Source organism: Lissotriton helveticus, chromosome 5_1, assembly GCF_964261635.1.
Source record: "Lissotriton helveticus chromosome 5_1, aLisHel1.1, whole genome shotgun sequence".
Lineage (NCBI taxonomy): Eukaryota > Metazoa > Chordata > Amphibia > Caudata > Salamandridae > Lissotriton > Lissotriton helveticus.
Window position 1 is genome coordinate 1,544,343,782 of NC_136065.1, and position 72,089 is coordinate 1,544,415,870.

Genomic DNA, 72,089 nt, shown 5'->3' on the forward strand with positions numbered 1-72,089 from the left:
CCACCTCCACCACCACGTCCACCACTACTACCACCATGTCCACCACCACCAGTTCCACCACCACCATGTCCACCAACACCACCACATCCACCACGTCCACCACATCCAGCACCACCATGTTCAACACCACCAAGTCCACCACCACGTCCACCACCACCGAGGCCACTATCACGTCCACCACCACCACCACGTCTACCTCCACCACATCCACTACCACCACCACGTCCACCACCACCACGTCCACCACCACCGCATCCACCACCACCGCATCCACCACCACCATGTCCACCACCACATCCACCACCACCACGTCCACCACCACCACATCCGCTACCACCACCACGTCCACCACCACCACATCCACCACCACTACGTCCACCACCACTATGTCCACCACCACCACCACGTCCACCACCACACCCACCTCCACCACCACGTCCACCATCACTACAACCACCATGTCCTCCACCACCACATCTATCACCACCACCACCACGTCCACAACAACCACCTTGTCCACAACCACCACATCCACCACCAGTACGTCCACTACGTCCACCAACACCATGTCCACCACCACCACTTCCACCACATCCACTACCACCACATCCACCACCACCATGTCCACCACGTCCACCACATCCACCACCATGTCCGCCACCACCACGTCCTCCACGAGGCCACAACCACGTCCACCACGTCTACCTCCACCACATTCACTACCACCACCACGTCCACCACCATGTCCACCACTACATCCACCACGTCCACCTTCACGTCTACCACCACAACGTCCACCATCACCACTACACCCACCACCACCACGTCCACCACATAATTACACTATATATCTATCTATCTATCGCCCTCACTCTATCGCCCTCACTTTATCGCCCTCACTTTATCGCCCTCACTTTATCGCCCTCACTCTATCGCCCTCACTCTATCGCCCTCACTCTAGCTATCTATCGACCTAACTCTATCTATCTGTCTATCTATCGCCCTCACTCTATCAATCTATCTATCGCCCTCACTCTATCGCACTCACTCTATCTATCGCCCTCACTTTATCTATAAATCTATCGCCCTCACTCTATATCTATCACGCTACCTCTATCGCTCTCACTCTATCTATCGCACTCACTCTATCTATCGCACTCACTCTATCTATCGCCCTAACTCTATCTATCTGTCTATCTATTGCCCTCACTCTATCAATCTATCTATCGCCCTCACTCTATCAATCTATCTATCGCACTCACTCTATCTATCACCCTCACTTTATCTATCGATCTATCGCCCTCACTCTATATCTATCACGCTCCCTCTATCTATGGCTCTCACTCTAGCTATCGCACTCACTTTATCTGTCGCATCACTCCGCACCACCACAGCATCACTCAGGGGCACCACATCATCACAATGCGCTACCACAGCATCACTGAACGCCACAGCATCACTCGTCGCCACCACAACATAACTAAGTGCCACCACAGCATCAATCTGTGCAACCATTCAACAACAACTGGTTCAAATATGTTCTCTCAATGTTTCAAGCTTTATTGCAAATGTCGCAAAAACATGTTAATATTTCACTTCTGTTCTTGGAATTTCGCCACAATAAAATACACTGAACATAATCTTCACAAAAGTTATTTACAAAAGTTTAAGCTATTGCCATTATAAATTACAATAACTTTTATTAAAGTATTAATTATTAAGAAAAAATAAAAGCCATTGTTATTTGTAATATCAATACATCTTGTTTGTAATATCAATACATCTAAGTCACGTAAATACAACACACTGCATTACAAATGCTATAGGTGTCACATTCGAAAGTTATAACTATTGGCATTGTAAATGAAAAAGCTATTAGTTTCGTTATTTTCAAAACCAACACATAAATAAAAAAAGTGTCATTTACAATACCAATAGCTCAAAATTTCCTAATGCGAGACCTATTGCATTGCAAATGCTTGTTTACTTTAGGCACTGTCCAATTGGCCGCATCTCCTGCTAAATAAGAAACAGCAAACACCACTCTTGAATGGTTATTCAGGAATGAGGCTGGTTTACAGGAGAAATGCAACATAACCTGAGTCAGAAACACCTGGATTTTATGAGGATCTCCTGAGTACCTCTCAGGTGTGGCTAAAGGTATATGGGGTGGATTATGTACTTGTATCTGGGAAGTGAAAGCTGATACATCAAATGGATTTCTAGTTTGCCTATCTAGTCTTTCTTTCAGTGCCGCAGTTTCAGTCCTAGAGGCTTTCAGCTCCTGCTGTACTAGCGCCTGTGATGATGTGATGTCATCTGGAACGATAAGGGTACAGGGTTCTGGGTTGGAATGGGGAAGGTTTTCAAGGGGTGACAGTTAGTTCATGGTTGCAGTTAGATGTAGCTATAACAAGGTTGCTGAGCTCCAAATAAATATAATATAAATAAATATCTATGGAGTCCTCTTCTTTACAATGGCGACGAATGGAAAGAAGAGAGAAAACTCACAGGCTGTTGAAAATTTGATAGAAGAAACTGAAGCTCACACGCTATTGAAGTGAAAATTGAAGGTGCCTGCAGTCGATCGCGTTGATGTTGTCCAGTTTGTCTGCCAGCCAAAGACTGTACGAAGGTCAGGATCGAGTGGCGGTGTCGACTTGGCGCGTTAAAGGAAGGAAGAAACGAGTGGTGAGTGTCAGAGACAATCAGTGTCAGACAGACAACAACTGCTTAGTGCCCGCACGCACACAAATTTAAGTAGCAGCCCCATCTTGAGGTCAGGCGGCAGGTATGTAGCACGTATAACGCAAAGGAAAGGTACTTCAAAATAAGAAGAAGACAAAGGAAAAAGGAGCATTTAAAAGTTATAACTGGCATTAATAAAATACAGAGGCAAGATAATAAAGAAGAGCATTAAAATAAGTACAATTTTAAGAAATGATGGCGGTCATTTGTATGTCAAGCACAATTTGAAAGTTCAAAACAAAAAAGAAGAGGACTCCTAACAAAGTGGAAAATAAATAACAAAGGTGAAGAAAAAGATAATAAGAAAAAGACTATATGAGGACAGCCATGTCAGTGGAAGATACAAGCAATGAAGCTACAGTTAAATGAATTTAGAAATGTATAATGAAGAGAATGCTGCAGGAAATATATCAAGAACAATTTATAGGAGACCATTACCCTTTAATTTATCTAACTAAACAATGTTGCGCAGAGATGGGAAAAATGGAGGAGAAGATTTGAACATTTTTTAAAAGCAACATGTAAAAAATACACAGATGAGCAAGCAAAAGATTAATTACTTAATCTTGTAGGAGATGATTTTGAGGACTTAATAATGACATTCCCAGAACAAGAGCGAGATACGTGTAAAGGGCTTATGAAGTGTTTAAATGACAAGTGTGATCCTCACAGAAATCTAGATTTAGAAAGATTTAATTTTAACATGGCTTGTCAACAACAAGAAGAAACAAATGGATGACTATATCACTAAACTAAACAAATTGGTGACATTTTGTGAATTTGATCAATTTAGCAATGAAGAGGTGATAAGACTGAGAGTGATACGAGGTTGTAACTCAATAACATTTAGTAAGAAACTTTTAGAAAAAACGTATGACCTTCAAGAGATTTTAAGAAGGGCTAAAACAGATATGCAAGCTCAAAAACATGCGGCAAATATGGCAGAAGGAATAATGAAAGCAATAGAACAAGTGAGACAAATGTCAAAGAAAATAAATATTAGAGAGAAGGTAGAAATGGCGAACAAAGAAAGGAGGTTGTGTTACAGATGTGGATTTCAATTCCCACATTTGAGAACCTGTCCTGCATGCAACAATGCAAAGAATGCGGAATAAACAATCACTTTGCAAGTGTATGTAGATTTAAAAAAGAGAAAAAAGAAAACTGGAGTAAAAGAAAAAACTGGAAGAAAGCAAATCTGGCTGTAAACAAGTGTTTTGGAAATACAAAATATTGAAGAAAAATGGCAGGAGTTGAAGAAGACTCTGAAGGAGAGTTTGAGTACTCTAAAAAACTTCCATAATGCAAGAAGAAAGTGAACCTCAACAATTCAACGTGATTAAAAGAGCAAACATAAAAAAAGACAATGGGGCATATTATCAACGATTCACGTTGAACATCGCCAATCGCACTTAGCGCGATTTTGACTATCGCCGTATATCGCCGGTTCACATCGCCGTGTTAGCTGGCTTATTTGCAATGATTTCCAAACAGGCAATGTGAAATCTGGCGATATATGGCGATTTTCATCAATAACGCCTGAAAACCAGAGATATTACAACTGCACTGATGGACATGTAGTTAATAGGGAGAGGTGGATGTAACCTTACAATCCACCTCCCATTATGCACATGGCTAAGTCAAAATATTTTTCCCCGATATCCGCGGTTAGCGTGGCTTCGTTCTTCCCTACGCGAGTACTAGCCCAGCTTGTAAATACCGCAATGTGCGGTTAGCAAATATTTTCATGTAGTTCCCTGAAAGGTAGGCCTACTTTGCATCTCATTAGCGATGCGATACCAAAACGGCTGCTAACATGCGCTAATGCATGTTAGCACCGCCTTGGTAATAGTGCGATGAAATTATCGCTGCTTTAGCGGCAAAAAGTGCCGCTAAAGCGGCGCTAATGCCCTTGTAAATATGCCCCTATGTCTGTGGACCTATCGGTTGGTTTACAAAAGGTTCCGTTTGTACTAGATCGTGGAGCAATGTGCAACATAATGTGTGTAACTGAATGTATGAAAATGCTTAAACAACCTCCTATAGTCCTCCAAATATTAGTGTTTTCCAGTGGGGAGCTAAGAATCCTGTTTTATGCCTAGGAAAGTTTGAAGAAACATTGCAATATGGAAGTGTAACAAGCAAAGAAGACATACATGTCTTAAAAGGAGAAGTTCCAGGACCTTGCTTGTTAAGCAATGTCAATGCTCAAATCATGAGTTTATTAGTGAAGAACTGTAACATGTCAATGGATCATCCAGTTCTAAGAAAATATCCTAAACTGTTTGAGGGATTAGGTAAACTTAAGGGCAAAATGATTACTCTGCATATAAATAAAAAAATAAGGCCAGTAGCGCAAACACATCGAAGAATACCAGTCCACATGCAGACAAGGGTGGAGAAAGAGATAAAGTCATTGCTTGATCAAGATATAATTGAAGAAGTGGCAGGACCAACACCCTGGGTTTCACCCATTGTAATCGTTCAAAAAAAAAAGATTCTGAAGATATCAGAATATGTGTTGATATGAGAATTCCGAACGCAGCTATTGAGAGAGAGCGATATCCTGGTCCTCATTTGAATGATATGCTCATCAGTAATACTGGGGCTGCATTCTTTTCAAAGCTTCATTTATAAAATGGATATCACCAGTTGGAAACTGACAATCAGTCAATGTATATCACATCGTTTTCTTCACATGTGGGTTCATTTAGATATGAACGGTTAAACTTTGGAATATGTTCAGCTGCAGAAAATTTTCAGTAAGTTTTAAAGAATGTTATAAGACCGGTGCAGAACAGCATGAATTACAGTGATGATATTCAAATTTTTGGCAAAACCCAGGAGGAACATGGTCAGGCATTAGATGGTGTTTGTCAGAAACTTCAAAGAGCAGGGTTGAAACTTAACCTAAAAAAGTGTAAAATAAATAAGACGAGCTAACGTTTTTTGGGCACATATTTTCAGCTGAAAGGATGAGGCCAGATCCTTTCAAAATATCAGCTCTGAATGCAGTACAAAGGCCTAAGAAAAATAACGGTGATACAGTCCTTTTTAGGAATGACTAGCTATTGTGCAAGGTATATTAAAAATGTTGCGACAGTAAGATCACCACTCAGAGAACTAACAAGAAAAGTATGAAGATTCTATTGGAGTAATGAATGTGAACTAGCATTTAAAGAAATAAAGCTAGAAATATTAAATGCAGCAAGTGTTTAATATTTTGACCCTCATCTATGCTCGGAGTTGGTAGTGGATGCCAGTCCGGTAGGACTGGGCGCAATTCTAGTACAGCATAAACCTGGGAGAGAATCTCCGAGATTCGTGGTCTCTTATGCCAGCAAAAGTCGTTCTGAAGTAGAGCAAAGATACTCTCAGCCTGAGAAAGAAAGTCTGGCCGTTGTCTGGGCATATGAACTCTATCATGACTTTATATATGGTAAGCCATTCGTAATTATCACTGATCATCAAGCTCTCATTTCTATTTTTGTGAACCCAAAAACAAAGATGCCACCGAGAATTGAAAGATGGGGAATGAGGCTGATGGATTATGATTTTAGAATCATTCATAAACTAGGAAAAGAGTATAACTTATCTAGACATCTCTGCAAAATAGAGGTGGAGCAGCGATCAGAAGCAGAAGAATACATACATTTCATAGCAAAATCAGCAATGCCAGGAGTTGCTAAGGAGGAACTAATTAAAGAAACTCAAACAGATGACACTATCCAAGAAGTGAAAAAAATGATTCATGAAATAATTGGAAATTGATAAACAATGCTAGTCATTTTGGTCTAACTATAAAGAAACATGACATATTAGCATTCAAAAACATACAATCTGAGTTGTCTATCTCTGCGACTGGAATATATTTAAGGTGTAACAAAATTAACATTCCAGCAAAATTGCAGCGGCGAGTCATTGACTTGGCACATGAGAGTCATCAAGGCATTTCTGCCACAAAGAATTTCTTAAGAGAGAAATTATGGTTTCCTGGTTTAGATAAACAAGTAGAATAAATTAGTCAATCCTGTTACATATGTCAATGTACCACTAAGGATAGAGGGATGGAAGAATTACATATGTCTGAATTACCAAATGCTGTATGGTCCAATATAGCAGCAGACTTTTATGGACCGTTGGACTTGGGGACCTACCTGCTAGCAATAATAGATGAATACTCTCATTTCCCCACTGTGAAAGTGATATCATCAGCATCTGATAATGGACCACCATTTAATGGGAATGATTTTCAAAAATTCATTGAGTATCTTGGCATATGGCCTCAAGCTAACGGAATGGTAGAAAGATTGATGTCTACCATTACAAAAGGCTGTGCAGAGAGCAAAATTGTTGCAGATATCGATAAATCAAGCACTATGTAAAGTTTTGGGAGATTATAGAAATACCACTCACATATCAACTGGAAAATGTCCTTCTGATTTAATATTTGGTCAGTAAAGACAAACCCGTCTACCACATCTGCCAGTAAAATCACCAAAAGATCACAAGAAAGTGATGGAAAAGAATAGAGAGGCAAAAGAGAAAATTAAATATGATGCAGAGAATAGAAGAAGATATCAAGATAAAGAGTATCACGTTGGTGATTTGGTGCTAGAACGACAACAGCAAGTAAAAAAGTCACAAAACAGATTTCATCCTATCTCTAGAGGTAACAAATGTTAGAGGAACAGCAGTAATGGCAGAAAATGATGGCAGATCAATAACCAGGGATAAAATGTTTTTTAGGAAAATCAAACAAAGCCATGAACAACAAAATACACAAGTGGATGGACAAGGAAATGAGCTGATGCTCAGGAAATCTGAAAGGGCTCTAAAAAAGCCTGAACGTCTGATTGAGTATTGTTAAATTATTTCATTTTTATCTTCAAACGGGGGAGGGGGAGATGTGATAATGTGATGTCATCTGGAATAATAAGGTTGCGGGGTTCTGGGTTGGAATGAGGAAGGTTTTCAAGGGATTACAGTCAGTTCATGATTGGCGTTAGATGTAGCTGTAACGAGGTTGCTGAGCTCCAAATAAATATAATATAATTAATTATCTATGGAGTCCTATTCTTTACTGCGCCAATGCTTGCATTACATCGTCTAAGGTAGCCATACCAATGCAACACACCGATCTGGAGGAGTTTTATTTCTTGGGTGCGTAATTCTGTCAGATTGAGACGCCTAAGGACCGGAATGATGCACAAGAGGTCCACCTCCTGTTGTCCCTAGCTCTGATATTAATAACACACAGAGCAGAAGGGTGAGTAGACGAGGGAATGGGTATTGGGAGAGGGAACAGCAGGGATTTAGAGTCTGTAGGAGACAAGAGAATACCCATTAAATGTTGCTCATATATGTTTACTCCCAATTATTTCTCACTAAATACAAAGGCATACCTTATGAACAAAGATGGTCAATCTTCCAAAAGTTTCATACATAGGTGAATACATTCATGAACGTATTCCCTGCCTAAGCCTGTAGAGACAAAGCAAAACAAATTAATACCTTTGTTTCTCTGAATGCAAATCCATTCCCACACAGGATCATTCACCAATTGTGAGGTAGATGTTCCACATACATCATAAAATAAAAGGTAAAAATAAACAATAGAATGGAAAAGACTTGAATTTGAATGTTTCAGTCACATAACATGGTTCCTCCGTGAAACCAGATCACCCAAAAAAGGAAACTTCTTGTAAATAAAAAGTCTTTACACAAATGTACTTTCCTCTGTCAGATAACCAAATTCTTTGTGCTCACAATTGAACGCTAATCCAAAACGCTGTACAAAAATAAAGAAACAAAGTACTGAAATGACTGGCACAATACTTCCTACCTGCAAGCTGTTGTAGTCCTTTTACTGGAACATACGGTTCTTAAGTTTTTCCTGAACAATTTGAATCCAATTGCTTCTTAATGCACTCCTTGAGCTGAAGCCACATGAACGCCAGCTTCTTCTTCACAAATAAGCTTGTGTTTAAATGTACCGTCGGGGTCCTCTGACCTCCGACTTTTGGTGTGAGCAACTTTCTCACACCAGGACCATAACCCCTCCTTCCATCCAGAAGAGGGGGAGAGCGAACAAAGGAAATGACCTTTCGAAATTATGAGATTCCAATATGCCTCACCATGATTGAAACCCCCCGGAGAGTGCCTCGACACAGCAACACAGGAAAACACAGATCGCTCGTTAATCCGGAAACGTACTGGAATTACGCATGCAGCAGTGGCGTGCGCCTTGTTCTTTTATCCCATGAGCCTCTATGCCTAGGGCTCATGGGAATTGTAGTTGTTTGCCTTGATTTCAGGTATGCGGAAGGCGCCGTCCTCTGTTATTCCTGACACTAGTTTAACACTCAAGTCATTCTTTGGGAATGGGCATCCTCTCCGCGGCAACATGTGTCACTCCATTTTTAGCAACCTTTGAACAGTTACAGCTAAAAAAAATGTGTCTTGTTAAAATCTGCAGTTTATGCAGCAGATGGATTATGGAGCAAATACGGCAAATCTATATTTATGTGAAAAATGCTGCACGAACACCAAATTCCAGTGGCTCTGGTATAAGCTACTTTTAGGAGCATACATGCTTGCAATGTCTATATTGAAGCACCACTCTTACAAATTTAGAAAGATTTGCATATCTAAGGTAGTTTTGTCTGAAAACACAAAAAAAAGCAATGATGAATTTACTTTGTGTTATGCTGCAGAAACTTTTTTTTATAAGATAAAAAAACATACAACTTTGATGAAAGTACCAAAGGTTAAAGTTTAGTTATTGTTAGAAAAACATAATTTATTATTTCGATACAAAAAACTTTAACTACACAGACATTAGAAATTCTTAAAGTTATAGTTATAACAAAGTTGAAATTTACACATCGCCTTTAAATCATTAGAACTCGCGTACCTCCGTACACAGTATTGTTAACTCGCTAGCCACACTACATTAACTGTAACCCACGCCTTCCCCATGCACTGCTTGTATGCTTTCATAATACATCACTTACAAAATCTTAAATTGTAGCATTGATAACAACACTCATGACATTTCAAATGATATTACTTATGACAACACCGTGCATGGTAGAGGGGCAAGCTACTTTTAATGTGAAGTTCTCATGGGGTCAGGGATTCAAAGACCCGGATGACTTACTGTTTATTTTTTTTATTTTGCAGCGGTGGCACTCCCTTCACCCTCTCCCACAACATTTAAAAACTGAATGGTGGTACCCCTGTGCCTCTGAGGAGCACCAAAAAGCTGAAAACAAAATGTTTTCAGGGCATTATGAGCTGCTCCTTGAAGGAGCAGTAAATAATAAATGATCAGCTTCTCATTTATTGTTCTTTTTTAAAATTGTGGGTGTCTCACTGCCCACCCAGGACACACTTTTTTTTATCAACTATTGAGACCCCCTCCCCGAGGTCTACATTTCCTTGGGACCCCATCTCTTGGGCCTGTTTTTTTTTTTAATTCAGGTTCAAAATCCTCAAGCCTCTACAGTGCTTGGGGGACCTCATTCTCTGGGCCTAAATGTCCACCCGGGCAACCCACAGCAAACACCATTGGGGACTGCGGAGGACCCCAGGACCACACAAATGCTCTAGCCTGGCAGGAGAAGGTATTTTTTTCCACCAAACTGGAGCAATCTGAGTTTCCCTGCCTGCAAGAATACCTGGTCTGTGACTGACTCAGAGTGGGGGGACGGCACCCCCCTCCCTTTTCAATATTGCCCCCTGCTCCCCACATTGTGTGGGAGCCGGCATTGCTCCCACCTGGAGGGAGCGACTGTCTTTGCATGCTCCCTCTGGGCCGGAGAAATGTCTATTTCTCTGCCAACAAGTGTATGGCCAGGGAAACAGAAGGCTGCTCTCAACTGATGGGAACATTTTTTAATCTCCTGCTGGCTGGGAGTAAACATATGTGTCCCTCTCCACACTGATGCAAGTTGGACTACCAGGACATAGAAATAGAGCCAGCTCCAGGATGGGGTCCCTGGGGCCTACGAAGGCTTGTGGAGGTGGGCTACGTGGCCATCCTTTCCTTTTTTGTTAAATTCCGGGGGGTTGGTGTCCCTGGGACCTTTCAAGGCTCCGAGAGGGGTGGCGCAGGGCCCTCACCCTCTTTTATATGAATTTGGATTTCGCAAGAGTTTTATTCTCGTACTCTTTAAAGTTTCGTGGCATTTAGTGAAGGAGTGAAAAGAAAAAAGAGGGATCCCAAAACAGCTTCAAATGCAATGCATGTTACATAGACATTTGTATTTCCATGGAGTAAAAAACGTCAGTAGTATTTTGATAAAATTTGGAAGGATTATATATGATGGTGTGCAGATGATTGTTTGGGGTACAGCAGGTAAGTAGGGCAAGTATGTCATATGTTGTAAGCATATTTGTAGCTATATCTGTGGCTGCGGTAGTACCGTGGTACAACCTCGATACATAGCGATGACAAGGAATTATCTGATTGGCTGTGTACTTTTTCAAAACATCATGGCAGCCATGTTGTTGTATGCACCACTTTCATTTTATTTGGGAAAACATCTTGAACATGAGTTTGAACAAACAGTTTAGCCTTGTAATTGTAATTATACTCCAGTAGTATTGTTGTGATATGTAGGCAATAAAGTTTGGAAATCCATGAATATATATTTTTTTCAATTTAAGGAGTACCGTGGTACAGCCGTGTGCGGCTCTAGAGAGTAGCATGGTATGGTAAAAAAATTTTTTAAAACAACCCATACATATTGATACGTACTGAAGCTCCTGTTAGGGTGGCTCTTAAAAGAGCCTTTTATTATATATGTATTTTGGATTTAGATATGCTGCAGTAGGAGGTGGATGATGTTATTAATGAAGATGTTATTGCCAGTTGCGGATGAGGTCTCCACACAAAACCCTACCCGGAAAATACAATGGATAAAACAATAATGCACTTTAAACAGTAGAATTACAGAAGAATTTGGATCTTTTCCTATTACAAGAAACAATTGCAGAAATTCCAAATACAGTGTGCATTGTCGTAAATGCACACATTATGGAAAACAAATAAAATATTTTAATTTCATTGAAAAACAGAAAAAGAAGACAGAGTAGCTTGGAGAAAATTTGCTATGCATCTTATTGTGGAAACAGATATGATAAAAAGGCATTTTAATATTGCCTTCACGTGCAATTTTGAATAATTTGGAAATTTACCTTATACCTGCAGACTTACAAAATTTTAAATTATATGAAAGTATCTTAATTCAAACTTTACCTCCTTTTCAAACTATTATTAGAATGCAATCTATATCTAGAAAATTTAAAGCTGAAGAATTAGTCTGTGCGCTGAAAAGAAAGGTTGTTTTTCTACCATTAGATTTAAAAAGAAATTTGACTCTGTGGAATGCACCATAAATTAGAAGAACCTTTAGTTGTATTAGTTAATGGAGACCCACCAAAAGTTATAAAAAAAATGGCAAGAATTAATGAGCATTTAAAAAATACAAGATGCTATTTCATACTTGTTAGAAAGTAACATACACTACCAGAATTTTAAACTGGATTTCTTCCCAGCCATGAATGACCTACTACTTCCAAATGAAATAATCTAGGCTACTTTCAGAAAAGTACGAAAGAGAAGAAATATGGTAGCACTATAGTATACACCCACAGCATTCAACAGTTTTAATGGGTTATGCCTTGTAACTCTATCAAATGAGAGAGACTACAGGAGATCCTCTAAGTATTTGAGAAAAAACTTTAAAGGCTCGATTTTATCCAGTTTTAACAGGAAAATGAGGGGGATATGATGATCGTCCTATTCAAATTTCTGCATTGGAATATCATTCTACAAGACTATATTCTGAAGAACCGCGTTTTAGGCAAAAAAATACCTTATGTTTCCACTTTACTATATGAAAGTGAATTATTGGTTACCTCTTATGCTGTTGCACATGTCATTCAAACTAGAACAGGATTTAATAACATAACAACTAAAGATGTCCTAAATAAAGTAGAAAATAATGATGAAAATCCGGAATATACCTTAATCAATATCATGGCATGTCAATGAGGTACGAATGAATTTGGTTCAGAAGACATGGAGAGCTAAAATGTATGTTGAGAAATTTGGGCTCACCAATTTGGTTTCTGACTTTAAGCTGTGTGGCATACCTAGGTGATTTACACACTTTCCTACTTGAGGCTAACACTAATTTGCCAGATGTGGCTGTGAAAACACAAGAGTCATTCTTTTCTTTAGATCCAGGAAATGTTTGCTAAGTTTTTAATCACAAATTCCAAACTATGCTGAATTTCCTAACAAATAAAATGTTTTACTCCCCAGGACATGTTGTTGATTTCTTTTGCATAAAAGAGTCCCAAGTGAGAGATGCATGTCATAGTCATGTGCTATTATGGATAAAAAATGCACCAAAATTGGAATATGACTCTAATGAATCGTTTCTTCACTTTATTGAACAATATGTTACTTGTGACATCCCAAATAAAGAAACTAACCAGCAATTGGTTGACCAAGTTATTCAATTTCAAAGTACAAAATGCAGAAAATACTGTTTAAGAACATTTCACAACAGACCTAAACAGTATACTAAATGCTGGTTTGGATTACCAAGGGCAATAAAAAAAAAAGAAAGAGTGGATACTCTTATGTCTTCTGTTAGGCATGTTGTTAAAAGAAATTCCCCAAAAAACACATACAATATAAAAAGAGGACACAAATTACAGTGGATCATTGACTACAACAGTTTAATACTGCATATGTGGAATGCTAATATTGATATCAAATTTGTTGCTGATAATTCAACTGCTGTTGCCCGGTATGTCACTACATATATTACTGAAGCAGAAAAAAACTGATAGGTAGGAAATATAGGAAGACATTTCTGCTGAGAAATCTTTAACAAAAAGTCTGTATTGATTTAGCCTTCAAATACTCTCTCACAGAGAGGTTAACGGTTATTAGGCATGTGACTGTTTAAGGTCTTCCAGTTCATAAGCTACATTGCATGCCATTACATAACTTAGTTTAGGATTAGTGTTGTCTCAAAGCAAAGTTTTATAAAGTTAGCCAGAAATTGAAGATCTTGCTTACTTTGATCCTGAAAACAAGGACATTGTGAAAACAAATTCAATAGACATATATTATCATAGCAGAAGCCCTCTATTGGGAAACTAGTCAATATATGAAGTGGATCAATTTTATAGTTACAAAAACAATGTTGTTGAGGATGTTCATAGTGAAAAATGTCATGTCCAGGGAACAAAAGGTTGCTTAATATCTCATTCCAAACTTATACTAATTAATCACCACAAAGTTACATACGATAAACCTGCAAATAAAGATTTTTATATTTTAGCACTTTTTAAACCATGGCAAAAAGAGGAAGAATTGATTGGAAAATGTAAATCTTATGAGGAAGCTCGTTATGACTATAAACCCAATTTAACAGTACTAGAGTTCAAGATTTATGTTGATATGTTAGACCAAGAAAATTTAAATTAAAAAAAATCCAATTGGAAATATTGTATAATACTGCAGGCACAAATATACTTTCAATTATATCTCCTGCAGACCCACTTGGGGTACCAAATATTGCAAAGGAAGGAACAATTGCTATGGGTGAGGCAGAACTTGTTATAGAAGAAATGCGTAAGGACAGAGAAAACTTTTAGTACATGTTATCATAATTAAATTGGGATCAACGTGCAATATTTGAGAAAATTAAAACAAGTGTTGATCATGGGCAACAACATGGACAGGGTTTATGTATATGTTCTGAATATCAGCCTATGTTAAAATATATATCAGGCCAAGCTGGTGCTGGGAAGAGGTTCCTTATAAGAGATATAACAGCTTACCGTAAAAAACTTACCAATTCAACCTTATCTTGTGTAGTTACTGGTCCAACTGGATTAGCTGAAAATAATATTAAAGGAATAACATTACACCGACTACTAATATTATCAGTGGAGCACAAAAATAAACTGGAATACTTAAAACTAAATAGTGAAACTTCACAAAAACTTTGTAGAGTTCTCAAAACCTACACATTTTGATTATAGACAAGGTTAGTATGGTATTCAACTTGATAATGGCTTTTGCTCATTTACGTAGACAGAAATACTGAAGACTTGATATGACAATCTCTTTGGTGGTAAACATGTTTTTGATGATCTACTTCAACTTACTCCAATTAAAGGGGACCCAATTTTTAAAACTGTGACAGCTAAAGAAACGAGAAATTCCTTAGTAAGTTTAGGTAATGTTAATATTTGGTTACATTTTTCATACAACAAACTTACACAAAATATGAGACAAGCAGATGATGAAAAATATAGGAAAACTTTAAAAGATATTAGGCTAAGAATTGTTAGAGATACTGCCCAAAAAAATTCAGAGAAGAGGGACATCCACTTTATTCCCACATTTGAAAACTGCAAAAGACGTTATACATTCCTTTCTTTTACAAGGACTACCTGTTGTTTATTTGATGCCAACCCTGACAGAATGCAATTATTTAAATACAGAAATATTATACATGGAAAAGGAAGAATTTATACATTTACCTGCAAAGATTAATTTACATGTAATGGAGCAAATATTCCTGTTACAAAATTCATATCTACTAAATTATTAAACATGGAAAAATTGGTGCCACGAACAGCCAGATTAGAAAAAGACTTGTTTCTGTGTAAAAATATTCAAATTATTTAAGGATGCAAATTAGATGTAGAATAAGGGCTTGTCAATGGAGCAATGGGACATATAGTTACATTTATACAGTACAAAAGTGATTATGAAATAGAATTTATTGCTGTCAAATTTGACAATATTAAGGACCCCAAACATATTGCAGGAGCAACAACAAGAGTTTATTAATCAAATACTTATATATTCGAAGAGAACAATTTCCTTTGTATTTAGCTTATGTTATCACAATACATAAATCTCAAGGTTTGAGCTTGCATTGTTCATTTATTAACATTTGCTCAAAATTTTAAAGAGGGTATAGCATAAGTTGCTTTATCCCTTGTGAAAACGTTACATGAACTATATATAATAGATGTTGATGACACCCAAATTAATGCAATGTTAATCAAAAGGAGACTAGCTCAAGATAAGAAGGGTTTTTAATAAAAAAGACTCAAGTATGTTTCGTCACGGGATGGGAACACCTGGTGAGTGTGTTCAGAAAGCCCTCACCCACCAACCTAGTTGGTGGCATGCTTCAGCATCGGGCCCACCCAGTGACACCTAGCGTGTCCCGGGTGTGCTTCGACGCCTGATTACAGCGGAGCAGGTATGTGGCTGAGTGTGCAGTGAAGGGTGTTATGGTAGTGAGATTTAAAACGGCTAGGCGGGGGTCCCAGTACCCGAGGGTAAATTAGACTTTAATACCTGGGCCACCGTCAGCGGTTAAAAATAAGGCTGTTGGATGTTAGAGGCGAGTTACGACCTCCATCATCCGGTGGGTCAACATGTTTCAGCCAGTGCCTTATGTATATGCTGGCTTTCTTCAGGACCTAAGTAAAAAGGTGAGTGCAGTTAAACTAGTGGAGTGTAGTTCAGACTATGTGTCTACACGCCCTAAGGTGTTTATCTATGTGTGAGAGGGGGATTCCCATCTCAAGAACACCTGTACACGTAACATAAATGGACAAAGACAAAACATACAATGAAAAAAGAGTCAATCGGTCGTATTGTATTAAACATAACCGTTTGCCGTCACTACAGCGGTTGGGGTGTAGGCTATAGGAGGCTAGGGTGTAATGGCATTGGTGGTACCATCAGGTGAAAATCGCACATATAATACGGGAGTGAAGTGGCTAAAACACGGACATCACACATGCAGTGCATATGTGTATAGTAGTGCAAGAGAGCATTCTTACACTAGTTTTAGCTAATTTGGACCTCAAGGTTGAGAGGTGGCTGGGGCTTTGCCCTATGGGAAATAAACAGTTTGAACCACAGTGATTAGGAAGACCTGTAGGGAGGAAAAAGCGCTTACCTATGGTGGTGATGAAAGTTACTCATACTCACAGTACTGCTGGGCAGAGCCTGCTCTGGACCTGTAGTGCCTCCTTCGCATACCGGTAAATAATGGCCATCTGAGCTTGGCCTTAAGTACTGTGCTTGATTGAGTGATCGGATGCACCTGTAGGCTAGAGGTAATGGTGGAAAGACTCGGGGAGCCGAGTCATGGTGCCAGAGAGAGCTCGCGCGCGGTATCTGCGCAAGCGCACTGCTCGCGTGTGTCAGCGAGCATGCGCGTATAGTGTCTCTTTCGCGGTATCTGCGCAAGCGCACTGCTCGCGTGTGTCAGCGCGTATAGTGTCTCTTTCGCGCATGCGCGGTGGTGTCTGCACTGCCGTGCAGCGTGGTGGCATGCGCGATCGGGTAGTGTTCAACAAAAACGGGGCTGGATCCCGAATTCACCAATACACTGCTTACGCGTGCCATGAATTCTAATATAAATGAGCTAAGGGCGTGATCTGCTCAAATTATGTCATTAATGGGGGAAGTTTTTAAAGTTTTTAAAGCGCAATGCATGTTTCAGTGGGGGCGTGAATACAGCATGCAAGGGGCTGTAAAACATAGGGCAGAGCTGTATATTGCATGGCCATCAATGATAGGTTTTGAGCGCAATATAATAGGGTGTGGTACAGTGGGGGCTGGAAATACAAACTACAGGGGGCAGAGTTGAGTAACTAGGGCAACACGTGACCATAGTGTGAGGTCAGGGGTGCATCCAATTTTTAAAGAACCTCAGAACTAGGGGCTACCTCAGCAGTGCCGAGGAACAGGGGACAATTGATGAACTGAAAAGGCTCGGGGTACACTATGATTGGTTATTGATGTGCTAGGGAGTTCCAGGGAATGGCATCATTAAGGCCCTGGCTTGCTGTCGAAAGGCGATATATCCATCGTTGTTCTTTGTTCAGTAGCTTTTTATCATTGTCCATTGTGCTCTCAGGGAGTTGTTCAATGACCGTTCAGGTTAGGTCATTGGGGGTGTGACCCTGTGTGATGAAGTGGTTGGTTAGTTTACTGATGTTTTTCGTGCATCTTATTGTGCTGCGATGTTCTGTTATTCTGGTTTTGATCTTACGTGTCGTCATTCCGACATAGCGTAGGCCACATGTGCAAGTTATTAAGTATATCAGGTTGCGGGAGTTGCAGTTGGTGTGACTCCTTTGGGTCCAGACTCTGTTAGGTTCCAGATCTAGAGTTTTGGATGGCATGGTGAGGTGGCAAACACTGCAGTCGTTGCAGGGATAGTGTCCGGTGACCTTGGGTAGGCCCCATGCGTTCAGAACGGTGTTGATGGGCTGTTCTGGGGGTGGTCTTGGACGGGTGTTGACCAGGCGGTCTTTTAAGTTGTTACATCTTTTGTATGCGAATCTCGGGGTGTCCCAGTTCCTTTGTCCAGAATTGATTATTCTCCAGTGTCTTCTGATAATTTTAGTCACCTCGTTGGACGCCGTGTTGTAAGTGGTGACACAGGTGATTGGTTGATTTTCTTGGTTTTTGACAACAGTTTCCAGTAGGGCATCACGGTTCTGGTTTCTAGCTCTCTTTTGAGTTTTGTTAATGATGGCTTTGGGATAGCCTCGGTGTTCCAGTTTGGTCGCCAAATCGGTGGATTGTCTTTTGTAATCCGAGATGCTGGTGCAATTTCTTCGTATGCGTAAAAACTGCCCGTAGGGCAGGTTTTCTCGAAGTGCACGTGGGTGAAAGCTTGTGAATTCAAGCAATGAGTTCCTTGCGGTCGGTTTGTAGTAAGTTGTTGTGGCCAGGGTTCCATCCTTGGCCGTAATGTCCAGGTCTAAGAAGGGTAGTTGGTTGTTGCTGGCCGTGCAGGTGAATTTTAGGTATGGGTCCCTTTTGTTGAGCCAGGTCATGAATCTGTCCAAGTCGGTTTGTGTGCCCTGCCAGATCACCAGGATATCATCTATATACCTGCGCCAGGTCAGGATATGGTGGATGAAAGGGTTGGTCTCTGTTGCAATGTGGTGCTCCTCAAAATGGTGGACATATAGTCCCGCTATGCTTGGGGCAAAAACACTGCCCATAGATGTCCCATTCGTTTGTAGGTACAGGGTGCCCTCATATTCGAAATAGTTCTCTTTGAGAGCTAGAGTTGCACATGCCATCACGAAGTTTCTAGGAGTGTGGTATGGCCAGGGAGATGCCTCGAGGATGTCTTGGAGTACTGATAGGGTGGCGTCCTGTGGGAGGCTGGTGTACAGGCTCTCCACGTCCAGACCCACTAGTAATTGTGTTTGTGGGTTGAACTCCTTGTTGTTTATGACCTGTAAGAGATGCTTAGTGTCTTTTATGTACGTTGGTGTTGCTTGCACCAATGGATTCAGGAAGAAGTCACAGTAGCGCGACAGAGGTTCTAGTAACGAGTTGATACTCGATACGATGGGTCTGCCAGGGGGAGGGATAATTCCCTTATGGACTTTCGGTACAGTGTAGAAGTATGGGGTCTTAGTATGCTGTGGGCATAAGTAATCCGCTTCTTGTTTGGAAATGTGTTCTGCATCTGCTGCCCTCCTGACTAGTCCATGAATAGTGGTCCGTAACTCTTCCGTTGGATCCTGTGTCAATCTGCGATAATTCCTGGTGTCGCTCAGTAGTCTGCGACATTCAGTGTCGTAGTCTTGTTTGTCCTGTAAAACAATCCCGCCCCCTTTGTCCGCTGGTTTGATGACAATTAGGGGGTTTTGTTGTAGACGTTCTATTGTTTTTCTGTCTTCCCAGGATAAATTGTTGAAGTTGTTGGATGGGCTGAGTCTCTCAACGTCATTATATACAGCCTGTTCAAATGTAGTGATTTCAGGTGGGATGGTAGAGGGAGGTGGTACAAAAGTTGATTTGGGTCGGAGACCCGTGATATTGGGGTTATCATTGGTTTGTTCTATTTCATGAGTTGGTTTCTCAAAGAAAGACTTAAGTTTGAGTTTCCTGAAGAATTGGGCCAGTTCCACGTGCAGCTTGAATTTGTCAAGTCTGGTGGTGGGGACAAAAGATAGGGCCTTTTCTAGCACTGACTGTTCTTTACGTGTCAGGGGGATACTAGATAGGTTAAATACCAATGAAGGTGGGTCATCGGACCTCATTGTTTGCTGGGTCCTGGTATTGCCTCTTTCGTCTTCTGGCGTGTGTTTGCGCTGACTGGGTTCTCCTCTCCGCCCCAGTGGACTTGTGGTTGTTGGGGGTTCGTTCTCCTTCTGCCCCGAGACCTCCGGCCCTGTCCTAAAAAAGGAATATGCGGCCCTTGGTTGCCTGGGAATAGTGGCATTGGTCCTGGGGGGTACATGGGTGGGAAACCATAATAGGGGTTCTGCATATGGCCGAAATTGGGTGGGAAACCATGGAAATGTCCTTGCTGTCCGCCTTGCCAGTTGTTCGGCCAGCGTTGTCCTCGTCTACCTCTTCCTCCTTGTTTGTTTGAGCTGGTGCTGGAGTCACTTGAGACAGAGCTGTCGTCCCCTGACGTGTTAGACATGCTGGTGTTCTTTGTCTGGGGGGTGTAATCATCTTCGGAGTATGGGTATACTTTAGCATAGCTGAATTTTTTGAGGTCTTTATCAAATTTTTTAATTTTTGCCTGGGTCAGGTATTCCTTATATTCATTTATGTCTTTGTTCTGGTCATCTAGTTTCTTTTTATAGGCCGTTATGGTGGCCTTGAATTGGCTCTCTGTGGCTTGTATTTCAATTAGAAACGCCTCCGATAGTCGCTTAGCCGTCTTTATGATAAGGATCATCCAGTCCCTGGTGCAATGCCAGGCGATCTGGGCCCAGTCCTTCCTAAAGGTGGGGTCATTAAGGAAGATCCTGGGTGCATTGGTTACTAGAAGTCCCCTGGGAGCCGTGTTCGTTCTGAGGTATTGGGTCAGGATGGTTCCGTGGAGGATAGTGCGTATCCTGTTGCGTTTTTTCTCGGTAAGGCTCTCCCAATCGGTGGTCTGTGCGATAGTGCTGGCGATGTTGAAGTCAGCTTGGAACGATGGGTCAGAGAGGATGTCTGCCACATCGTGTTCATCAAAGGTTAGACCATGGTTTTCTGCCATGGTGTTAGGGTTGCTCTCACAGCTGCGCGCTGCCTATGAGAATGTGTAATCAAGAGAGAGAGAGAGAGGACCAGAAAGCTAGTACTTATCCCCTGGGTTATATGTAATGTTAATCAAAAGGAGACTAGCTCAAGATAAGAAGGGTTTTTAATAAAAAAGACTCAAGTATGTTTCGTCACGGGATGGGAACACCTGGTGAGTGTGTTCAGAAAGCCCTCACCCACCAACCTAGTTGGTGGCATGCTTCATCATCGGGCCCACCCAGTGACACCTAGCGTGTCCCGGGTGTGCTTCGACGCCTGATTACAGCGGAGCAGGTATGTTGCTGAGTGTGCAGTGAAGGGTGTTATGGTAGTGAGATTTAAAACGGCTAGGCGGGGGTCCCAGTACCCGAGGGTAAATTAGACTTTAATACCTGGGCCACCGTCAGCGGTTAAAAATAAGGCTGTTGGATGTTAGAGGCGAGTTACGACCTCCATCATCCGGTGGGTCAACATGTTTCAGCCAGTGCCTTATGTATATGCTGGCTTTCTTCAGGACCTAAGTAAAAAGGTGAGTGCAGTTAAACTAGTGGAGTGTAGTTCAGACTATGTGTCTACACGCCCTAAGGTGTTTATCTATGTGTGAGAGGGGGATTCCCATCTCAAGAACACCTGTACACGTAACATAAATGGACAAAGACAAAACATACAATGAAAAAAGAGTCAATCGGTCGTATTGTATTAAACATAACCGTTTGCCGTCACTACAGCGGTTGGGGTGTAGGCTATAGGAGGCTAGGGTGTAATGGCATTGGTGGTACCATCAGGTGAAAATCGCACATATAATACGGGAGTGAAGTGGCTAAAACACGGACATCACACATGCAGTGCATATGTGTATAGTAGTGCAAGAGAGCATTCTTACACTAGTTTTAGCTAATTTGGACCTCAAGGTTGAGAGGTGGCTGGGGCTTTGCCCTATGGGAAATAAACAGTTTGAACCACAGTGATTAGGAATAAGCATGGGCGTAAAATCCGCTCCGATCGCGGATTTTTCGGATTTTCGGCAAATTCGCAATCCGCGAACTCTCGCGAATTTGTCGAAAATCCGTGAATCCGCTCGCGGCGGATTTTTTGCTTGGTTGCGGCGCGCGGCGTGGTGCACGGCGTTCACTTTCCGTCATTTAGCGTTTGCCGAGTTGTTTTTCTTTGCGAGTGCCGCGCCATTTTGGATCTTGCTGCGTGATCCCGCGGGAGTTTGGCGCCCGCGAATACGTAATCGCGGCTTGCCACCTTGCACAGCACACCTCGCGAGAGTTCGCAATTGCGAACACGTAGTTGCGGCGGAAAGGAACAATCTCGCACTCGCGAAATAGAGCTTTTGCAATTCTGCACAAGAAAATCACCAGCAAACAGGATAAACCTTCAGAAAATTATGATTTTTATCAGAATCACTCCTCAGGTTGACATTTGCATGGCCTTTTTTTTTGCAAGGAGTCCATTTTTGGGGGGGGGGAGGAAGGAAGTGCCCCACAGTCTCCAACTTCCTGTTCCTGTCCAGCAGGCTCCTCCCAGTGCTTTGTCCATCTCCTGGTCACTTTCATTTGGATCTGGAGCTGGAAGGATTACTTTTTGTGGGTGCTGCTGGATATTTGGATTTGAGGCCTTTTTGACTGTCTTTGGATCACTTTTGGATTAGAAATCAACTTTCACAAGTAAGTTTGTTTGGGGCATTACAGTTGCTGCAAGTACAATTTTGGAACTTTTTCAGAACATTAAATAAATTATATTGTGGGTAGCCACGGTATCCAGTAGGACCAGGGTTAGTTAGGGGTGCATGATACAACTGTTTTGTTGAATTTAAACACCATTGAGGCCATGGATGGGCTGGGATTGTGCTGATTTTTGTCGTTTTTTTGGGCCTGCTGGTGTGGCCCTTTGCCCAGGGGTGGTGAGTGTTGCATGGGCCTAGTCTTTCTGTGGGGTGTCTTCTTGAATTTAAACATAATTGAGGCCATGGATGGGCTGGGATTGTGCTTATTTTATTGTTTTTTGTCGTTTTTTTGGGGCTGCTGGTGGGGCCCTTTGCCCAGGGGTAGTGGTGCATGGACTGAGTGTGCCTGTAGTGTGGTCTCACTCTCTTTAATGTAAAAATCATGGATGGCATTGGATTGTGGTGATTTCTGGCTGTTTTTCTGTTTTTTGGGGGTGTACTGTTGATGTGGACTGGCCATGTGGGTGGTGGTGGTGGCCATCTTGAGTGCTGGCTGGTACAGGCAACATGTGCTTGGGGTGTAAGGGGCCATTTTGAGGAGAGGCAGTGTCTGAGGCCTGCACTTATTTTGCCTACTTTTCATCCATTATGCCCAGGGGTAGTGAGTGTTGCATGGGCCTAGTGTTTCTGAGGGGTGTCTTCTTGAATTTAAACACCATTGAGGCCATGGATGGGCTGGGATTGTGCTGATTTTATTGTTTTCTGTCGTTTTTTTGGGCCTGCTGGTGGGGCCCTTTGCCCAGGGGTGGTGAGTGTTGCATGGGCCTAGTCTTTCTGAGGGGTGTCTTCTTGAATTTAAACACCATTGAGGCCAAGGATTGGCTGGGCTTGTGCTGATTTTATTGTTTTTGGTCGTTTTTTTGGGCCTGCTGGTGGGGCCCTTTGCCCAGGGGTGGTGAGTGTTGCATGGGCCTAGTCTTTCTGTGGGGTGTCTTCTTGAATTTAAACATAATTGAGGCCATGAATGGGCTGGGATTGTGCTTATTTTATTGTTTTTTGTCGTTTTTTGGGGGCTGCTGGTGTGGCCTTTTGCCCAGGGGTGGTGGTGCATGGACTGAGTGTGCCTGTGGTGTGGTCTCACTCTCTTTAATGTAAACATCATGGATGGCATTGGATTGTGGTGATTTCTGGCTGTTTTTCTGTTTTTTGGGGGTGTACTGTTGATGTGGACTGGCCATGTGGGTGGTGGTGGTGGCCATCTTGAGTGCTGGCTGGTACAGGCAACATGTGCTTGAGGTGTAAGGGGCCATTTTGAGGAGAGGCAGTGTCTGAGGCCTGCACTTATTTTGCCTACTTTTCATCCATTATGCCCAGGGGTAGTGAGTGTTGCATGGGCCTAGTGTTTCTGAGGGGTGTCTTCTTGAATTTAAACACCATTGAGGCCATTGATGGGCTGGGATTGTGCTGATTTTATTGTTTTTTGTCGTTTTTTTGGGCCTGCTGGTGGGGCCCTTTGCCCAGGGGTGGTGAGTGTTGCATGGGCCTAGTCTTTCTGTGGGGTGTCTTCTTGAATTTAAACATAATTAAGGCCATGGATGGGCTGGGATTGTGCTTATTTTATTGTTTTTTGTCGTTTTTTGGGGGCTGCTGGTGTGGCCTTTTGCCCAGGGGTGGTGGTGCATGGACTGAGTGTGCCTGTGGTGTGGTCTCACTCTCTTTAATGTAAACATCATGGATGGCATTGGATTGTGGTGATTTCTGGCTGTTTTTCTGTTTTTGGGGGTGTACTGTTGATGTGGACTGGCCATGTGGGTGGTGGTGGTGGCCATCTTGAGTGCTGGCTGGTACAGGCAACATGTGCTTGGGGTGTAAGGGGCCATTTTGAAGAGAGGCAGTGTCTGAGGCATGCACTTATTTTGCCTACTTTTCATCCATTATGCCCAGGGGTAGTGAGTGTTGCATGGGCCTAGTGTTTCTGAGGGGTGTCTTCTTGAATTTAAACACCATTGAGGCCATGGATGGGCTGGGATTGTGCTGATTTTATTGTTTTTTGTCGTTTTTTTGGGCCTGCTGGTGGGGCCCTTTGCCCAGGGGTGGTGAGTGTTGCATGGGCCTAGTCTTTCTGAGGGGTGTCTTCTTGAATTTAAACACCATTGAGGCCATGGATGGGCTGGGCTTGTGCTGATTTTATTGTTTTTGGTCGTTTTTTGGGCCTGCTGGTGGGGCCCTTTGCCCAGGGGTGGTGAGTGTTGCATGGGCCTAGTCTTTCTGTGGGGTGTCTTCTTGAATTTAAACATAATTGAGGCCATGGATGGGCTGGGATTGTGCTTATTTTATTGTTTTTGTCGTTTTTTTGGGGCTGCTGGTGTGGCCTTTTGCCCAGGGGTGGTGGTGCATGGACTGAGTGTGCCTGTGGTGTGGTCTCACTCTCTTTAATGTAAACATCATGGATGGCATTGGATTGTGGTGATTTCTGGCTGTTTTTCTGTTTTTGGGGGTGTACTGTTGATGTGGACTGGCCATGTGGGTGGTGGTGGTGGCCATCTTGAGTGCTGGCTGGTACAGGCAACATGTGCTTGGGGTGTAAGGGGCCATTTTGAAGAGAGGCAGTGTCTGAGGCATGCACTTATTTTGCCTACTTTTCATCCATTATGCCCAGGGGTAGTGAGTGTTGCATACTTGCATGTCCCTAGTCTGTCTGTGGGGTGTCTTCAATGTAAACATCATGGATGGCATGGGATTGTGCTCATTTTTCTGTGTTTTGTCGATTTTTTGGGGTGTATAACTGAACTGATGTTCCTCTGTCTTCCATTGCTTTTAGGTGCACAAGAAGACTCAAGAGAACCACCAGTGCCAGGAAGAAGTCCTGCAGCGGTGTGTGTGTGCAGCATAACGTCACGCGACGTCACGTCTGGACACAGAACCCTCTGCAACTCGTGCAACTGCTGCCTGCTGACCTGCTCTGAAGAAGCTGGCCCCCAAAAAAGTAACCCGTAGCTCCTCTAGCAAGAAAGGTGCCAGTAAGGAGCAGAAGAAGCAAGTTACCAAGGACACTGGTGTGCCGCCCGCCCCTTTTTTTGGGAGTAAAAAAAAAAGTATGCCTGCAGCAGCAGCGGGATCTGCTGGGGACCAAGCTGGCAGCAGCACCCCCGCTCCATTGGGCTCAGTGCCACCACCACCACCACGCCAACTTAAGTCCAAGCCCTTGAGTGCTGCAGAGGCAGCCAGTATAGTTCTTCAATCACCATCGACCAGTGATGTTGGCTCATCGCAAGAAAGCAGCAGCAATGTCCCTCAATCAACACAGGTTGTTGTAGCTCATCTGACGAGTGTTGAACAACCACAGCCGCAACAACAATCACATGTGCAAGTACAAGCCCAAGTACATGTGGAAGGAGAGGCAGCGCAAGGAGATGCGCAAGCAGAGGTGCATGGAGGGTCACAAGTGCCCACAATAGTTGTTCCTCCCGAAGTAGGGGCACATCAGGAAATCGACAATCAAGGCGAGGTATCATTTGAGGAAGCCACTCCTCCTGATGATCCTTCATTGTCTTCCACACCTCTAGCAAGGAAGAGATCAAGGGTGGTGTCTACATCTTCTTCAAGCACACCTCCTTCTGATGATACGGATCAAACTTGGGAACCAGCACCACAGCCGTCTGAGAGTGAGGCACACCATGATCCGACAAAGGTAGTTAAGCGTAAAAGGAAGCTCGTCCAAAGTCTCAGAGTTATGGAGTGTGATGAGGCTCAACAAGAAGTGGCGGATACTGCTGCTGATGAAGACTCTGCCAACGACGACCCAGTCATCATAAAGGTCACTGCAGCCCCAGCAGGCATGCAGCAAACAGACATTTTGACCCTAGCCCGAAGAGCTGCTGAGCGTGATGATGATGATGATGTTGTCGATGAGGAGGCAGTGGAAACACCACAATCATTGGAGTTAAGTAGTACACCAACTCGTCCCGCTTCCATATTTCTTTCTGGCAAGAAGAGACCTCCATCCACCTCAACCTTAATTAGTGGCGGTGAAAGTGCACAACGTACAAAAGTTGGGCAATCCAGATCCTCCACTTCATCTGGCATTAGCTTCATGACCACCACCACCAGTATCGCCGCCTCCTCCAGGTCCCACAGACACTTCAAGTCCCCAGTTTGGGACTTCTTTACTGTTTGTCAAAAAAATCCAAAGTTTGCCATTTGTACCCTTTGTAAGGTTGCAGTTAGTCGTGGTAAGCCAGGTACCAACTATGGTACCGGAGGCCAGAGAGGTCATCTTAGGAGACAGCACACTGTCAAATGGTTTGCGCACCTAGATGCGATCAAGAAAGGCCGAATTCAAGGAAACGTTGATGTTTCATCTGATGATGACGAGGAGGAAGAAGACGTGTCAAACACTTCCCTTACACCCAGTACCCCTGTCAGCAGCACACCCAATGTGAGGCACACTAAGAGTGTTGGAGCGAGTGAGACACCAACGCACAAAAGTTCACCAGCGAGCAAAATTGGGTCAACGAAGTCATTATCAGCCCGTAAATGCTTGGTCCAGGGCAACATTAGAACAATGCTTACTTCAGACGTGCCATATGAACGCAACCACCCACTGACGCGTCTGTATAACACTAAGCTGGCTAAAATGCTAGCTGTGGACCTTCTCCCTTTTTCTTTTGTAGAAGTGGTAGGTTTTATAGAATTAGTGGCAACGCTCTGCCCTAAATGGAAGGTTCCTAGCCGGTTCTATTTTGCCAGAGTTGCGGTTCCAGCACTACATGAAGATGTGCTGGAGGCGATTGGGGCAGCTTTGCAGAAGAGTGCTGTTCACACAATACATCTGACAACAGACATGTGGACCAGTGGCGCAGGCGCTGATTACATGTGCATCACTGCACACTGGGTCTCTTTTTCAGGTGTTAAAGCAAAGCTAAACGCAGGTGTTGACCCGGACAAAGTTTTCAAAGCTGCTCGGAAACATGCAACACTAGCCATGTTTGGCTTGGAGAAAAGTCACACAGCAGAAAACATTTTGGAAGAGTTTGACAAAAAGGTCTTGAAAATGCTATCCCCAAAAAAACGCAAGATTGGTTATGTTTCCACGGATAATGGCGCCAATGTAGTTAAGGCCATGTCGCAGGGTGGCTATTTCAGAGTGCCATGTTTGGCGCACTGTATCAACCTGGTAGTTCAAAAATTCTTGAGTGATAGAGACAGTCCAGCGTTCGCGGTAATGGCCACCTGCTGCAAAATGTGCAACCATTTCAGCCATTCTTTTAAGGCCCGGAAGCATCTGAGGAGGCTGCTACTTCAAAGTCGAATACCAGTGAAAGCACTGATCCAGGAGGTGGCAACACGTTGGAACTCCACCTTCTACATGCTTGAGCGTCTGTATGAGCAGTATACGGTACTCGATCACTATTTCTTCACAGAGGGTACATCTCAGAAGGAGGACCTGCGGATGAGTGCGGCGCAATGGGACATAGTTAAAAGCCTGACAGACATGCTTCGTCCTTTTGAGTTCTTCACGCGTGCAGTCAGCCAGGAGGACTGTAATTTGGGAAAAGCTATCCCATTGTTGTGCATGCTGGAGCACCAACTGATGGCGGTGTCTTCTGAGTTTGAAAAAGATGTACAAAAAAAAGACCATTTTATTTTGTCTGAGAAATTATTAGAGCGCCTACGTGGTGATGAACGTCTTCAAAAGATCAAGTCAGAACAGCATTACATTTGTGCTACTATTCTGGATCCACGCTACAAAAAGGCGCTGGCAGGCGAAGCATTCTTTCCTTTTGCTGATGCAGATGTTCAAAAGTACAAACATTGGTTAGCCTGGTCAGCCAAGAGGTTTGAAAAAGAACGGCAGGTTATTGAAGGAGAAGACAGTACATCAGCATCAGCATCAGCAGGCCATCCCCAGTCACAAGAATCCACTTCTGCACCTGTGGCTGGGGCACAAGTGACCTCTCAGCCGTTAAAGACACCGGCAACTGGATCATCTGCACCACACACAACACTAACAGTGGCTGCTGAGGAGGATTGGCTAAGTTTGCTTGGGTATGGTTCTCGAAAAAATGTCAAAGGCACAGCAAAAAGTAAGCAAAGTGGAGGAACCGTTGATGACCTTGAGTCGATGGTGCAGGACTATATGAATGACTCAACAGAGGTCTTTCTTAATGATGAGCCATTGCAGTATTGGCATGGCAAAAAACAATTGTGGCCACAGCTCTCCAACCTGGCTATAAACTATTTGTCTTGCCCACTCGCAAGTGTGTCTTCTGAACGTGTTTTCAGTGCTGCTGGTGGCATTGTAACTCCCAAACGGAGCAGCCTCTCGCCCAAAAATGTGGAGCGGCTGACAATGATCAAGATGAATCAGCACCTCATACCACCAGATTACAAAGTACGAGAAAGCACGCCGCATGAAGACGAGGAGGACGGCAACGTAGATGAGGGGATTTGTTCTCTGTTCGGTGGCACTGACCTCATCCAGCCTGAATTCGCAGAGTATGATGACAAAATCTTCTTCTTATTCCCTGACACCGAGCCCTGAAAATGAGACAATGAATCAAGAACTTTCTTTTTCGTCCTTATTCACTTTTATTCCTGTTTGTCTCTCTTTCTTTGTTTTGCACAGTTAATTTAATTCAAACTTTAATCACCTAATCCCAAAAACAAGACCATCAGCAGAACTGTCTTCACTTGTTTGCTTATTGATTTGAAGGTGCCGCAGTCTACATTCCTCAGGTTCACAAGTTCTGAAGAACATGCTCCTCTATCCTCCTCCTCCAGACTGCGATTTTCCTCAAAGCAGAGTGCTGGATTACGCCCAATGAAGAAAGACTCAGCACTTGTGGGGGTGTTGTACTTCTTTGCGGGTGAGTTGACGGATTTGGGCCCATTGCTGTGAAGCTCTAATAATGGACAAAAGTGTTTTGGACCAAATATGAGGTGGAAATTTCTTGCCGTTTTTGCTGACTTGCTTGCCTTTGGGGTGCTCTTTGGCGGGGTTCCGGGTGTTTGTGGGTGATTTTTGGTGTCTGGGAGCACTGCTGCGACAGTCTAATCTTGATTGCATTTGCTTTTCAGGAAATCCGTGGTGGAAAACAGGAGTTATGATGATTGATGATGATGACCTAGCTGCACAGCGCCGCGTTTGGACCGAAGGCCGAGAGATATTGTAAGTATGAGATTTAGCTCTTTCGCTGTTTGGGGGTGTTGTCGGGTGGTTTTTTCCGGGTGGGTTGGCGGGTCTTGCCTGGGGCATTCCTGGGAAGGTCTAATACCGGATAGAAGTGTTTTGGACAAAATCCTTAAGGAACAGCCTTTTTTTTGCTATTTCTTCTGTCATCTTGCTCAATGTAGTGTTTTGGGGGGCTTCCTGCTGTTCGTGGGTGGGTTGCGGCCGGGGTCTCTGTCGAAGCACTGCTGCGACAGTCTAATCTTGATTGCATTTGCTTTTCAGGAAATCCGTGGTGGAAAACAGGAGTTATGATGATTGATGATGATGACCTAGCTGCACAGCGCCGCGTTTGGACCGAAGGCCGAGAGATATTGTAAGTATGAGATTTAGCTTTTTCGCTGTTTGGGGGTGTTGTCGGGTGGTTTTTTGCGGGTGGGTTGGCGGGTCTTGCCTGGGGCATTCCTGGGAAGGTCTAATACCGGATAGAAGTGTTTTGGACAAAATCCTTAAGGAACAGCCTTTTTTTTGCTATTTCTTCTGTCATCTTGCTCAATGTAGCGTTTTGGGGGGCTTCCTGCTATTCGTGGGTGGGTTGCGGCCGGGGTCTCTGTCGAAGCACTGCTGCGACAATCTAATCTTGATTGCATTTGCTTTTCAGGAAATCCGTGGTGGAAAACAGGAGTTATGATGATTGATGATGATGACCTAGCTGCACAGCGCGGCGTTTGGACCGAAGGCCGAGAGATATTGTAAGTATGAAATTTAGCTTTTTCGCTGTTTGGGGGTGTTGTTGGGTGGTTTTTTGCGGGTGGGTTGGCGGGTCTTGCCTGGGGCATTCCTGGGAAGGTCTAATACCGGATAGAAGTGTTTTGGACAAAATCCTTAAGGAACAGCCTTTTTTTTGCTATTTCTTCTGTCATCTTGCTCAATGTAGCGTTTTGGGGGGCTTCCTGCTGTTCGTGGGTGGGTTGCGGCCGGGGTCTCTGTCGAAGCACTGCTGCGACAATCTAATCTTGTTTGCATTTGCTTTTCAGGAAATCCGTGGTGGAAAACAGGAGTTATGATGATTGATGATGATGACCTAGCTGCACAGCGCCGCGTTTGGACCGAAGGCCGAGAGATATTGTAAGTATGAAATTTAGCTTTTTCGCTGTTTGGGGGTGTTGTCGGGTGGTTTTTTGCGGGTGGGTTGGCGGGTCTTGCCTGGGGCATTCCTCGGAAGGTCTAATACCGGCTAGAAGTGTTTTGGACAAAATCCATAAGGAAACACCAGTTTTGGCACTTTTTGTAAGTTAGGGTTCGTTAGGGTTAGCCCTAGCAGCAGGATTGCATGTGTTTCGGGGGGTTCTATTGCAACGCAGTTCTGGTGTTTTAGAGCACTGTTGGAGCGATGCTGGCTATGGATACTTTTGCTTGCTTGCAAGTGGTTTGAATACAATCCACGGTCTGTATTTGGGCCTACTGTTACTTTCAAAGTACGTTTTGTCACCATTTTTCTGCTAGGCATCGTTTTTGGAGATCTGATTGGGGTTCTTCTACATTTTTGCGACTGGCTTTGGTAAGGGTCTTGGTGGGAGCATTGCTGGGAAGGTCAAATTTTGTTCTAAAACACAGTTTACAGTACACCTACCTTGAGGGGAAAGATCCGCTATAATATTTTGGCCATACTTATTTATCCTTAAAAAGGTGACTCAGACAGAGCACGCAATTTCAAAAATATTGTACTGTCTATTAGGGAAATCAAAGTGTCACTTTTTGAACCACACAGCGTACATACCTTTTATTTATTTATCAGTGGTATTGTAATAGCACTTCCTGTTTTCCGTTCAATAATTACAGGCCGGGTTTCAGTCAACATCCGCCAGGCAGGCAGTGGACAGGATGTCTTCTGTCAGTGGTCACCAACATTGATGGACGAAGCGTCAGCTGGAATGGAGGAGTGCCGCCAATAAGAGGAATTGTTTGCTGCATGCAACTTACTTACCAAATTCAACAGGACAACTCCAACAACATACGCAATACAGATACAGTATCCATTGTTTTATTCTATGAGTGTGACTGCATGTGCTTAGCTTTAGTTTGTACCCAAAGATTGTCTTTATCTTCAATTATTGTTTGTCCATGCTGTGCTTTTTTTTTTCTTCTCTCAACAAAACCTACCCAAAAAGAAACCCCCATTCCCATCCATTTTACAAACCCTAACCCTCTTCCCCCGGGCTGTGTTGTTTTGCTTGATGTCTGACTAAAATGACATCAATAATTCCACACACTTGCTGGGGAGGATAAGGTCATAGCAACAGGCTGGTGAAGGAATACGAGGATATCTTCTAGACTTACTCAGCTTCAGTACTATATCTTCTAGTAGTAGGAGCCAATGTCAAATAAATTCAACGCAAGTACTAGTTATACTTGCAAGCAAATACTTTACCATTTGTTAGGCTACATTATGGCACTGTTCTAGTGTACTGTCACCTGCTATATTCTCGATCGTACCGTAACCGTTGTAATGCTACAGTAAGGACAAACAAGGTTTCGTTTTCTTTTTTTCCATAGGCATGCAACTGCCACTGTGTCACACCACTAGTACCACCGCAATGAGGAAATGTCACCCGCCCAGGATTGACAACGTTTATCCCCATTTCACATGGAGCCAGCCCTGGGCCTAGCCCTAATTTCTAACACAAATTACAGGTAAGATAAGCGTTTGGTGGGAGGTAGTATAATGGAGTATTATTTAGGAGTAGACGAGAGATTGACGGTTGTACTACTAAAGTCCTACGACTGTTCAGGAAAACAAAGTTACTGTTACACCCCCGTCCCCCACCCACCAGACTGAAAAGCAGTAAAAAACAGGTATGGTCAGATAAAGTTTAAAAATGTATATTTATGTAGCCCTAACAAAATAATCTCCCTCAAGACCCACCCTAACCCCAACGATTGTCTTTGAAACGTCCCAAAACGATCCCAACTCCCAAATCCCACCCCCCAAAAGTCTATAAAAAAAGGGCAAGGGACACTCCACTACTGGAGGGTGCTGGTGCATTTTGCGGCATGGGCATCATACTCCTTGCGGAGGGTGGCAAGCTCGGAGCGGAGGCCCTTCACCAAGTTCTTATAGTTCTGGACCTCCTGCTCCAGGTAGGACATTCGGACTCCTAGGCGGCGTTGGCGTGCCTTGCAGCTCCTGTGGGGGGCAGCTGGTCTTTCTGTTGCTTGGCGGTGGCGGTTGGCTTTGTTAGCCCGGCTCGGTCCCGCTGGAGCACTGCGCATGCTGGCGTCCCGTGGGGTCACGGAGGAGGATGCAGCGGTCCCAGTCGAGGATGTTGTTGTTGCACCGGTCAACTGCGTGTCCTCCTCCTCCTCCAGGGCCACCAGCCGCCGATATTCGGCGACAGTGGCATCCAGCCTCCGTTGCCGGGCCATTCTAGCCTGCTCCTTCCGTGTTGTTGATTTGGAAGGAGCAACTATATGAAGAAAGAAAGACATAGTCTGTAACCAATGCTCCTTAGCATTAATAACACAAAGTGATTGAGCCGAAAGTTGGGTCACAGTACAAGTAACAAATTGAAAGCACAGTACATAACTATTGAGGACAGTGTCTATGTAACCTCCCACTTCTGCATCCTTGCTCTAACATTAGTGGTAGTTTAATGAACAAATTCTACGACCACTATGGACTTCCATTACAGTCGACTATGACAGTACACCAGTCTTATTCTCTTCTTCTCTCTTGTTTAGGAAAATTGGTACGTTATCTTATGCAAGCCGGCAGAATGACATTGACAGCACAGTGAACTTGCACCCGAGAAAAACAGTTGCACACCATGATGAGTGAGACAGACTTGCGTTACTGTACCGGTCCTGTACATGCAGGTGGTGAAGCTATTACTTTTCTATTACGGGTGGCACTGAGAATACTCTGTTACAAGGGCTACTGCTTAATTAATTTACCTTTCACCCTACAGTGCAAATGAGTACTAGAAAAGGAAAATGAAGAAGCTAACTAATTTGATTATCTATCACTTCACATGGGACGTATTTGATGACATATGGGATGACTTTAGGTGCTTTGCTTAATATTGAGTGAACAGTGATACACCCACACATGAATGATGTACTACAAGTAAACTAAAGTTATTAAGAGAGGTACGGAGTGTCCACCGTAATAACCAGATATATGCTGTGATTGCAGTCGCAATACAAAGTACTGCTACTATTCATGGTAGTATTGGACACATTTACAATTTCTTTTCCTTGCCTTCCCTGCACTGGAACGGACGTGCGGGTGCGGTGGTACATGCTCTTCAAGGTAACACTTAGTTCATCCAGCGACCATCTACTCTCTCTAGATACACATGTGCTATCTAAGAGTCAGAGAATACCATGCTCCAGGCATCCATTCATTCAAAGTATACGCACACATACAGTTTCTGTTTCACCCACCCAGGCTGCTGTCCTTCCACCCATCCTTGCTTCATCATTGACCCAGCCATGCACCATACCATATTCTTTCCTTCCCAGCCACCTCGGGGGCCAAGCAAACACATATCGTTCTTCTTTGCCAGCCATCATACAATTTCGCGTCCCACTTACTTACACCCTTCTTTCGCTTTTCGTTCATCCCATCCATCACGTTCGTCTAAGAACTTATTGGGATTCTTCTCACCAAAAACTTCACAGCTAAGTCGAAGTACATTTCGAGGAGGCTACTACCTGGTTGATTTGTAATACACCCGTGCAGAAAGCACACTATGCAGTCTTCAATCTCAATAAGTAAGGAATATATAGCTTACCTGTTTCCGCCACCACCGTTTGAACCCCCACAGGACCGTCCGCCGGCTCTTGCACCGCCTCCTCCCCAGAGTCCTCCGAGTCCTCGCCCAACACCGCCACCTCCGCGCTGGCCCCGTCACCAGATGTTACACCTACAAAGTACATTTAAGAATGTTAGAATACACCACTCACTACTATATAATATTTGGTCTAGGAGAAATGTTAAAAAAACAGAATACAATGTAATAATTTGTGACTGTCTACTCTAAAGTAAAAATGTCCCTTTTTCCAGGGAAGGCTGTTGTCTTGCTGCACTTTTATGCACAACTGATGAATGCTTGCTTTTTATTTTTAACACGCACCACTTTTTCTCCTAACAGACAGAAGCTTGACTCCTAAGAACACGACCAGGATCAAGTTCAAACCAGGTGAGAGCTCGGCTCGACCACAAGAAATGTGTCCAATTAATCGTCAGCACTAACCACTTTTCCGTTTTCAGTTAAATAGTTTTATGACAAAGTAGATTTTAATAAATGTGTTTACTTTTAATAAAGCTTTTAAACTTAAATAGACTCTGTGGTTTTTGGTCCTCCAGACTAGAGTGGATGAGCTAAAGGTTTTGGAATTTTTGCAAGCATGAGTGCCTCTGACACTTCTTGACTGTGCTGTGACTCCGTCCTCTCTTGTCCTGCGTACGATAATCTAGAGATCATTGGGGATCAATAATCGGTGACTTCGGGAGCTGAATGACTCTGCCACACTATCTAGTCAGTAAGGAGACAGTGCATAGAGCTATTGCTGAATAGAATGGGAGTCCAATGGAATTGCCAAATGTCCAATCTTAGTTAGCTACACAGACAGACTAATAGGAATAATCTAGTAATACCACAGGGAGTCATATTAGAGCCAGGATAAGAATTTATATCCAGTCTACAAGAAGATCAAAGACGATTTAGAAAAAATCGAATGAGGAACGCTAGGAAAAAATAGGTACTCTTTATTACAATTAAAACTTACTGGGGCCAGCAAAGGAGCCCTCGCCTGCCCGATCCTGGCCTGCATCCTGAACAGCACCCTCCTCCTCCTGTGTCCTCTTGCCCTTGGGGGGAGCTGATGTACAACATGAAAGAAAGAAAGACCAGAAAACATGGATGAGATTTGTCAACCAAATCAACCATTTCAAAAGAACAATAACAACATTTTTTGGAGAAATAGCAAATAGATAGACAACTATTCCACGGGATCTATCTCATGTGGTATACTACGTTATTCGTATTGCCTGATTTGCGGACCGTTGACTTAGAAAGTTCCTATGTAACTCAATAAACAGACTACTAAAGAGGTTTGCCTAGGCCTGGCACTGCAGGCAGCAGTCCGCAGCACGCGAAGTGACAGACAAAGTCCATCCTGCTTGCAGATCAGTGAATACTCAAACTATCAATCCACCCACCACCACCACTATTTCTTCTTATAGCCATGTGTCTAAAGGAAGGAGTGGACTTCAGTCTGTTGGGGCTGATTTAGAAGTCCCTTGCGGCTCATTTTCCTCCATTGTTGCGTGACTTTTGTGACGCAGCGGCAGAACAAAAGACTCGCCATGGTGTTGGTGCGGCGTATATATTAAAAAAAAAGAAATTATGGGCGATGCATCACGTTGTAAAGCCCTGCGCCATCAGGGGGCGTTCCGGCGCAAGGGAGGGCGTACCTGCGCAGGGACGAATCCTAAAAGTGGCTGAGGGAAATCTACAAGATGTCAATCAGCCACTTTTAAGACAATGATGCATGAGTCAAACCCTGCGCGCTTGAAGCCGACGTACGGCTTGATGCAGCATTGGGGAGATAGGGTACCCCAGAGCATTGCTGGAGCTGCGCCATCGTTGGCACGCAACTCCAGCAATGCGCCGCCTTTACGGCACAGATGCGTAAGGCTTCTGTGACGTTTTGGGCCAATGGGTGGTGGTGGCATGGCACACAATTACTGCCGCATCCCTGCTACTTTGCAGGGATGCGCCGGTAATTGAAAATATGACCCTTAGTGTCTAGCATTACGCAGTTCTTATCTTTACACTACACTCATACATAATTTCTCAGGCCAATGAAATGAACACAATGTACAAAACAAATAAGCATAGTAGCAAGCAAGGCTACTGAGAAGGAGAGCAGTGCACCTAAAATGCATAGAAGATTTTGAAATATAATTTACCTACAATGTAATCGGCAGCATTATTGCTCTTGGTAAAGAACAAAGATTTGCAAATAACAGAGCCGGATAAAACAGAGTAGTGATGAATAGCTACTACTACTCACCAAGCCCGGGGACCTCTACGCCGAGCGCGTCCAGCAAGTCCCGTTCCCGGTCCATGACATCGGTCCAGCGGTGGGTGGCCTGGTTATATGTGCGCCGGACCCCAGAGAGCTTATACATGGCCCGGCACACCTTCTCCCACCGCTTCCGGCGCTCCCGGATGCCATAGCCAGTTGCGATCTTGCCGCCTCCCAGGATCGTCTTGGGGAGGCGGCGCTGGACGTGGAAGATGAGTGCCGCCACTTCCTCCGCGCTGAAGATCTCCCGCGGCACCACTTGCTCCCCCCTCAAACGCCCGCACGGGAGCCGGGCACGGGGTGCGGGACCCTTCCCCTTCTCAGGGTGCTTCCCGGCTCCCTTTACCATGGTCTGGGCAGAAATAAACTTAAATGATAAAGAAGAAATAGAATAGTGAAGAAGAAAAGAAAAGAGTTTAAAAAAGTAGTTTAAAAGTAACTAAAAGTAGCAGAAAACACAAAAATATACAGCTAGAAAAATAGAGGGATAGATAATAAGTAAAATAGATTAAATAAACTTCAAACAAGCAAAGGATGGCAGAGATTCAGAGAGGATACAGAAAGCATGCCCAGAACCATAGCAATGAATGAGAAACAAGATGGCCGCGCCCGTTCACGACCGCGTGGGTAAGTTCGCGCGAGATTTTCCTCGCGAGCACGCGCGAAATTGTACTAGCGAGCAGCACAGTTTGCGAGATTACACATAGCGGCCGGAAACGGAATTACGTCACGCAAACAAGATGGCCGCGCCCGTGTACGACCGCTAGGGTAACTTGGCAAACGTATAGCTACAAGCGCCTCGCGAACACGCGCAAAAGCACGCGAACATACACGTCGCAAAAAAAAAATAAGTGTATTCGCAAGCATTCGCGGCTCCCGAAATCGATCTCGCACGGATTCGCGCCCCAAAAAACGCGCGAAATTGCAGAAAAAACGATTTTTGCTAAACTGAAAGCAATGAGCAGGTGCAAAAGTTCAAACTTAACATTTGTAACATTCACTGTAGTGCTTCCTGAGGGGCCCCTCCAGAGTTTGCAACTATTCTATGACCCTGCTATGACCCAAACAGCAGGCTCATAGAATAGCTACAAGTAGACCATAAAGGTCCTGTGAAAAAAAATTTCACTGCAACAGAAAGCAAATTACAGATAAGGAAGGAAGCAGGTGCCAGCCAGACTGGAACTTTCTAAATAACTGACACATTAATCAACCCCCAATTAATTCATGGCAGTTGAAGTAGGGGAGGTGTGCTTGCTTTTTTCACCCCCCATAAACTACAGTGATAAACAAACCTAATGGGTGGCAGTGAGGATGTACCAGAGGGTGGCATGGGTGTCCCAGAGGGTGGCAGTGGTGAAACAGAGGGTGCTGTGAACCTGTGATGATAAACCAGACGTAGAAACAACATAGTCGCGGCCGTTGCGTGCCGAAAAGTAAGTTCGCAATTGCGAAATTGTCCCAAAATCGGCGCGAACGCTCGCCAACACAAAAAACGGGAAAATCCGCAAATCCGCGAGAGTTCGCGTATCTTCGCGGATTGCGAATCCGTAAATCCGCAATTTCGCGTACGCGAGATCCGCTAGATCCGCCCATGCTTAATTAGGAAGACCTGTAGGGAGCAAAAAAGCGCTTACCTATGGTGGTGGTGAAAGTTACTCATACTCACAGTACTGCTGGGCAGAGCCTGCTCTGGACCTGTAGTGCCTCCTTAGTATCCCCCTGACACGTAAAGAACAGTCAGTGCTAGAAAAGGGCCTATCTTTTGTCCCCACCACCAGACTTGACAAATTCAAGCTGCACGTGGAACTGGCCCAATTCTTCGGAAACTCAAACTTAAGTCTTTCTTTGAGAAACCAACTCATGAAATAGAACAAACCAATGATAACCCCAATATCACGGGTCTCCGACCCAAATCAACTTTTGTACCACCTCCCTCTACCATCCCACCTGAAATCACTACATTTGAACAGGCTGTATATAATGACGTTGAGAGACTCAGCCCATCCAACAACTTCAACAATTTATCCTGGGAAGACAGAAAAACAATAGAACGTCTACAAAAAAAAACCCTAATTGTCATCAAACCAGCGGACAAAGGGGGCGGGATTGTTTTACAGGACAAACAAGACTACGACACTGAATGTCGCAGACTACTGAGCGACACCAGGAATTATCGCAGATTGACACAGGATCCAACGGAAGAGTTACGGACCACTATTCATGGACTAGTCAGGAGGGCAGCAGATGCAGAACACATTTCCAAACAAGAAACGGATTACTTATGCCCACAGCATACTAAGACCCCATACTTCTACACTGTACCGAAAGTCCCGTATTATATGTGCGATTTTCACCTGATGGTACCACCAATGCCATTACACCCTAGCCTCCTATAGCCTACACCCCAACCGCTGTAGTGACGGCAAACGGTTATGTTTAATACAATACGACCGATTGACTCTTTTTTCATTGTATGTTTTGTCTTTGTCCATTTATGTTACGTGTACAGGTGTTCTTGAGATGGGAATCCCCCTCTCACACATAGATAAACACCTTAGGGCGTGTAGACACATAGTCTGAACTACACTCCACTAGTTTAACTGCACTCACCTTTTTACTTAGGTCCTGAAGAAAGCCATCATATACATAAGGCACTGGCTGAAACATGTTGACCCACCGGATGATGGAGGTCGTAACTCGCCTCTAACATCCAACAGCCTTATTTTTAACCGCTGACGGTGGCCCAGGTATTAAAGTCTAATTTACCCTCGGGTACTGGGACCCCCGCCTAGCCGTTTTAAATCTCACTACCATAACACCCTTCACTGCACACTCAGCAACATACCTGCTCCGCTGTAATCAGGCGTCGAAGCACACCCGGGACACGCTAGGTGTCACTGGGTGGGCCCGATGATGAAGCATGCCACCAACTAGGTTGGTGGGTGAGGGCTTTCTGAACACACTCACCAGGTGTTCCCATCCCGTGACGAAACATACTTGAGTCTTTTTTATTAAAAACCCTTCTTATCTTGAGCTAGTCTCCTTTTGATTAACATTACATATAACCCAGGGGATAAGGACTAGCTTTCTGGTACTCTCTCTCTCTCTTGATTACACATTCTCATAGGCAGCGCGCAGCTGTGAGAGCAACCCTAACACCATGGCAGAAAACCATGGTCTAACCTTTGATGAACACGATGTGGCAGACATCCTCTCTGACCCATCGTTCCAAGCTGACTTCAACATCGCCAGCACTATCGCACAGACCACCGATTGGGAGAGCCTTACCGAGAAAAAACGCAACAGGATACGCACTATCCTCCACGGAACCATCCTGACCCAATACCTCAGAACGAACACGGCTCCCAGGGGACTTCTAGTAACCAATGCACCCAGGATCTTCCTTAATGACCCCACCTTTAGGAAGGACTGGGCCCAGATCGCCTGGCATTGCACCAGGGACTGGATGATCCTTATCATAAAGACGGCTAAGCGACTATCGGAGGCGTTTCTAATTGAAATACAAGCCACAGAGAGCCAATTCAAGGCCACCATAACGGCCTATAAAAAGAAACTAGATGACCAGAACAAAGACATAAATGAATATAAGGAATACCTGACCCAGGCAAAAATTAAAAAATTTGATAAAGACCTCAAAAAATTCAGCTATGCTAAAGTATACCCATACTCCGAAGATGATTACACCCCCCAGACAAAGAACACCAGCATGTCTAACACGTCAGGGGATGACAGCTCTGTCTCAAGTGACTCCAGCACCAGCTCAAACAAACGAGGAGGAAGAGGTAGACGAGGACAACGCTGGCCGAACAACTGGCAAGGCGGACAGCAAGGACATTTCCATGGTTTCCCACCCAATTTCGGCCATATGCAGAACCCCTATTATGGTTTCCCACCCATGTACCCCCCAGGACCAATGCCACTATTCCCAGGCAACCAAGGGCCGCATATTCCTTTTTTAGGACAGGGCCGGAGGTCTCGGGGCAGAAGGAGAACGAACCCCCAACAACCACAAGTCCACTGGGGCGGAGAGGAGAACCCAGTCAGCGCAAACACACGCCAGAAGACGAAAGAGGCAATACCAGGACCCAGCAAACAATGAGGTCCGATGACCCACCTTCATTGGTATTTAACCTATCTAGTATCCCCCTGACACGTAAAGAACAGTCAGTGCTAGAAAAGGGCCTATCTTTTGTCCCCACCACCAGACTTGACAAATTCAAGCTGCACGTGGAACTGGCCCAATTCTTCAGGAAACTCAAACTTAAGTCTTTCTTTGAGAAACCAACTCATGAAATAGAACAAACCAATGATAACCCCAATATCACGGGTCTCCGACCCAAATCAACTTTTGTACCACCTCCCTCTACCATCCCACCTGAAATCACTACATTTGAACAGGCTGTATATAATGACGTTGAGAGACTCAGCCCATCCAACAACTTCAACAATTTATCCTGGGAAGACAGAAAAACAATAGAACATCTACAACAAAACCCCCTAATTGTCATCAAACCAGCGGACAAAGGGGGCGGGATTGTTTTACAGGACAAACAAGACTACGACACTGAATGTTGCAGACTACTGAGCGACACCAGGAATTATCGCAGATTGACACAGGATCCAACGGAAGAGTTACGGACCACTATTCATGGACTAGTCAGGAGGGCAGCAGATGCAGAACACATTTCCAAACAAGAAGCGGATTACTTATGCCCACAGCATACTAATACCCCATACTTCTACACTGTACCGAAAGTCCATAAGGGAATTATCCCTCCCCCTGGCAGATCCATCGTATCGGGTATCAACTCGTTACTAGAACCTCTGTCGCGCTACTGTGACTTCTTCCTGAATCCATTGGTGCAAGCAACACCAACGTACATAAAAGACACTAAGCATCTCTTACAGGTCATAAACAACAAGGAGTTCAACCCACAAACACAATTACTAGTGGGTCTGGACGTGGAGAGCCTGTATACCAGCCTCCCACAGGACGCCACCCTATCAGTACTCCAAGACATCCTCGAGGCATCTCCCTGGCCATACCACACTCCTAGAAACTTCGTGATGGCATGTGCAACTCTAGCTCTCAAAGAGAACTATTTCGAATATGAGGGCACCCTGTACCTACAAACGAATGGGACATCTATGGGCAGTGTTTTTGCCCCAAGCATAGCGGGACTATATGTCCACCATTTTGAGGAGCACCACATTGCAACAGAGACCAACCCTTTCATCCACCATATCCTGACTTGGCGCAGGTATATAGATGATATCCTGGTGATCTGGCAGGGCACACAAACCGACTTGGACAGATTCATGACCTGGCTCAACAAAAGGGACCCATACCTAAAATTCACCTGCACGGCCAGCAACAACCAACTACCCTTCTTAGACCTGGACATTACGGCCAAGGATGGAACCCTGGCCACAACAACTTACTACAAACCGACCGCAAGGAACTCATTGGTTGAATTCACAAGCTTTCACCCACGTGCACTTCGAGAAAACCTGCCCTACGGGCAGTTTTTACGCATACGAAGAAACTGCACCAGCATCTCGGATTACAAAAGACAATCCACCGATTTGGCGACCAAACTGGAACACCGAGGCTATCCCAAAGCCATCATTAACAAAACTCAAAAGAGAGCTAGAAACCAGAACCGTGATGCCCTACTGGAAACTGTTGTCAAAAACCAAGAAAATCAACCAATCACCTGTGTCACCACTTACAACACGGCGTCCAACGAGGTGACTAAAATTATCAGAAGACACTGGAGAATAATCAATTCTGGACAAAGGAACTGGGACACCCCGAGATTCGCATACAAAAGATGTAACAACTTAAAAGACCGCCTGGTCAACACCCGTCCAAGACCACCCCCAGAACAGCCCATTAACACCGTTCTGAACGCATGGGGCCTACCCAAGGTCACCGGACACTATCCCTGCAACGACTGCAGTGTTTGCCACCTCGCCATGGCATCCAAAACTCTAGATCTGGAACCTAACAGAGTCTGGATCCAAAGGAGTCACACCAACTGCAACTCCCGCAACCTGATATACTTAATAACTTGCACATGTGGCCTACGCTATGTCGGAATGACGACACGTAAGATCAAAACCAGAATAACAGAACATCGCAGCACAATAAGATGCAAGAAAAACATCAGTAAACTAACCAACCACTTCATCACACAGGGTCACACCCCCAATGACCTAACCTGGACGGTCATTGAACAAATCCCTGGGAGCACAATGGACAATGATAAAAAGCTACTGAACAAAGAACAACGATGGATATATCGCCTTTCGACAGCAAGCCAGGGCCTTAATGATGCCATTCCCTGGAACTCCCTAGCACATCAATAACCAATCATAGTGTGCCCCGAGCCTTTTCAGTTCATCAATTGTCCCCTGTTCCTCGGCACTGCTGAGGTAGCCCCTAGTTCTGAGGTTCTTTAAAAATTGGATGCACCCCTGACCTCACACTATGGTCACGTGTTGCCCTAGTTACTCAACTCTGCCCCCTGTAGTTTGTATTTCCAGCCCCCACTGTAACACACCCTATCATATTGCGCTCAAAACCTATCATTGATGGCCATGCAATATACAGCTCTGCCCTATGTTTTACAGCCCCTTGCATGCTGTATTCACGCCCCCACTGAAACATGCATTGCGCTTTAAAAACTTTAAAAACTCCCCCCATTAATGACATAATTTGAGCAGATCGCGCCCTTAGCTCATTTATATTAGAATTCATGGCACGCGTAAGCAGTGTATTGGTGAATTCGGGATCCAGCCCCGTTTTTGTTGAACACTACCCGATCGCGCATGCCACCACGCTGCACGGCAGTGCAGACACCACCGCGCATGCGCGAAAGAGACACTATACGCGCTGACACACGCGAGCAGTGCGCTTGCGCAGATACCGCGAAAGAGACACTATACGCGCATGCTCGCTGACACACGCGAGCAGTGCGCTTGCGCAGATACCGCGCGCGAGCTCTCTCTGGCACCATGACTCGGCTCCCCGAGTCTTTCCACCATTACCTCTAGCCTACAGGTGCATCCGATCACTCAATCAAGCACAGTACTTAAGGCCAAGCTCAGATGGCCATTATTTACCGGTATGCGAAGGAGGCACTACAGGTCCAGAGCAGGCTCTGCCCAGCAGTACTGTGAGTATGAGTAACTTTCACCACCACCATAGGTAAGCGCTTTTTTGCTCCCTACAGGTCTTCCTAATCACTGTGGTTCAAACTGTTTATTTCCCATAGGGCAAAGCCCCAGCCACCTCTCAACCTTGAGGTCCAAATTAGCTAAAACTAGTGTAAGAATGCTCTCTTGCACTACTATACACATATGCACTGCATGTGTGATGTCCGTGTTTTAGCCACTTCACTCCCGTATTATATGTGCGATTTTCACCTGATGGTACCACCAATGCCATTACACCCTAGCCTCCTATAGCCTACACCCCAACCGCTGTAGTGACGGCAAACGGTTATGTTTAATACAATACGACCGATTGACTCTTTTTTCATTGTATGTTTTGTCTTTGTCCATTTATGTTACGTGTACAGGTGTTCTTGAGATGGGAATCCCCCTCTCACACATAGATAAACACCTTAGGGCGTGTAGACACATAGTCTGAACTACACTCCACTAGTTTAACTGCACTCACCTTTTTACTTAGGTCCTGAAGAAAGCCAGCATATACATAAGGCACTGGCTGAAACATGTTGACCCACCGGATGATGGAGGTTGTAACTCGCCTCTAACATCCAACAGCCTTATTTTTAACCGCTGACGGTGGCCCAGGTATTAAAGTCTAATTTACCCTCGGGTACTGGGACCCCCGCCTAGCCGTTTTAAATCTCACTACCATAACACCCTTCACTGCACACTCAGCAACATACCTGCTCCGCTGTAATCAGGCGTCGAAGCACACCCGGGACACGCTAGGTGTCACTGGGTGGGCCCGATGATGAAGCATGCCACCAACTAGGTTGGTGGGTGAGGGCTTTCTGAACACACTCACCAGGTGTTCCCATCCCGTGACGAAACATACTTGAGTCTTTTTTATTAAAAACCCTTCTTATCTTGAGCTAGTCTCCTTTTGATTAACATTACATATAACCCAGGGGATAAGGACTAGCTTTCTGGTACTCTCTCTCTCTCTTGATTACACATTCTCATAGGCAGCGCGCAGCTGTGAGAGCAACCCTAACACCATGGCAGAAAACCATGGTCTAACCTTTGATGAACACGATGTGGCAGACATCCTCTCTGACCCATCGTTCCAAGCTGACTTCAACATCGCCAGCACTATCGCACAGACCACCGATTGGGAGAGCCTTACCGAGAAAAAACGCAACAGGATACGCACTATCCTCCACGGAACCATCCTGACCCAATACCTCAGAACGAACACGGCTCCCAGGGGACTTCTAGTAACCAATGCACCCAGGATCTTCCTTAATGACCCCACCTTTAGGAAGGACTGGGCCCAGATCGCCTGGCATTGCACCAGGGACTGGATGATCCTTATCATAAAGACAGCTAAGCGACTATCGGAGGCGTTTCTAATTGAAATACAAGCCACAGAGAGCCAATTCAAGGCCACCATAACGGCCTATAAAAAGAAACTAGATGACCAGAACAAAGACATAAATGAATATAAGGAATACCTGACCCAGGCAAAAATTAAAAAATTTGATAAAGACCTCAAAAAATTCAGCTATGCTAAAGTATACCCATACTCCGAAGATGATTACACCCCCCAGACAAAGAACACCAGCATGTCTAACACGTCAGGGGACGACAGCTCTGTCTCAAGTGACTCCAGCACCAGCTCAAACAAACGAGGAGGAAGAGGTAGACGAGGACAACGCTGGCCGAACAACTGGCAAGGCGGACAGCAAGGACATTTCCATGGTTTCCCACCCAATTTCGGCCATATGCAGAACCCCTATTATGGTTTCCCACCCATGTACCCCCCAGGACCAATGCCACTATTCCCAGGCAACCAAGGGCCGCATATTCCTTTTTTAGGACAGGGCCGGAGGTCTCGGGGCAGAAGGAGAACGAACCCCCAACAACCACAAGTCCACTGGGGCGGGGGGGAGAACCCAGTCAGCGCAAACACACGCCAGAAGACGAAAGAGGCAATACCAGGACCCAGCAAACAATGAGGTCCGATGACCCACCTTCATTGGTATTTAACCTGTCTAGTATCCCCCTGACACGTAAAGAACAGTCAGTGCTAGAAAAGGGCCTATCTTTTGTCCCCACCACCAGACTTGACAAATTCAAGCTGCACGTGGAACTGGCCCAATTCTTCAGGAAACTCAAACTTAAGTCTTTCTTTGAGAAACCAACTCATGAAATAGAACAAACCAATGATAACCCCAATATCACGGGTCTCCGACCCAAATCAACTTTTGTACCACCTCCCTCTACCATCCCACCTGAAATCACTACATTTGAACAGGCTGTATATAATGACGTTGAGAGACTCAGCCCATCCAACAACTTCAACAATTTATCCTGGGAAGACAGAAAAACAATAGAACATCTACAACAAAACCCCCTAATTGTCATCAAACCAGCGGACAAAGGGGGCGGGATTGTTTTACAGGACAAACAAGACTACGACACTGAATGTTGCAGACTACTGAGCGACACCAGGAATTATCGCAGATTGACACAGGATCCAACGGAAGAGTTACGGACCACTATTCATGGACTAGTCAGGAGGGCAGCAGATGCAGAACACATTTCCAAACAAGAAGCGGATTACTTATGCCCACAGCATACTAATACCCCATACTTCTACACTGTACCGAAAGTCCATAAGGGAATTATCCCTCCCCCTGGCAGATCCATCGTATCGGGTATCAACTCGTTACTAGAACCTCTGTCGCGCTACTGTGACTTCTTCCTGAATCCATTGGTGCAAGCAACACCAACGTACATAAAAGACACTAAGCATCTCTTACAGGTCATAAACAACAAGGAGTTCAACCCACAAACACAATTACTAGTGGGTCTGGACGTGGAGAGCCTGTATACCAGCCTCCCACAGGACGCCACCCTATCAGTACTCCAAGACATCCTCGAGGCATCTCCCTGGCCATACCACACTCCTAGAAACTTCGTGATGGCATGTGCAACTCTAGCTCTCAAAGAGAACTATTTCGAATATGAGGGCACCCTGTACCTACAAACGAATGGGACATCTATGGGCAGTGTTTTTGCCCCAAGCATAGCGGGACTATATGTCCACCATTTTGAGGAGCACCACATTGCAACAGAGACCAACCCTTTCATCCACCATATCCTGACTTGGCGCAGGTATATAGATGATATCCTGGTGATCTGGCAGGGCACACAAACCGACTTGGACAGATTCATGACCTGGCTCAACAAAAGGGACCCATACCTAAAATTCACCTGCACGGCCAGCAACAACCAACTACCCTTCTTAGACCTGGACATTACGGCCAAGGATGGAACCCTGGCCACAACAACTTACTACAAACCGACCGCAAGGAACTCATTGGTTGAATTCACAAGCTTTCACCCACGTGCACTTCGAGAAAACCTGCCCTACGGGCAGTTTTTACGCATACGAAGAAACTGCATCAGCATCTCGGATTACAAAAGACAATCCACCGATTTGGCGACCAAACTGGAACACCGAGGCTATCCCAAAGCCATCATTAACAAAACTCAAAAGAGAGCTAGAAACCAGAACCGTGATGCCCTACTGGAAACTGTTGTCAAAAACCAAGAAAATCAACCAATCACCTGTGTCACCACTTACAACACGGCGTCCAACGAGGTGACTAAAATTATCAGAAGACACTGGAGAATAATCAATTCTGGACAAAGGAACTGGGACACCCCGAGATTCGCATACAAAAGATGTAACAACTTAAAAGACCGCCTGGTCAACACCCTTCCAAGACCACCCCCAGAACAGCCCATTAACACCGTTCTGAACGCATGGGGCCTACCCAAGGTCACCGGACACTATCCCTGCAACGACTGCAGTGTTTGCCACCTCGCCATGGCATCCAAAACTCTAGATCTGGAACCTAACAGAGTCTGGATCCAAAGGAGTCACACCAACTGCAACTCCCGCAACCTGATATACTTAATAACTTGCACATGTGGCCTACGCTATGTCGGAATGACGACACGTAAGATCAAAACCAGAATAACAGAACATCGCAGCACAATAAGATGCAAGAAAAACATCAGTAAACTAACCAACCACTTCATCACACAGGGTCACACCCCCAATGACCTAACCTGGACGGTCATTGAACAAATCCCTGGGAGCACAATGGACAATGATAAAAAGCTACTGAACAAAGAACAACGATGGATATATCGCCTTTCGACAGCAAGCCAGGGCCTTAATGATGCCATTCCCTGGAACTCCCTAGCACATCAATAACCAATCATAGTGTGCCCCGAGCCTTTTCAGTTCATCAATTGTCCCCTGTTCCTCGGCACTGCTGAGGTAGCCCCTAGTTCTGAGGTTCTTTAAAAATTGGATGCACCCCTGACCTCACACTATGGTCACGTGTTGCCCTAGTTACTCAACTCTGCCCCCTGTAGTTTGTATTTCCAGCCCCCACTGTAACACACCCTATCATATTGCGCTCAAAACCTATCATTGATGGCCATGCAATATACAGCTCTGCCCTATGTTTTACAGCCCCTTGCATGCTGTATTCACGCCCCCACTGAAACATGCATTGCGCTTTAAAAACTTTAAAAACTCCCCCCATTAATGACATAATTTGAGCAGATCGCGCCCTTAGCTCATTTATATTAGAATTCATGGCACGCGTAAGCAGTGTATTGGTGAATTCGGGATCCAGCCCCGTTTTTGTTGAACACTACCCGATCGCGCATGCCACCACGCTGCACGGCAGTGCAGACACCACCGCGCATGCGCGAAAGAGACACTATACGCGCTGACACACGCGAGCAGTGCGCTTGCGCAGATACCGCGAAAGAGACACTATACGCGCATGCTCGCTGACACACGCGAGCAGTGCGCTTGCGCAGATACCGCGCGCGAGCTCTCTCTGGCACCATGACTCGGCTCCCCGAGTCTTTCCACCATTACCTCTAGCCTACAGGTGCATCCGATCACTCAATCAAGCACAGTACTTAAGGCCAAGCTCAGATGGCCATTATTTACCGGTATGCGAAGGAGGCACTACAGGTCCAGAGCAGGCTCTGCCCAGCAGTACTGTGAGTATGAGTAACTTTCACCACCACCATAGGTAAGCGCTTTTTTGCTCCCTACAGGTCTTCCTAATCACTGTGGTTCAAACTGTTTATTTCCCATAGGGCAAAGCCCCAGCCACCTCTCAACCTTGAGGTCCAAATTAGCTAAAACTAGTGTAAGAATGCTCTCTTGCACTACTATACACATATGCACTGCATGTGTGATGTCCGTGTTTTAGCCACTTCACTCCCGTATTATATGTGCGATTTTCACCTGATGGTACCACCAATGCCATTACACCCTAGCCTCCTATAGCCTACACCCCAACCGCTGTAGTGACGGCAAACGGTTATGTTTAATACAATACGACCGATTGACTCTTTTTTCATTGTATGTTTTGTCTTTGTCCATTTATGTTACGTGTACAGGTGTTCTTGAAATGGGAATCCCCCTCTCACACATAGATAAACACCTTAGGGCGTGTAGACACATAGTCTGAACTACACTCCACTAGTTTAACTGCACTCACCTTTTTACTTAGGTCCTGAAGAAAGCCAGCATATACATAAGGCACTGGCTGAAACATGTTGACCCACCGGATGATGGAGGTTGTAACTCGCCTCTAACATCCAACAGCCTTATTTTTAACCGCTGACGGTGGCCCAGGTATTAAAGTCTAATTTACCCTCGGGTACTGGGACCCCCGCCTAGCCGTTTTAAATCTCACTACCATAACACCCTTCACTGCACACTCAGCAACATACCTGCTCCGCTGTAATCAGGCGTCGAAGCACACCCGGGACACGCTAGGTGTCACTGGGTGGGCCCGATGATGAAGCATGCCACCAACTAGGTTGGTGGGTGAGGGCTTTCTGAACACACTCACCAGGTGTTCCCATCCCGTGACGAAACATACTTGAGTCTTTTTTATTAAAAACCCTTCTTATCTTGAGCTAGTCTCCTTTTGATTAACATTACATATAACCCAGGGGATAAGGACTAGCTTTCTGGTACTCTCTCTCTCTCTTGATTACACATTCTCATAGGCAGCGCGCAGCTGTGAGAGCAACCCTAACACCATGGCAGAAAACCATGGTCTAACCTTTGATGAACACGATGTGGCAGACATCCTCTCTGACCCATCGTTCCAAGCTGACTTCAACATCGCCAGCAGTATCGCACAGACCACCGATTGGGAGAGCCTTACCGAGAAAAAACGCAACAGGATACGCACTATCCTCCACGGAACCATCCTGACCCAATACCTCAGAACGAACACGGCTCCCAGGGGACTTCTAGTAACCAATGCACCCAGGATCTTCCTTAATGACCCCACCTTTAGGAAGGACTGGGCCCAGATCGCCTGGCATTGCACCAGGGACTGGATGATCCTTATCATAAAGACGGCTAAGCGACTATCGGAGGCGTTTCTAATTGAAATACAAGCCACAGAGAGCCAATTCAAGGCCACCATAACGGCCTATAAAAAGAAACTAGATGACCAGAACAAAGACATAAATGAATATAAGGAATACCTGACCCAGGCAAAAATTAAAAAATTTGATAAAGACCTCAAAAAATTCAGCTATGCTAAAGTATACCCATACTCCGAAGATGATTACACCCCCCAGACAAAGAACACCAGCATGTCTAACACGTCAGGGGACGACAGCTCTGTCTCAAGTGACTCCAGCACCAGCTCAAACAAACGAGGAGGAAGAGGTAGACGAGGACAACGCTGGCCGAACAACTGGCAAGGCGGACAGCAAGGACATTTCCATGGTTTCCCACCCAATTTCGGCCATATGCAGAACCCCTATTATGGTTTCCCACCCATGTACCCCCCAGGACCAATGCCACTATTCCCAGGCAACCAAGGGCCGCATATTCCTTTTTTAGGACAGGGCCGGAGGTCTCGGGGCAGAAGGAGAACGAACCCCCAACAACCACAAGTCCACTGGGGCGGAGAGGAGAACCCAGTCAGCGCAAACACACACCAGAAGACGAAAGAGGCAATACCAGGACCCAGCAAACAATGAGGTTCGATGACCCACCTTCATTGGTATTTAACCTATCTAGTATCCCCCTGACACGTAAAGAACAGTCAGTGCTAGAAAAGGGCCTATCTTTTGTCCCCACCACCAGACTTGACAAATTCAAGCTGCACGTGGAACTGGCCCAATTCTTCAGGAAACTCAAACTTAAGTCTTTCTTTGAGAAACCAACTCATGAAATAGAACAAACCAATGATAACCCCAATATCACGGGTCTCCGACCCAAATCAACTTTTGTACCACCTCCCTCTACCATCCCACCTGAAATCACTACATTTGAACAGGCTGTATATAATGACGTTGAGAGACTCAGCCCATCCAACAACTTCAACAATTTATCCTGGGAAGACAGAAAAACAATAGAACATCTACAACAAAACCCCCTAATTGTCATCAAACCAGCGGACAAAGGGGGCGGGATTGTTTTACAGGACAAACAAGACTACGACACTGAATGTTGCAGACTACTGAGCGACACCAGGAATTATCGCAGATTGACACAGGATCCAACGGAAGAGTTACGGACCACTATTCATGGACTAGTCAGGAGGGCAGCAGATGCAGAACACATTTCCAAACAAGAAGCGGATTACTTATGCCCACAGCATACTAATACCCCATACTTCTACACTGTACCGAAAGTCCATAAGGGAATTATCCCTCCCCCTGGCAGATCCATCGTATCGGGTATCAACTCGTTACTAGAACCTCTGTCGCGCTACTGTGACTTCTTCCTGAATCCATTGGTGCAAGCAACACCAACGTACATAAAAGACACTAAGCATCTCTTACAGGTCATAAACAACAAGGAGTTCAACCCACAAACACAATTACTAGTGGGTCTGGACGTGGAGAGCCTGTATACCAGCCTCCCACAGGACGCCACCCTATCAGTACTCCAAGACATCCTCGAGGCATCTCCCTGGCCATACCACACTCCTAGAAACTTCGTGATGGCATGTGCAACTCTAGCTCTCAAAGAGAACTATTTCGAATATGAGGGCACCCTGTACCTACAAACGAATGGGACATCTATGGGCAGTGTTTTTGCCCCAAGCATAGCGGGACTATATGTCCACCATTTTGAGGAGCACCACATTGCAACAGAGACCAACCCTTTCATCCACCATATCCTGACTTGGCGCAGGTATATAGATGATATCCTGGTGATCTGGCAGGGCACACAAACCGACTTGGACAGATTCATGACCTGGCTCAACAAAAGGGACCCATACCTAAAATTCACCTGCACGGCCAGCAACAACCAACTACCCTTCTTAGACCTGGACATTACGGCCAAGGATGGAACCCTGGCCACAACAACTTACTACAAACCGACCGCAAGGAACTCATTGGTTGAATTCACAAGCTTTCACCCACGTGCACTTCGAGAAAACCTGCCCTACGGGCAGTTTTTACGCATACGAAGAAACTGCATCAGCATCTCGGATTACAAAAGACAATCCACCGATTTGGCGACCAAACTGGAACACCGAGGCTATCCCAAAGCCATCATTAACAAAACTCAAAAGAGAGCTAGAAACCAGAACCGTGATGCCCTACTGGAAACTGTTGTCAAAAACCAAGAAAATCAACCAATCACCTGTGTCACCACTTACAACACGGCGTCCAACGAGGTGACTAAAATTATCAGAAGACACTGGAGAATAATCAATTCTGGACAAAGGAACTGGGACACCCCGAGATTCGCATACAAAAGATGTAACAACTTAAAAGACCGCCTGGTCAACACCCTTCCAAGACCACCCCCAGAACAGCCCATTAACACCGTTCTGAACGCATGGGGCCTACCCAAGGTCACCGGACACTATCCCTGCAACGACTGCAGTGTTTGCCACCTCGCCATGGCATCCAAAACTCTAGATCTGGAACCTAACAGAGTCTGGATCCAAAGGAGTCACACCAACTGCAACTCCCGCAACCTGATATACTTAATAACTTGCACATGTGGCCTACGCTATGTCGGAATGACGACACGTAAGATCAAAACCAGAATAACAGAACATCGCAGCACAATAAGATGCAAGAAAAACATCAGTAAACTAACCAACCACTTCATCACACAGGGTCACACCCCCAATGACCTAACCTGGACGGTCATTGAACAAATCCCTGGGAGCACAATGGACAATGATAAAAAGCTACTGAACAAAGAACAACGATGGATATATCGCCTTTCGACAGCAAGCCAGGGCCTTAATGATGCCATTCCCTGGAACTCCCTAGCACATCAATAACCAATCATAGTGTGCCCCGAGCCTTTTCAGTTCATCAATTGTCCCCTGTTCCTCGGCACTGCTGAGGTAGCCCCTAGTTCTGAGGTTCTTTAAAAATTGGATGCACCCCTGACCTCACACTATGGTCACGTGTTGCCCTAGTTACTCAACTCTGCCCCCTGTAGTTTGTATTTCCAGCCCCCACTGTAACACACCCTATCATATTGCGCTCAAAACCTATCATTGATGGCCATGCAATATACAGCTCTGCCCTATGTTTTACAGCCCCTTGCATGCTGTATTCACGCCCCCACTGAAACATGCATTGCGCTTTAAAAACTTTAAAAACTCCCCCCATTAATGACATAATTTGAGCAGATCGCGCCCTTAGCTCATTTATATTAGAATTCATGGCACGCGTAAGCAGTGTATTGGTGAATTCGGGATCCAGCCCCGTTTTTGTTGAACACTACCCGATCGCGCATGCCACCACGCTGCACGGCAGTGCAGACACCACCGCGCATGCGCGAAAGAGACACTATACGCGCTGACACACGCGAGCAGTGCGCTTGCGCAGATACCGCGAAAGAGACACTATACGCGCATGCTCGCTGACACACGCGAGCAGTGCGCTTGCGCAGATACCGCGCGCGAGCTCTCTCTGGCACCATGACTCGGCTCCCCGAGTCTTTCCACCATTACCTCTAGCCTACAGGTGCATCCGATCACTCAATCAAGCACAGTACTTAAGGCCAAGCTCAGATGGCCATTATTTACCGGTATGCGAAGGAGGCACTACAGGTCCAGAGCAGGCTCTGCCCAGCAGTACTGTGAGTATGAGTAACTTTCACCACCACCATAGGTAAGCGCTTTTTTGCTCCCTACAGGTCTTCCTAATCACTGTGGTTCAAACTGTTTATTTCCCATAGGGCAAAGCCCCAGCCACCTCTCAACCTTGAGGTCCAAATTAGCTAAAACTAGTGTAAGAATGCTCTCTTGCACTACTATACACATATGCACTGCATGTGTGATGTCCGTGTTTTAGCCACTTCACTCCCGTATTATATGTGCGATTTTCACCTGATGGTACCACCAATGCCATTACACCCTAGCCTCCTATAGCCTACACCCCAACCGCTGTAGTGACGGCAAACGGTTATGTTTAATACAATACGACCGATTGACTCTTTTTTCATTGTATGTTTTGTCTTTGTCCATTTATGTTACGTGTACAGGTGTTCTTGAGATGGGAATCCCCCTCTCACACATAGATAAACACCTTAGGGCGTGTAGACACATAGTCTGAACTACACTCCACTAGTTTAACTGCACTCACCTTTTTACTTAGGTCCTGAAGAAAGCCAGCATATACATAAGGCACTGGCTGAAACATGTTGACCCACCGGATGATGGAGGTTGTAACTCGCCTCTAACATCCAACAGCCTTATTTTTAACCGCTGACGGTGGCCCAGGTATTAAAGTCTAATTTACCCTCGGGTACTGGGACCCCCGCCTAGCCGTTTTAAATCTCACTACCATAACACCCTTCACTGCACACTCAGCAACATACCTGCTCCGCTGTAATCAGGCGTCGAAGCACACCCGGGACACGCTAGGTGTCACTGGGTGGGCCCGATGATGAAGCATGCCACCAACTAGGTTGGTGGGTGAGGGCTTTCTGAACACACTCACCAGGTGTTCCCATCCCGTGACGAAACATACTTGAATCTTTTTTATTAAAAACCCTTCTTATCTTGAGCTAGTCTCCTTTTGATTAACATTACATATAACCCAGGGGATAAGGACTAGCTTTCTGGTCCTCTCTCTCTCTCTTGATTACACATACACCTAAATTAATGCAGACATTTCTTGTGTATGCAAAAATAAGTGTTTAAGACACATATATAGTCCTTCACTTGGTAAATATCCAGTGGTGTCTTGACCGAAAATATATATGAAAAGAAAATAAACCTTCGCTAATGATGAGGCTTTTGAAAATGGTCAGCCATGTAAAAAAAAGGAGGAAAACAACCTTGAAATTCTTGGCTTCCAGCTTAATAACACAAATGGTATTAACTCCTATAGTAATGTTATTGTTAATTTGAATTTATATATACCTTTAGTGAAAGACTTACATTTGGAAAACACAGATAAGTCTTTTTGCAATACTGTATGTAATTGTTATCCCTTTCTTCAGTTAAACAAACAATTGTGCCAATCTACAAGTGGTGTTAGAGACCTAGTCAATGTTTGCAGAAGACATGTTTGTTTCTCACTAAGGGGCCTATTTACAAGAAAAGTGACGGAGTGTGGCGTTGGCCTTCTTGGCTTAACGCTGCGCTATGCCACTTTTGAAATGCAGGGCAGCACCGTATCTACAACAATACGGTGCAGCCCTGCGTTTCCCTCTGCGCTGGCGCTAATTACAGCTGCATAGCGCCAATGTAGGCACCCTTGCACCATAGTCCAAGGGTGCCTGCGTTGGGGGGAAATGATTGTTTATGTGCAGGAAGGTGTCCCTTCCTGCACATAAACAATTATTCCCCCCAACGAAAGCACCCTTGCACTATGGTGTCCATTCCTGCACATAAACAATCACTAGTGGTGATTTGTAACTTCTATGTGTGCTGATTGGTTATGTGCAGGGAAGGACGATTTATTGCACATAAACAATCATGCATGGTGTTTTGCTGATTTTAAGTGTGCTGCACTATGTTGTTTAAAGCTGAATTACTATGCAGATAAAAGTGCTGGAGGTGAACCAAGTGGCTGCCCTACATATCTCTTGTAGGGACACACAAGTTGACTTAGCCCATGATGTTGATACTGGCCTGGTAGAGAGACCCTGCAGCTTCTCTAGGACAGCACAGTTTGGAGCAATATAAGCTTATGTGATGTCCTGTTCTAACTATCTGGTCAAAAAAAGGATTCCTGTGCTTCCTTAAATAAATCAACAAAAGCAGTCTTAAAATATAATTAGTCAGTAATCTCTCTTCACAAATCATCTTGAACTACTGGTATAACAATTTCTTGTGAGCAATTAATTTTGAAATTTCAGAACCTTAGGTCTAAATTTAGGATCAGGTCTCAAAACCATTCCAATTGCCGAGAATTTTACATAGGGGGAAATGATTACCAAAACACCAAGCTCCTCGAATCTCTTAGCTAAAGTTATACCCAACAAAAAGGGCATCTTCGCTAATACCCACATCATGTCTGCCATATCCAAAGGCTTAAACGATTTCTCTAATAAACGTTTAAGTACCACAGATAAGCCCCAGGTTGCTGCTGACACGTGGACTACTGGCTTCCTCAGTCTAAAGCTCTTCAACAACTTTAACGTCAGAGAAATAATTGTAGAAATATCCTCAGATGGTTCTCTAAAACCTCTAACTGCTACACAATGGTCAGAATGTGTCACTAGGGATAAACCTAACAAGAACCACCCATCTCTTGGGGCATCTACACCAAGGAATTAATCATAAGGCCCCTTTGCCCATGGCACTAAATCTCAAAATGTTCCACTGCCTCGAGCACACTCCCAGTGTTGAAGGTTTCCTGTAAGCCTGAATGCCAACTGCTAGCTCCTTTGAACATCCTAATCTCTGAAAGGCCAGCCATTTTATTTATGTGCCGTGAGACGTATGGGGCCTCATTTATGACAAGTGATGCATTGCTGCGTGAAAACAGCGATGCGTCACTTTTCACTGCGCCCTCCTTGCACCACCAATGATGCGTCATATTTACAGTATGACGCATCACTGCGCAAGGAGTTACAGATTCGTCAGTATTTCTGACGTATCTGTATGGCGCAAAAGTGACGCATTGCTGGAGTGTGTCACAAAAGTGACGCAACTCCAGCAATGTATCCTTTCACATGGGGCTTGGTCCTGCGTCAGTCTTACGCCTGCTGTGAGGCAGGTGTAAGAAATTGACGCATTTGTGTCCTAGAAGTGGCGCAGTGAAATCACATAGATTTCACTGCGTCACTTCTATGACCCTTTCTTGCGTCAATACGCCCCCTTGTATACATTATACCTGGCGCAGGTATAATGTAGAGCAGGGGTTTACAAAGTGACGCATCTACCTAGATGCGTCACTTTGTAAATATGGTGCAACAAGGCACATTTTTTACGCTGCTGGTGCATCACAAAAAGTGACGCACCGGCTGCGTAAAAGTGACGTACGGCCTCATAAATGAGGCCCATGATCTTCAGTTTGAGCCTGAGTTAGGCTTGGAAACTGAAAGGTCAGCGGGAGAAGAGGAAGCTGAAAAAACGGCCCCTTCGCTAAGTGGCACAACAGAGGAATCCATAGTCGCTGGGGCCAACACAGGGCTACCAAGATCACTTGTATTGCTTGTTGCGAATCTTTTGTAAACCTTTTGGAAGGAGAGGTATTGGAGGGAAAGCAAACAGAATCCTTGATGGTCATGGAAATGACATTCCATCCACCACCCACACATTCTGATTCCATGTCCCAAAAAAGAAACACATGGTAGAAGAGCATTTTTTGGGGAGGCAAACAAGTCCAGCTATGGAATCCCGCATGTGTCCCCTAACATGTGAAAGGCCATGCTGCTTAAATGATAACAGATTAATGTTGGAAGATTGTGGCTCAGTCTGTCCTCTTCATTGTTTTCCAAACCTGGAATATATGTTGCCCTCAGAGTTAACAGGTGACAGTCTACCCAGGTGCAAATTTCCATGTCCAGCCTCCTGTTTTGTAGTCCCCCCTTGCCTTTTCAAATACGATTTTGTGGGCTGTGATCATGACCGAGTCATTCTCTAGCTTTGGAACAAGTACCTGAAGGGCATACCATACCGCCTTTAGCTTCTTCGAATCTGAAGATTGAGACCTCTCTGATACTGACCAACCTCCCCTTTTTCCTAGCCCCTCAAAAGTGGCACCCCACCCAGACGCTTTCATCGGATGTTAGCAAGCGAGGGCTTGGGTACTGGAGGTACACCCCCTTCCTCAGATTATCCAACAACCACTGAAGGTGGGCTTTCAACCACCCTGAGACTGGGATGAGCCTCATGTACTCCTGTCTCAATCCAGCAAATGATAATCCCCAACCCCCCCCCCCCCCCCCGCCCCCCCACCTTCAAGTGAAGAGGCGCCCAATGGCACCACTGCTGTTGTAGCTGACATTAAGCCCTGAATCTTCACCCAGTGCAAGGCTGTTGCTATATGTACCAACATTATCTGGGAGACTTGGGCCTGCAATGAATTAATCCTCCTCCCTGGGATACTGGGCTTCTGATGGTGTATTATAAGTCCCAGTGATTCCAGGAAGGAGCACCCCTTCTTCACACTGGCTTCCACCTTCAAAAAAGAAGTCAAATATTGGCCAGTCATCCAGGTAAGGAACAATCTGAGCACTATGCAATTTCATGAACATCATTTAGCGGTCGCCAGGGGTCACCGCTGCGACCACTGCCTTGCTTCTTTTGACCCCTAGCAGTACAACTGCGACCAGTGACTTCAAATGAGCAGCCCGAAAGAGCTACCTAGGTAATATTTGTTTTCTGAAAAGAAAACGTGCATGGAAGCTTGTCTTTAAATTACTTAATAAAGAGCTGTATATCTGCCTCTCTGTTCTTTGAGGGGATACGTTTATGGTTTTCTGTGTTTGCATTTAGGTCAGGCTTTGCTTTCATTTTTGTTTTCAGTCAATAATGCAAGGGCAGGGTAATGACATGGGTGACATGTTTAGGTAGGGAGTAATTGGTGCCTCATAGGTGGTTTATTGATGTACTCGAAGAGATGGTTTTGCCTTCTTCTCTCTGCTAGTGTACCCCTTTGAAGTAATCCCTCTGCCCAGGTCTCAGATAATTTTACATTTGCTCTCCGGGATAGAGGTGTGTACTATGAGAGCATCTGAATGGCGTGCAAGAGACTGCAGGGACATGGCCTATGAATATGTTTGAGTCATTATCAGTGGCTAGAAGTCCACAAGCTGTATCTGTGTCATTGACAGAGGAACTCAGCTGCCAGCCAGTGAACGCCACATATAAACACAAGGATTTAGGAGTTGGTCAGCTGTGTCTCCCCCTCCCAGCATTAAAAATACAGACTGACACACTGATGGTTTCCATCGTTTTTTGCAGGCAATACATTGCTTTTTATGCCCCTTAGCTTGGTATGGTTTCAATGCATTTGCCTCTAATAGCCAGTATTATTTCTCCAATGTATTTAGTGCCAAAACGTGTAGTTGAGAAATATATATTAAAATGAAGGTATCAAATAGAAAATGTACGCAGTGAGTGAGAGTAGTGATATTTTTCTTAAAATCAGAGCAATGGTGGAAATTTCATTTGGTTAGTAATAAGTGTTTTTGAGCAAACTTAGGCATATGGTCATATTTAAATAAATGCAGTCGCATATAAGTATATTTATGTTTCTGTGTGCACAATCTGACTTGTCATTCTTGCCCATTTCCTTGTACAGCTTTTGAATTCTCCATTCAAAAAGTTCAAATACCATTATATAACCACTTCTCATGATGTTTTAGACAAACCTCTTTGCAATAATGCTCTCCACTCCACACCTGTCTACAGCACATACTTACCAATTATAAACAGCCACAATCACCAACATTAGTTGCTCAAAAGTCTTTAATGCATCACTTTTCTACCACTGAATAACAAGTTATAATAAGTTAATTTAAAGTTGTTTGCATCTGGGATTCTCTTCACGCAATGCAGGGAACTGCAACAACACTTTGGGGCAGATTTATGAGTTCTGGCGCATCTCTGCAAATCAGCAGGGATGCGCCAGAACTGATGCGTCACACAATTCCCTCCTTGCGGCACCACAGATGCGCCGCATTTACAATGCGGCGCACCATGGTGCAAGGAAGGGCAGATGCGTGACGCATCTTGTGGTGTACGGGCGGCGCATTGCTGGAGTAGCGTCGCAAGTGCGACGCAACTCCTGCAATGTACAGAGGCCACCCATACATAACGTGGTGCGTCACTCCTTACGCCTGCTTCAAGCAGGCGTAAGGATTTGACCCAGCAGCGTCGTAAAACTCACTCAGTGAAATCTTGCAGATTTCACTGCGTGAGTTTTACGGGGATTTCCTACGAGGGAACGCCCACCCTGCGACGTAACGCCCACATGAAACCTGACTCAGGTTTCATGTGGCGCAGGGCTTTACAACGTGACGCATCTGCCTAGATGCGTCACGTTGTAAATAGGTCGTAGGGATGCGCCATGTTTCCGCGCCGTTGCGTGACGCAACGGCGGCGTAAACGTGGCGCAAGTCCGACATAAATCTGCCCCTTTGTCCTTTGCTTCACAGCTCAAAAGTTAGAGCACCGCTGTGCTGGCCTTCGGGAACTCTTTGTGAGTTTTCTGTTTAAAGTTTGATCCTCTTTAGGTGGTATTTTGGTAAACTTTCTAGAACTTTGGGGCATATTATCAAGGGGGTTTATCTCCGCTTTTTTGGCTTTAAAAGCCAAGAAAGCGGAGTTAAAAATATCTCCCTATTACCTAGCCATGTTATCCAATGGGAGGTGGATATCATGGCTAAGAGCATTAGCTCGGTAATGCATGAATATCGCTGAGTTTTCAGCGATATTCATGCATTGCGGCCGTTTTTTATCGCATTTGCGATAAACCTTGGTAATACCAAGGTTTATCTGCGATAAAAATCGCCGCAGCTCAGCAGTAAAATTTTGTCTCTAACCAAGCAATAATTATCGCTATTGCTATGCCCCTTTGTTGGCAGTACAGTAGCTTAGTAGGCTGATTACTGGCGTAAATAGTATGTCGTCATTGTTGAACATCCTCAGCATCTCACTCATCATAGTTCTGTAATTAATAAATCCACAGAAGGCAATTTGGTTTGTGGTGTGTGCTATATATATGCCAAGCATATTAAGTGCATGCAACATCATGCTATTATAATTAGGGTTCCCGGTTTTATGTTTTTTTTTTTTTACATTTCCGTCTGTATTTATCCCTATTTATTTTTGGGCCATTTTATCTGTATGTATCCATATTTATTTCGTGCTTTGCATATAAATGTAGTCGAAAAACTGTTCGTTTCAATATTTATTTAACTGATAGATGCCACTCATACTTTGATGTCTATCGTGTTTTAGCTATTTAAGCTGCAAAATATCACATAACAATACCTCCACTGGATAGTACTAGGAATATACCATAAATGTATGTTTACATATGCCGTTATTTAAAGAAATATCATCCTGTTTTTTTTTATTTCCCATGCTGTCCATTTGCTCAGCTGCTGGCCTATAATGCATGAAAAACAGCACGGAGAGTCACTTAAAAGAAGTATAATTGTCTGTATTTATCCACTTTAAAAAATAAATGCAGGCAGAAAACACACACACACTGTTTTCTGTCTGTATTTATCTGTAAAAATTTGTAAAAACGGAAAACAGGGAGCCTTAATTATAATTAGCGGTGTGTGCTATATACATGCCAAACATACTAAAAACAACTATATAATTACTGTTGATTTTGTGTTTGTGTCTGTTACACACATCGGTGATTAAAGCAACCATGATATCACTAGAATAGATACTTTGGTTTCCTGAGCAAAGACTTTGTTGTTAAGGCCAAACTCACTGAACTTCAAATATGATGTGACCAGAGGGCCCGTGTAACCTGTGTGGACCCTAGTTTTGAGAGAGAGGAGAACCGGCACACATGCTGTTATATGGATACCACTGGGCATGTAACTCTATGATTGCGCCAGAGCAAATGATGGCTGTGCAAGACCTTTTGAGGTTGTACTCGGAAATGTAACAGCAGTACTGTTGGCTAATGATTGCCTTGCACTTGTTCTATCATATTTTCACCTTTTCAATGCCATGGCAGAACTCTGTAGATTGTATTTTAAATAGAATTTGATCTGTTTCCATATCTATTCTCTTTATTTTGTTTATATTGTATTTATTTTGTGCCACCTGCTGTAATATCAACAGAATCAAAGGTTATGTGACATAACAGTAATGTCAGCAGGGTCAAAGGTCATATAAGATCACTTCCTATGAAGTCATGAGAAAAGGAGTCAATGATTGTGATGTCACATGCACTACCCGTGGAATTGTATTGACCTTATGTCCATGTGCAATTGAAGAAAATATATGACTGGTACTAATACCTTCGAAAACAGCTTCCGTGATGAGAACAGGCCAAAGAGTAGTGCCTTGAACTGGAAATGTTACTCCTGTTTCCGGGCTCACCACAAAGTCCTGCGCGGATACAATTGGTATCACCAGCTGTAAAGTTAACATTCTGAAGGATGTGTAGTAAAAACATTTGTTGATACATGTCAAATCAAGCACAGGTGTGTAGTTTCTCCTGGGTCTGGCACTACGAAATTATCTGAATATACTTCACACCCTTTCTTTAAATCTGGCACCTTTTTGACACAAGGCATGTACTCATATCAACTTTGCTTGTTTCTCGACAGAGTATTATGATATAGGAGTACTTCTAAAGTAATATTGTGGTGGACAACTTCGGAACTCCATGGAATTGACATTTTATATTATCTCCAACATCCATTGATTTGACACTACTCGAGCCCACTACATATACAAATCATTCAGACGAGATTCCAATGCCCCTCTTAAAGAGTAAGAATTTCTTGGCTTGGTTGGAGACAGATGTGTCAGGGACTTTGAGAAGAGCGCATCGCCCTTACCACGAGCCCTGCACCTAAAGGGCTGTTTCTCCTCCTGAAGTGCAGGTACTGGCTTCCTCTGTAAAAAGGATTTCTTGGCAGAAGGGGCTCAAAATGGAAAAAGCATCTTCCTCTCTTCAGCGGACCTCTTCATCATCTCCTCCTGCTGTGTATTAAACAACTTTCTCCCCCAAAATGGCTTTCTTTCCAGAGCTACACAATAACCCCCCACAGGCTAAAACAGTATGCAACAAGAACGGAGCTAAAGGTTCAATTTTCCCTATAATCTCTGTAGAGTTTTCACCCTCTTGCAAACAGTGAAATCGAACCTGAAAGTCCTTCAACATTCTCTACATGAATAAGCAACATATGTATTAGCTCTCAACACTAAGGGGCCGATTCCGATTCCGGTCGGAAGGGCTCTGAACCATGTTCGGAGTCCTTCCGACCGAACCGGAACGTGTCGGCTGGATTCCTTTCCAACCGAGCCCTTCCGATGGGCTCGGTAGGAATGGAATCCGACTCGGATTTCCGGATGGCCCCGTCTGCCACCTGAAAATCTGTCAGAACTCCCTCGGTCGCCTGTTTACGACCGAGGGAGTACGATGGCAGTTTTTCATTGCCTTTACGTGCTGGTGTGTCTGGCATGAAAAGGCAGTCGGAAACTGTCTCTGGGGGCCCCCAGCAGGGCCCCCATGGGTGTGAGGCTGCCGAATGGCAGCCTGGGGGCACCTATGTTGCCCCTCCGTTGATCCACCCTGCGGCAGGCACCTTGGGGTGCCGGCCACAGGGTGCAGGGATGAACTGCATCCCTGCATTTCACAATGGAGGCATGAAGTCCCCTCGGAATGCATGCTCCCATTGTGCAGTATACAACTGCGACCGAACAGGGTTCGGTCGCATTGTACTTGCAGGGCCCTAACCGACCACAGCAGGTCAGTTGATTATGGCTCCTGACCGATGTCGGACGGACTCAGGTCCTTCCGACATCGGAATAGGCCCCTAAATGTAAAGCTGAATATCACCTTTTAAAGGCACTCTCTACCTTCCTGACCACAGCGTGGGTGCTATACTGGGCAACATGGTATTCACTTTTGGAACCTGAGGAAAGTTCCCACCAAATTGTTTCAAGGGATAACTCTTTGCCAGAAATCTAGGAAAAGATGTCTTCTCTAAATCCTTCTGTTCCTTAATGATAATGGGCTTTACATCATCATGGAAAAGTAATGCATCAGCCTGCAGGGAACTGCGCTGCACAAAAAATATTCTCTGTGGTTTCTCTTGGAGCTTTAATACGGCCCTAATGTGGGCAGTCACTTCCATCAACTGACAACCTTGAATGCACTTTTCTTAAGGATCCTCATCCAAGACCAGCCTCTGTCTTTTCTCATGCGGTTCCAACAAAAGCTGTGTTTACCACCTCCATGATAAGAGACTATTATTCTTATCCCGTAATGGACACCACCTCCTCCAGTTCTGCATTGGTACCTGGATCCTGATGGCTCCTCTCTGTGCACTTTTTTAGGTTTCATAGCATCTCCAAGAACTAGCGCTAGGTCTGCCAGACACAACTCATACACACTCTGGACTCACGATGCCAATAGGCTGTAGCTAGTGCTTTTACTTCAGGGGCCAATAATTAAGTAATTGCCAACACAATGACCAATAATTTGCCACACCTGTGCGTTTTTATGCCATAACACAGGACCCCTCCCCCGGGCCATTTGCACAATCTTGTGTGCACTCTCAACAGAGCAACATGCTGAGACCAGGGTCCGACTGACAAGGCTCTCATACCGCATGGAGCCCAGCACTGGAGCACTACTCCCCGCACCAGCCCAGCACATGAGCAGGAAGTGCGATGGGTCCAGGGCACAGGTCAAGGATACACATATGTAGACGGCATCTGCCCACTCTTTTCCCCAGGTGGATGCCAACTACCCTGCCAAGAAGTTGGGTCCCACAGAAAAATGCTAACCCTGTCCTGGTGTAATTTCCAGACACCGGGACACATTTAGCAGCACCTGCATGCTGTCTGCTTTTGTTTCAATGTGCAGGTGGCGAGGGGGCCTACAAGATTCCAGCTTGACCCATAACCAATACCGAAGTTCAGGGGCCCTCAGGCATTCTGTTGTTAGAGTATCATGGCTGGAAGCTATGAGGAACCTCACATCTAAATGCAATGGAGGGAAAACAACTTCACACGTACTTAAAAGGTATCCTTTTGAATGTCTTCAGTTCCTGTATATAGGACATATGCATGCACTGTAAGAATGTCAAATGTGTTGGTCTGTCCCAGTATTTACACAAATGACAATTTAATTATCACTATTTTGTTTTATTTCTTTTATAGCGCTACTCATCCCAATGCAGGGTGTCAGAGTGCTCTACATCACACGTACATATTATATATTGACAATAAATCACATGGGTATAAATCAATGAACAGGATGTGTTACATAATACAGTGAAGGTTCCAAGGTATAGGAGCCACATGTCCTTCATACCTCACTGTGCTACAGTAGAAGAATTACAATTTATGAACTGCAAGTAACAAAAGGATGACTGTGTTAAAAAGCAGTAACCCACTTACCCATTTACATAAAATAAAAATATGTCATCTGCATGTCACATGATGTGCTTTGCAGGAGACATACTGACCCTCTATGCTACTTTGTTTCTGTTATATTCCAGGGTTAGGCCCATGTAGATAGGCAGCTTATTCCTTAAGTTGCCCTAGAACCTAGGACCTCTACTACAAGCTCGGATCCTACTTCCACCTGCAGATCAAAAACCTCTACAACAATTTCAACGACCATACGCCCGATTCCGCACCCATCCTGACTGCAGGCAACACTAGCCAGCCCACCAGATCCTCCTGGATACCGATCATTACTGAAGAAACCACCTCAACCATGAAAGGCATCCAATCAGGGGATCAACAGACCCCTGTCCACCACATACCTACCACAGAGCCGCCACCACCATCGCAACCGAACTACAACGCACCATCAACGCCACCTTCGAGACCGGCACCACCCCCGACTACTGGAAACGTGCAGAAGTCAGACTCCTGCTCAAGAAGCCATCAGCAGACCCGATGGACCTGAAGAAACACCGGCCTATCTCGCTCCTCCCCTTTGCGGTGAAAGCCGCAGATCTCATCAATTCAGAACTAACCAGGTTCATCAAAGACAACGCCATCCTCAACCCTTCCCTGTCCGGATTCCGCAGCAACCACAGCACCAAGACCACCCTACTCGCCTCCACAGACGACATCCGCACCCTCCTAGACCAAGGGCACACCGCAGCCCCGATTCTACTCGACCCGTCAGCTGCATTCAACACCGCCTCCCACCGCGCTCTCACGGCCAGACTACACAACGCCGGAATACAAGGAGCCGCCGTGACTGGATCCGATCTTCCCTTACCGGCAGAAGCCAAAGGATTAGCCTGCCACCCTTCCTCTCCAAACCCACGGAAATCAACTGCGGAGTACAACAAGGATCATCGCTCAGCCTAACCCTCTTCAACATCTACAATGCCCCCCTCACCACCATCATCCGCCAGCACAGACTCAACATAGTATCCTACCCGGACGACACCCAGCTCATCCTCTCCCTCACCAAGGACCCCGCCACTACCAGACTCAACTTCCAGGAAGGAATGCAGGACGTTGAAGCCTGGATGAGCAACAGCTGCCTAAAGCTCAACTCGGAGAAGACAGAAGTCCTCATTCAACAACACCTTGTGGTCCACTGCCCTCGGCACCGCCCAATCCCCACGGATCACGCTAGAAACCACTGCATCATACTCGACTCCTCCCTCTCCATGAACCGTCAAGACAATGCAGTCGCCTCCAGCTGCTTCAACACCATCCACATCCTCCGCAAGACCTTCAAATAGATCCCCCTCGAGTCAAGGAAGACAGTCACCCACAAACTCATCACCAGCAGGCTGGACTACAGAAACGCCCTCTACGCCGGCATAAATAAATCTCTACTCCGCAAGCTCCAGATGATTCAAAACACCGCCGTCAGACTTGTCCTCGGTATCCCTTAACACAAGCACATCAGCCAATGCCTAGGAAAGCTCCACTGGCTCCCCATCGAGAAGAGAATCACCTTCAAGATATTCATCCACGCCTACAAATGCCTACACAACACCGAACCCCAATACCTCAGCGACAGAATCACCCTCCACGTACCGAAAAGGAACCTCAGATCCACCAGCTTCGTCCTCACTGAAACCCCATGCTTCCACAGAGCCAAAGCAGGGGGAAGATCCTTCTCCCACGGGAAACAACCTTTACAATGCAACCATTACATCGCACTACATTTACAACGCAGGCATTACATCGCAACATCCTTTACAACGCATGTCATTACAATGCATACCATTACAACGCAGTGTACCTCTACACTATCCAATACTTACATTACTGTTGCACCCCTGGAGTTAGAATAGTAATTTTTAACCCTACACTATCCAACACTGGAGTTAGAATAGTCATTTTTACCCCCACACTATACAACACTTACCCTACTGTTACACCCCCTGGAATTAGAATAGTAATTTTTACACCTACACTATCCAACACTTATCCTACTGTTGCACCCCCTGGAGTTAGAATAGTAATTTTTACCCCTACACTATTCAACACTTACCTTAAATGCAATGTAATGGTATGCGTTGTAACGGTATGCGATGTGAAGGTATAATGCGATGTTTTGGAATGCGTTGTAAGTGTAGTTAAAAAAAATTAGTTGTAGTGGTATGCGATGTAAATGTATGCGTTGTAAAGGATTTTGCGATGTAAAATCTGTGTTGTAAAGGCATGCACTATAAATGTATGTGTTGTAACATCATACATCATACATTCTTCTCCCACATCGCGGCCAAGACCTAGACCGAGCTCCAGATAGACATCAGACAAGCCCCATCCCTGAACACCTTCAGGAAGGCTCTCAAGACCTGGCTCTTCGGTTGAACGGAACTGCTGACTTCCCCCACCCAGCGCCTTGAGACCCCCATGGGTGAGTAGTGTGTTTACAATGTCCTGATTGATAGAAAGTAACATTTTAGCTGTGACCTTTTACACACATTTGCATGCACGACAATGTTGGATTATTTTCTCGGAAACGACTCTGTTTGTACATCCAGCTTCGCACAACACTATTACGATGCCCTCAACATCATTTATTTATTTATTTTATTTAAAGAGTTTTATATAGCGCTGGCTAGACCGGTAGGTATCATAGCGCTTTACAGAAGGTCAGCAAAGTTACAACAATAATAACAATTTACCTTACATCAAAATATAAGAGACACATTAACAGGAGAGAAGGAGAGATCAGTAGAGAGGGAAGGGGGAGAGGGGGAGTGAGAGGGAGAGGACGAGGGGGAGGAAGGGATAAGAGACAGAGGTGAAGCCAGCCCAAAGACCAAATGGGTAGGTGATGGCCAGTGAGGTCGTCCGAGGCCAGTCTCCCCAATAGCTCTCAAGGAAGCACCAACATGTATCGGTCAGACCGGTGTATAGAAAGGAGAACAAGGCAAAAGCAGAACGGCATGAATACAATGAAGGGGAGGGTGGGTGAGACAGGGAGAAGGGGAGAAAAACTGTGCCCAATGTCCGGCTGGGCAGGTGACGGTCAGGGAGTGAACCAAGTCCTATCTCCTCATTAGCTGAACAGAGCAGCTCTACCGGGCGTAGGACATAATCCTCGGACTCCGCTGTCCAGAAAGAGGTCATGTGTCCTCAGGGAATGTCAGAGTAGTGCGGGGGTGGGTGGGGAAGGGGGGCATGGTCAAAAAGAGATCTAGAAGTCCTCTTGAGGGAATGTCAGAGTAGTGCGGGCGGGTGGGGGAGGAAGGACATGGTCAAAAAGAGATCTAGAAGTCCTCTTGAGGTCAGGCATAGTCCAGGAAGGCATGAGTAGGTAAAAGTTCAGCATGGGGGAAGGAGTCACCAGTGTCGGCCATGTTGGGGTCAGGCATCCTGGGACCCTTTTCCAAACCGAGAGTGAGCCAAGTACGCCAGAGCTTTGTGAGGACGGAAGGGTCGGACTCACCCCGTTGTCCTTAGGCTCTTAAGGCATGCGCAGACCCTGAAAGAGCGCTGGGGCACATCACCCATTACGGTGGGCAGCGCTGTGGGAGCCGCCATTTTGCCTCGCACAGGGGGGGAGGGGGGGCACTCACTTCAATCTTCAGCAAGCAGGTGTCTCTAGGCTCAGGGCAAACAAACCGGCATGTCCGCTGCTGCCAAGGGATGTTTTCCACGTGTTTTGTACGGCGGCCACACCGGCAGACGGTCCTGACCTTCAGACGTCAGGAGGTGGGTCAATTATCCGTTAAAATGGGGTTCGAGCGCCAGGCTGGTTGTTGAATGCAGGGCTTTAGCGGAGCAAAAGCTCCGATCGGCCATGATGATCCTGGCCATGAGGATCCTGTAGTAGGCCTCTCTACGCACTAGGCACAAAAGTCGTTGTCTTCATCCACGAGGCGACAGCGATAGCTACATATCCATACCATTACTAATATAGTGTGCACATCACAAAGGCTGATTTTTATTATAAAACATAGGCATCCCGATAGGTTGAGAGAGGAGGCACTTCTGCTGACACCAAAGGTGCCAGACTGCTGAGAAATCACGATGCACCGGTCTGACATTCCTTGAGGGGTGTCCAACTCAAGACCAAGACGGGGTCCTACACTCTATCTGCTCAAGTAATGGGGTTGGATCGTCCCTTGGGGGATTCTTGGCTCTACACCTGCACACACTCTAGGTACACTTACAGTAGGGTCTGCCTTGTAGGAGTACGTTAGATTACCATTTTGCATATATTCATTGCTTCAGCACCATGGTAGGAATTTATCTACTGTTTACCCGCTCGGTGCTTGTAATCTCCTTTATTTGCTTCTGTTTCCTAATCATTGCAGCACAGGTATTTTATGCAAGAATAGCATTGGTTCAATAAATAATATTGAAAATGCCCCACTGTGTATTCTCTGTATATTTCTCTGAGAACAAGTGAGCATGAGTGATTGAGCAAAAGGTTCTGTACTGTTTCCAAAATTTCTGAAGAGTCAGGGTTGTCATGTTCAGTGGTTGCCAGAAACTTTTCGCTCCTTGGTAGGTTAGGGGGGCTTACAGTGGCAATGAGAGCTAGCTGGTCTATAGGCAAACATATCCTGTGGGGGTTTCCAGAAACAGTCTTGACACCAAGCCCTCAGTTTATGTTGTCCAAATAATGCATAGATCCTACATTTTAATAGGAACTACACGACATACCGCTACCAACGTTGGTTACGAACTCTTTTAATGGTCAAATCTGAGTAGTTCAATTGTGCTTTCTCAGAGACCCCTTCTCACATTAAACCAGAGACTACCGTAGTGGGAAAAATAAATCCATCTCAGCTGAGTAGGTACATCTTATGTATTGGCTGTAGGTTTTATCAAGCTTAAATTATGAAAACTATTATTCTCATATTGTACAGACAGAATCTCCATAAATTCATTTAAATAAAAAACATTTTAAATTTTTATTGTTACAATGACCGAACATGGAGATGGCCTCCCGGCAACGGGTGGAGGTGTTACCTTTGTGGTTGAGGCACATGAAGCATTCAGGATAGAGGTATTTTATGCTTGGGTTACATTCCCAGCTGCAGATGCACGCACGGAGCTGTTTCATACTTACATTGAAGATCAGACACCAGAAGACTACTTTCCATATGTAGACATCGAAGTCCTGTTAACTTACCAAGAGCACATAAATTGGTTTAAAGGTGCCCTCCCCCACATTATAGAAAACATGAGACTCAGTCTACTCAGTAAAGAAGCAGCAACCTGGTTGTTCTTATCTTCGTATACACAACACCCACACATTCACAGGTTAGGAGCAGCAGAAATGTGTACACTACATGAACATTTTGTGAAAATTTACAGAAATCTTACACAATACATAATGCAGACACCTATAGTTCAGCCTGTGAGGGCTGCTCAGGCTGCACAACTTCAATTGAATACTACGGGTATCAGCCCTCAAATGCTGAATGCCGTAATGGAAAGAATTCCCACCAGTCGGCAACAAGTATCGTTCTGGATCGCACAAAAAATAGCACAGCTTGAAGCAGTATTTTCTCATACGGGCCCACAGGACAAATGCTGAATTCTAACAATTTGCTTGCTAATGGGAAAGGCTGCCCCAATAGAAGATTGTGCCACTTGGGGTAAAGTCTTTGCTGCCGTTTACACCAGAACTCATGGTAACCGTTCAATAGATGTAATACCATATGCATTAAAACAAATTTAGAATGAGTACGGGGCAGAACCCGCACTGGACATAGGTATGAATCTAATAGGCAATTTTCTGCAATAATGCTAAGCAACATAAAAGAGGAGGCAGCCGCGATGGCTATACGCCAATGCCTGAGGGAATTAACTCTTATACAGCAGGAGAGAGAGTTACATAAGATTATCACAGAAACACATGCTTCCTTGGGAAGCCAGATCTGAGAAACCAGTAGTTCAGAGTAATTCTGAAAAAGACAACTCTAAGCAAGCACCTGATTCTTCTAAGAAGAAATCGGATAATAAATAAAAACATAATTAACAAACAAAACAACGATCACAGAGTGGGTCCCCTCAACAGGAGAACACTGAAAAGAGATACAATATCTGAAACCATGATAACATTTGAAAGCCTGATAGATATCAGGATAACGATGCACGTTCCTCTTGTTCTTTTCAGGGTCAATCTGAGAAACTCTTGGAGAATGGAGGACAGTCAGAGCAAAGATCAGAAGAACGAACCAAGCAGAAAAGGGAGACATATATCACTTCAGACTACATCATCAAAGAAGAAGATAAACAAAATCTATGAAACCTCAATTTAAAATTTCAAAAAAGTAGCACACGTTAAGATCAGAGATGCCCAGACCACTGAGGACTCTGCTACCGAATGGGGAGTGGGCAATGATGATGCTGGGCAGTGCAGTAGAAGTCTCAATAGCTCACCAGAACATGACGGATTTTCTG

The 72,089-nt window shown here is 44.8% G+C and overlaps 3 long non-coding RNA genes across 3 annotated transcripts; 2 read left to right on the forward strand and 1 right to left on the reverse strand.

Moving 5' to 3' along the window:
* Positions 1 to 16,272: 16,272 nt before the first annotated feature.
* LOC144753691 (uncharacterized) lies at positions 16,273 to 16,853 on the reverse strand. The gene is made up of 3 exons (XR_013594482.1): positions 16,802 to 16,853; positions 16,651 to 16,703; positions 16,273 to 16,397 (listed from the first exon to the last, which is right to left on the reverse strand). It is a non-coding gene; the product is annotated as an uncharacterized LOC144753691 (long non-coding RNA).
* A 27,104-nt stretch (positions 16,854 to 43,957) lies between these two features.
* Positions 43,958 to 44,542, forward strand: LOC144753692 (uncharacterized). Its single transcript, XR_013594483.1, has 3 exons — positions 43,958 to 44,009; positions 44,109 to 44,161; positions 44,415 to 44,542. It is a non-coding gene; the product is annotated as an uncharacterized LOC144753692 (long non-coding RNA).
* Positions 44,543 to 54,153: 9,611 nt separating this feature from the next.
* LOC144753693 (uncharacterized) lies at positions 54,154 to 54,738 on the forward strand. The gene is made up of 3 exons (XR_013594484.1): positions 54,154 to 54,205; positions 54,305 to 54,357; positions 54,611 to 54,738. It is a non-coding gene; the product is annotated as an uncharacterized LOC144753693 (long non-coding RNA).
* The last annotated feature ends 17,351 nt before the right edge of the window (positions 54,739 to 72,089 follow it).